Raw genomic sequence first — 57,370 nt, forward strand, 5'->3', positions numbered from 1 at the left:
CAAAGACTGATAAAATTGCAAGAGTCAATAAGACACGTGAGCGCGATTTGAAGTCTTTGAAATATCTACGAGTGCTTAGGCAAAGCGTTAATCACTACAAATTTTTAAAATATTTCGATCTGTAAGAATCTGATCAAACCTTCACTAATATGTAGTGAGTAATAATTTGATTAGTAAATTACCGAATTTGTTACGAACAAAACGTTTACCTATATTGCAGTCTTTTAAAGGGTAATATTTCGATTCTTTACACGTATATCAACACTTACAGAGACAACAATAATAAAGTAGTATTATTATCGTCATCATCATCATTATCATTATCATTATCATTCTTACTGTTATTATTATTGTTGTTGTTGTTGTTATTATTATTATTATTATTATTATTATTACGATAAGACTGAGAAAATGACTCCATTGTGATGAGCTGGGAGCAGGCACATTTATCATTTATTTCTAATTTGCACTGCAGTGCAAATTAATACAGGCGTGTTCGTAATTTCAGTTTTCATTCATATAGCAAATGAGAAATCGTCAGAAATGTAGCAATTTAACGATTTCTCGCGATGTGACTGAATAAGGTCAGCCCGCCCTACACGTACGCTCTTCTTCTATGGTATCGTGTTAACTTGCGAGTGTCTGCATGGGAACAATGTTTAATCATCAGCAAAAATCTGTTTTTTAATAATTTCGTATTGTTTCTGCTTATTTGGCAAATTTGCAGAAGTTCTTGAAAGAAAAGTCTTTGTACGTCCTTGCATACGGTGGGAAAAACTGTCCTGCTCTAACAAAGTCCCAAAATCAATGTACGTTAACAGGAAAGGCATTGAGGTCGGGCAACTTTTCTCTCTGGAGACGGCATTATTCACGAAAAGGAATTTATAATGCCAAAAACCGTATCAGATTGTAGAAAGTGGAAAATATGAAGCATTTTTTGTCTCCAACGGTTTTAATTTGGCCAAAAATTAAATGTGTCGCCCGTGTCCGGCAACTCGCTCGTCAGTCGTCACTCGTCACTCGTCACTTGAAACAGGAACATTTCAAGACTCAGCCTCCAGGTCATTCAACAGTCTGCCAGATAACATCAAGCTTGAGTCTAATACTAAAACATCTGCGAGGAAAGGTTATAAGTTTTTGAAAACTAAGGCCGAATGTAGATTAGATTGTTTTGAATTTACATAATTAATTAATTTTTTACATATTTGTGTTTTCCACATGGTTTTTTACTTGTAAATTATACTGATATATCTATATGTATTATTAATTTTTACTTAGCATATGATGAATGTAGAACTCACTCACTCACTCATCCTCTTCGCTCCTTCGTCAGTGGAGCATAAGGCCACGCAACAACAAGTACCATCCATCACGGTCTTGAGCTTCCAGCTCAACCGCATTCCATCTTATCCATCCCAGATCTTTCCGTTCGGCTTCAATGGTTCTCCTCCAAGTGATCTTTGGTCTGCCGGGCCTTCTCTTGCCTTCAGGGTTCCAGGTGAGCTCAACTCTGCAGTTGTTATCCTTCTCTCTCCTCAAAACGTGACCGATCCATCTCCATCGTCTGACCTTCAAAGTTTCTGAGATGGGACCCTCTCTAGCTCTTTCATAGAGTTCACGGTTGGAGATGGTGTACGGCCAAAATATGCCAAGGATTCTTCTTAGGCATTTTCGATGGAAGACACCCAGGCGCTCCATGTCAGTTTACCCTCCACATCTCAGCCCCATACAGGGGCATAGAGATCACGCAGCTCTTGAAGATTCTCAGCTTGGTGTGCTTGCTGTATGTCTTAAACCTCCGGACAGGATTTAGAGTGGCATATGCTCTTCTTGCGATTGACAGCCTGCGCGAGATGTCTTCATGTGACCCGCCGGCTCCATGGACTGTGGCACCTAGGTAGATGAAGGAGTTGACGTCTTCAACTTCTAAGCCATCAATGGCAATCCTGTGGGTGACCTTGGCGTTTGTTCGTAGCACTTTTGTCTTTGTGGTGTTGATACAGAGTCCGGTATACCTTGAGACCTGATGGAGGCGGCTGAACTTCTCTTGAAGATCTTCGTGCCGGCTGGAGAGCAGGGCTATGTCACCTGCATAATCTAGGTCCTCTAGGACCGTGGTGAACTTCCACCTCAGGCCTCTCCTTGCATTGGTGGTGTTCCTCATTACCCAGTCAATAGTGATGTTGAAGAGAAACCTGACATAACATAGCTCTGCTTGACTCCTGTCTCTACAGGAAACTAATCTGATGTTCGTCCGTTTTCAACAACGCAACAGGTGCTTCCATCATAAAGCTCTTGTATGATGTCGACGAAGTTGTCAGGAATTCCATAATGCCTGAGAATGTTCCAGAACTTTCCTCCTCTCACACTATCAAAGCCCTTCTTGAAATCGATGAAAGCAATGTACAAGGGTGTTTGCCATTCAGCACTCTGTTCTAAGATATTCCTGAGGATGAAAATCTGTTCAGTTGTCCCTCTTCCTCTTCGGTAGGCAGCCTATCCTTGCCGTAATTTCTTCTCAACTCCATCCTGCATCCTCATCAGGAGCATTCTGCGGAAGACTTGTTATGGTACTGAAAGTAAGGATATCCTTCGGTAGTTGTCACTTCTTATTCACTTCTCTGAAACCTACCCACCTTACCTCGCTGAGTCCGAGAATGCTCAGCTTGTACCTTCTCATTTCTTTCATGAATGATGCTGTCTTTCCGATGGTATACATTGTTCTGACGTTCCAGCATCCTATGTTTAAGTGGTCTTTGGGTGTAAGGAGGGATCTTTTACGCGGCCTTGTCGTGCTCCTGGCTTCCTTACGGCTTTCACCTGGAGCATTCATTGTTGCTTCAACCCAGTGGAGGAAACTCTCATCAGGGATGTCGCAGTTCGTACTAGTCCGATCCCGGATAGCATTTGTTTCTGAAGTGGTGTCTGTAGCAAGTTCGTTTTTTATGGGAGAGGGTTGCTGGTCCTCTACCCAACCTGATTTTACAAATCAGGAGACTGCCGGACTGCTTTTGTCAGGACTCTCACTCAAGACCTCTCTGACATGGTTGAATTTACCAGGGGTATGCACCCCAGTCAGTACAGCCCTTGAGATCATCGAGCCGCACAAGCCTCTACACCACGACAATGTAGAATGTAGAACTAATCTGTAAAAAAGCCATCATTAAACCATTATTATCATTATCATTATCATTATCATTATCTTTATCATCATTATCATTATTATTATTATTATTATTATTATTATTATTATTATTATTACTCGTGGAGTATCCGTAGGGAGGAAAATATTTGTGTAACTTTAAACAAAATATGTTATTCCTCATGAAATGAAACCCAGAGTACTTGAGCCAAGTATTAGAAGAGGCCAGAGCAACTTGGGCATTTTCTTATTTTTGTTTGTTGTCGTGAGAAAGACTATTATCGTGTCGTTTCGGCAGGACAGGTCGGTTTTGACTTTCGCTCGCACTGCGGGGGCAGCTACCATATGCAAGGATTTAACGCGTTAAAGTAGCCTATTCCCCTAAAACAGCGCGCGCACTTTCTACTCACCTCTTTTTTCATTCCCAAGTCAGTTCCAAACCTGAGTCAAGCTACACGAAAGTCACTTTAGTACTTTTCTTAATCTTCACAGGCGAACAGCCTTCTATTTGCCTGGAAAAAAAGATCATAAACAGTTCCACAATAACTAGACTGGGAAGCTACCCTAAAGGAAAAGGTAAGATTAGAATATTACATTTCAAATGCTATGTAGCTACGGTGCTGTGCAATGAACATTGGTCAAGAGAATATGAAGGGTAAGAGAGTTAATTACCCTTCTATACTCTAGTCGGATCCAGTCCTGTAGCTGTTTTCGTGGATCTAGAAAATGCGTGTAGAGACACTTTGGCTGATCACGTGCTTGTTTTTGGTCGTCAACCTTTAAAGCTATACTTCTCTCAAAATACATCCCTTCCATAAAAAAAGGCTTAGGAGTGTAAATGCAATCTGCTTTGTTTCCATTTTAGGCTTTCTTACTATTGGAATCTCATCAATTGCTCGTCCTAGTGGAGATAACTACCTTATTAGAACGATCCAAGGCTTGATAAACCAGACGAGTGACGAGGACAGGCGCGAAATCTTCGTAGTGATATTCCTCGCCGACTTTGATGAAGCAGCTAAATCTGCCACTTTGGTGGAGTTGTCGAATCGTTTCAGGAAATACATTAACCGAGGTTTTATTCGTGTAATTTTTGCACCAAATGAGTTTTACCCGTCGCTCTCGAATATGAAAAAGAAATTTCGCGATAATCCGCAGAGGACCTTTTGGCCCTCAAAGCAGAACGTGGACTTTGCGTTTTTAATGTGCTATTGCCACGATCTCTCGCAGTTCTATCTTCATTTAGAAGACGATGTACTTCCAGCGTCAAGCTTTTATCTCAAGCTCCGTGATTTCATCTCATCGGTTAAGACAACTTGGCTCATTCTGAACGCTTCCTTCAAGGGACACGTAGCCAAAATTTATCACGCCAACGACCTGGAGAATCTTGCCACCTATTTTTACCTCATGTACGACGAAATGCCCGTAGATTGGTTGATTACGTTTTGGCGAAAGATTAAACTTGATGGACCTTACCATCCAAATCTCAGTTTTCCTCCAGCTTCCCTGTTTCAACATATTGGAAGTCACTCTTCTTTTGCGGAAAACAAGCGCCGTGATAAAGCGAGGGAAAAATATTTTGACCAGTACGATCTCAAATACAAGGGTTTGAATCCTTTGGCGACCGTCAGCAGCCAAATGACGTCTAGTTATGGACATCCTCAAGATGCTTACAACAGGGGTTATGGCTATTTCAGGACCAAGAAAGTCAAGAAAGATGACTTTATTATTGTCCAGTTTACTCCAGCAGTGTTTATACGTAAAGTGTTCGTTGATACAGGCTCTTATATTGCTCCTGATGATCACCTTCGGTCAGCTGTTTTGCAAGCAAGTTTTAACAATAAAAACGAACTGCAGACAAATGCAAATGGAATTAAAACTTGTACAGTGTTTGAGACAATTGGAAATTTTCAACAAGGGAAAGTAGAAGTCACTTTCAATGAAGGTAAAAACACATCGTGTTTACGGGTGTTGGTGACACAAGACCAGACTAAATGGGTTTTCTTCAGGGAGATTGATGTTTGGCAAGTTTAAACTCAAGTCTTTGTGTTTAGGCCCTAGTTCAGTTTCAAGTTTGCAGGGAGGACTCTTACAGGCAAGAGACTATCTCGTTTTCCTCATTCTTTTGGTCAGTACCGAAATGATCTTTGTGTTGACAGACTCTAACAACAACAACAACCACAACAATAACAATAACAACCACGACAACAATAGAGGTAGTCATAGATATTAACAGGATTGTTTTTAAATTTTTGCGTAGAGGTCAAGATAGAGTTGTAAGAACAGCAATGATTAATTGTTGTGAAAATGGAGGGTTAAGGATGTTAGATCTTGAGACTCTAGTAAAATCTGTCAGGTTGTCGGTTCAAAAGATTGTACGGCTGGAAGTATTACCTCACTCATATGCTTAAACCATTTCAAGGTCTCTTTCTTTTTCAATGTGACTATGATCCTAAGGATTAGAATATATCAAATTAATTCTATGCCGAATTGATTAAGTTCTGGGCTGAGTTTAGAAACGCTGTCTCTGATAAGGACAATAAAAGCTCAATTATGTGTAGTAATAAAAACATAAGGACGGATGGCAAACTTGTTTTTTTATAAAAAAAAATATTTGAAAAAGCATAACGTTAATCAGTCAACTAGGTTTATCAAAGAACAATTTGGATTCATTGGATGTTATTAGACAAGAAACGACCATTAGTTGTAATTTCTTAGAGTGGTCTGGTTTAAGATCGGCAATACCCTAGTTCTTGAGGAAGGATGATGGTGAGAGTAATATAACAAAGTTGGGTTTTTTTTTGTAGCGATGCTTTCTACGACGTAAGTTTGGCCAAAAGCAAACAGTACTATAATTTGTTAATTCAATAAAAAGCTACCTTACCAAACGCTTCAAAAAAGCTGAAGGAAAAATTTAACATCAGCTATGAGCATTTATTCGAGGTATACCTTCTACCAATAAAAGTTTGCATAGAATTAAACGTCTTTAAGAGATTTTCAGTTTAAGGTACTTAACTATATAACTTGTACAAATATTCTTTTGAAAAAAAAGACATTTGTTCTTTCTGTGGATTAAGTAGAGAGGAGATAGACCATATAATAAAATGACGTATTACAAATTTTATATATGTGGAAGTTCATCGACATCTTATCATCGATGTAAAAACCAAGGTTCATAACAACTGGACGATCTCATAACATCAATGTTTCCCACGATAATTGAAGAAATAGTAACTTTACATAGCTGTTGTCGGGTTCCTATGATAAGAAATTCCGTTTTCTCGTCATTGAGAAGGAGTTTGTTGTAGTCCATCCATGAGCGAATGGCCTTAATGCAATTTTGCGCGGCAGTTATAGCACCTTGTTGACTTGACAACTCATCCGGCCTGAAGGAGAGATATAATATTCACACTTTTCATAAGAAATAGAAGTTTAAGCCTTTGACACTTTAATATGTAATTATAGACGCATTAATTTGCAGCCTCTTACATAAACCATGTGACCCAGGTTTTTTCTTTTAAAAGTAGATACAGTGTATCGTGTGTGCGTGTTTTTGTGTAAATATGTGTGTGGTGACCGTAAATTCCTGTATACTTAAATTTTTGTAAATTTACACTAAGCAATGCAGTGTTCCAGATAAGCAAGGGGTCTCAGGTCAAAAACCCGACAAGGTCAGCGACATGACTCGGCAAATTAATAAAAAATTTATGATGATTTGGTGGGAGCATGGGAAATTGACCCGTTGGAATTCCTCATTGGCACCATACCTTGAAAACTTATCTGGAACCCTGCAGTGTATAAATAAAGACAGGAGGGAAAAAAAATCATCATCAAAACTAAATGTCTTTCGATAACAGTAGTTAAACTTGAACTTCGCGAACGACCATGGATGATCCAACACTCCTAATTTGATTATGCAAGTGCTCAGTTGGCGGGTGGTGGTAGATGCGATGCATTTCCTCGACGATCAGCTGTGCAAGCTCATGGTGAGTCAATTACTTTGGGATGTCCTGTTTTGTATGGTAGGCATTGTGCTCTCTGTAGTCTTCCACCAACAACTGAGAATCCATCTTCCATCCTTGGATCAAGAGATTTAATTCTACTCTTCTTGTGGATCTCCTGGCCCATCTCAAGACACAGTATCTCGTCGACGAAAGACTCAACTTGCGCCCTCTTTACCAGATAATTCTGGACAGCTCTCAGTTCGTTCGACGTAAGTGCTCCAAGTAGACATGCTTCGTTCTTAACTCTTGCATTGTTTGCGAATCGCGTCACATAAGCTGTAACTCTTCTTCGTTTGGTCACAGACGAATACTTCTTCCACCCTAACAGCACCTTGTTTTCTGAGATGCACCAGCCCATCTTTCCGTCTTCTTTTCTTTCACGTTATCGTTCTGGCAAGGTGCCTTAATCTTATTTTCTGGCCAGAGCTCTGCTGATTCATACAGAAACTTGGGTCCACTATTGTAACAAAAGCCTGCGCCAAGTTCTGTAGGACTTAGTCCCCGGGTGATGTCATCTTCAGGATAAGCCTCTGTCGGCACATATCTCCAACTCACTGCGCCCGCCCCCAGTGTGGCCTCCAGATTGTCCATGATTGTGTGAATCTCAGATACCCGGTTTCCGAAGAATGCTTTGTAAGTGGAACTTGTCTGGTGGATTCAATGTAGGGCTGTGGTGGAGTCACTCTAAAAGGTTATCTTCCCTATCTTTGTGACCATTTCTTCTACCAGTGTTTCAGTTAATCGCACAGCAACTAGAGTTATCATGAACTCCCGTCCGCAGACAGACTGTGACTTTAAAGGGGCAACACGGCCTTTTCCCGCAATAAAGACTGCACTCTACTGTGTCATCTGTAAACGTTCGTCTTAGGTACGCACACGCGCCATAGGCATCCTGGCTAGCGTAGCAAACTACATGAAGTGCAGTCTCTCGGATAGGTTTCTGCTCTTGACGTAGAGCTCTCGGAGTTCTCACTTCGTCAAGTTTTTCTGCTTCCTTGCGCCATTCACGCCACTCTCGAAGATCAGCTTCTTTCAACTCGTCATCCCATCCATACTTCAAACGATTCAGATTGTGCAGGATGATCTTACTTCTAATTGAGAATGGGAGGAGGCGTTCTCGCGCATCCCAAACAGAGAATGCCTGGCTCAAGATTTTCCTCTTCGTGGTATCTGGATCCCCCTTCAGTCCGGTAAACTGGAGCATATCTTCCTGGGCATCCCAAACGACGCCCAAAGTTCTGTCTGTTGGTAACTTATCTTCACGCGGCTCGAGGAATCGTGGAGATTTATCTTGCTCCGGGATGGTTGTCATGATGTCTGGGTCATTTGTCAGCCATTTGTGTAGGGGGAAACCTCTACGGCGCAGCAACTCTGTTATCTGCTTCCGCATTTCAATAGGTTCCTCGCGAGAATCTGTTGATGGTAGGCCATTATCCATATAAAAGTGCTTGTAGACTGCTTTCACACACAGAGGTACATGTAAATCTTCCCCATTCTCATCAGCATTTCGCCTCATAATGTAGTTCGCTCTGGATGGCGCAGGCACTTCTTCAAACACTGTTCTCTCGAACTGATACACGCTTGGTACTTCTTCTAAATAGCCTTTCCATTAGAATCTCACCGCTGGCTTATCACGATCAGGGAGACGAAGCATATGGTACGTTTCTTTCACATCAGCAGCCATTGCAATTCTTCCTTCGCAAAACCTGAGGAAAACTCCAAAAAGAGAGGACAGAAGATCTGGTCCTGTCTAGATCTTATCGTTGAAACTTTGTCCCATGAATTTTGCCGATACATCGTATACTCTTCTGAGACGATCAGGTTTCTTGGGGTTGATGACAAATCGGTGTGGCAAGTACTAAGTCACGTTACTATCGCACTACACTTCCTCTTCGCTCAGCTTCTTCACGTAACCCTTCTCAATGTCATCGTGGATTGACTTTGCATATCTCTCTCTGATCTCGGGACAGCTCTCAAACGTCTTCTCTAGGGATTGCAGTCTCTTCTTTGCCATTTCGTACTTGTCGGGTGGAGATGGTTCTCTTCTCTCCAAAGTAGACCTGACACACGCGTCTTCACTCGCACTCTTAAAGGTTGTCTTTCTATTAGTGACAATGCTCGCTTGTCCTAAATCGAACGGGTTGGATTTGCAAGCTTCACCACGCCTAAGGTTTCTATCTCCGACTGAGTCATGACCAGCTGCTTCAGCTCCTCATCTTCAACTGAACTTCTTTCATACATTTTGAACCCATTGTATGGCGATGCTACTCTTCGCTCACCGGGTAACCAATTAGTCACCGCCCATCCAAGTAAGGTCTCAACTGCATATTTTACAGTAACTGTCTAATTTCTCGCGCGCTGATTGACTCATTTTTATCATCAATAAGAGTACAGAGGGATAAAATTTTAATTAATCAAGCTTTCAAGTTCAACTTTCAGCTCTCAGACTGTCAGCTGTTTAACCAATAAGATTTCATGGACTTTTTTAAGTAGCCAATCAAAAAAGCGAGAAAAGCTATTGACAATGTTCGCGTCATTTTGAATAAAATTCACTTATCTTTGTTTACGACAAGTTTGCGGCGTCTTTTCCCCTCATTTATTCCCGGTTTTTTACCATTTTAGGGTCTTGTTATTGTAAAAAACAAATTGACGTTAGTTTTTTATCCGTCTGTCCTCTTATTGATGATAAATTGCGCCATAACATTGCCAAAGTTTACTGCGGAACCATTCGCCTGCGGCTCGTGGTTCCACAGCCACTTTGACAATGTTATGACGCAATTTATCATCAATAAGAGGACAGACGCATAAAAAACTGACGTCAATTTGTTAAAGGTACTCTGTCAACTTCCGGTTGACCTGAAAGTTTTGAAATTTGTTTTGGTAGAATCAAGTCAGAGTTGTTAGTTCCAATTATGAGTTGCACTGGACCCATGTCGGTGTCATGTAAGTCCAAGTGCTTCAGGTGTTAATACTCTTGCTTGATTGCCGCCCAGTTCAACTTCTGATTCCTGCCATTCGGGCTAGGAATTGTCTTCACATATCGCAAGGAATACTTGACTTCCTCTTTTCCGACTCGTGCGACATGGCATTTCTTGATGTGCTGGGAAGTAAACACCTTCTGCACATTTACTCCTTGAATTTCGAGATCAACCTCTTTACCTTGAAGCCCAAGTGAGAGCGCTGAGCTTTCATCAATGTGTTGTGTTACAACCTGAGTCACGCAATGCCATCACTAGTTGTTTTCCTGTTTCTCCAAAGACAACTATGGGAAGCATTTCAACCAAAGCACGACGACCAGTCTCACAACCTGTGTACGCTGATTGGCGATACCCCTCGAAAGGCTCCACAGCCTAACGTGGTGACGAGTCTTCGCCTTCCAGGGAGACAGGTAATGGATCTCTCAACTTCTGGCATTCGTTCTAATTCACGTTTCACTTTTGCCCGTTCAATAAATTATAATTCGACTTCATGTAGAAGGGTATGATGACGCATGTCACAGTTCTCAACTTTGCATCCGTTCCTACTACGACATTTACTGAGACGATTTTAGCAGGCAAAAGGAGCCGTTACTTTCAAATGGTTTAAAAAACGTTTGTATGATTTAATTTAGACAAAGCGGACGCGTACCATGAGATCATTTAAAAGTTCCGTTTATATATGTTACTAACTGCACCCACATAAACAAAACAAACTGTAGCACGAAAAGGTAATGTAGGGCGGAAGTATAATGGTTGCATTATATCGCAGTGTTACTAACGACCCTGTATCATTTGACTCTGCTGCCAAACAAGTACGGCTTCTAAATCATAGCTTCAAGGTAGATTTAGTTAAGTTCTATATAAAACCACAAACAAATAACTCTTTAACCTGTTCAGTCCTGCAATCAGGCTGATTCATCTTTATTACGCTTGAGATCAGAGTTTCTCTTCTAGTGCCTTTTTCAAAGGGCCACTGTTTTCGGGTGGGTCGTTACTTTCGGAATTCTTCGGTATCACTCAAACCAATCAAACGTACACAGCCAATCCAATGAACCAATCAAAACTTGAATGAAATACATGTAGCTGTCGTGAAGTGCGGGAAAACGAGTGCGAGCTAGTCACAATTGGTTTTGGCTTTACTTATTACCCGGGCAATGAGGCCTGGGTTTAAATTTCGGCTCTCTTTTTTCAGTCGGGCCTCCGTAAGAAGCCCGAGTCATAAAATGCAAGCCTTTTGGTCGCCAAAAGGGGGGTAGACCATGGAAACTGGGGACGAGAATCGCGAAATTGCTCGCTCATCGTGACAGAATGCGGCGTTTTGCGAAGAAAGGTTTGGTGAGAATCGCGCCTTATACGTTCATCTCGCATACAAAGATGTCGATCGTGTTCGGAAAGGGTTATCTTGCTTGAAAGCCATGCGAATTATATTGCTTGAAAGCCATGCCAGCCAGGTAAGCAAAGGTCAAGCTCAAAAACCTTCTCGTAAGATGACAACCTAGCCGATCGCGGTATGAGTTCAAACTACGAAAACACTGACAAAAAATAGGCAGTCAATGACTGCATGTGGCTACTGTTGTTATTATCTAGAGCATTGCAGTAAAACAAATCATATTGCAATAAAACGAGCTAAATACGAAAACGTTTTTGGACTGGTAGCTCATTAAAAACATGCGAATTGTTTCTTGCGCCGCGCGAAATATGTGCTCTACAAATTTGTAAAGATAAGACTTTCGGTGACTTGAATTAAATATCTTACCTCCAAGTTAGTTGGCTTTCTAGTTGGGCGCAGGAGGAGGCATATTGTGCGGGGAATTGTGCGGGATTTTTGACTAACCACTGTTCTTACCAAGTCCTAAGGAAAATCTGCATTGACGATAGTTTAGCCAAATTTATTTCACCACTAGTTCAAATATATTTAGCAGTCTTAGCAATCGCCAATTCTTTTAGAAAACTGTGTCTGCCTGCTTAAGAAAATCATGTTACGTGACATGAACTAGACGAGTATGAAACCAAATTAAACAGCAAAACAGAATGCCGCATCTCCCCTTATAAATGAGTTCCTTTTTAACAATATTCCTGCCTTGATTCAATAAAAATATGTAGGTTAAATATTTCTTCATAAACTGCGTTAAGGGTCGCAAATGCTCGGAAGTTATCCTCAAAAAACACAACTTGAAAGTTTATACAAATTAAGTGCAATGCAATTTGCGCCTTGTCCTAGGACTGTTGTTTTCGCGAAGGAGTTTATATATTCGCTCTCCAAAGGGGATAATATTCTTTAAAAGGGTTTAAGATCGCAACACGGCAAAAATGTTCAGCTGCACAATTTACTCGGATCGCCACGACCAGTAAACGAACTTCGTACACTTTTCTGCTAGCATGTACAATGTAATCGCCATAAGTTGTAAAAAGACCTGGAAAATTCTTCGCAAACAAGTTCTCCATGAATGCGTAGACAGCTGTGCTTCATTCTTGAACCAAAATGGTTTAAACTCACTTGCGATTGGATTAGGAGGATACTCAAGGAAACAACTTGAATAATTAATATCGAAGTGGAACTCTTGTGCTAAAATATCGTGATTCTTTTGTTTTCGTTGTGTCTGAATACGCGTTTTCGTAAAGTACGATTTGATACTGCGGTGCGAAGCCCGAGTAAACGCTCTTAGAACGCCTAGTTTCATCCGGTTTCACTGCGCAGTCAGCATATATGCGCGCCGGCCATGCGCGCCTGAAATAGTTGCTACCAGAGCTCTTCGTTTCCCGACCGCTGGTCGAGGGGAATGAACATTCTGGGAACGAGATTACGTTCCGTCATTCTCGTCCCCAGAGCTCACGATCCTTCTGGCCTGCGGCAGGGATCGAGAGCTCTGGCTTGTTCCGATTTTCAGTCCGCGATTCGCGGTGAATATTCACCAATGTTCACCTCGCCTTCGGCGAATAATTGTTAAATACAACACTACTGAACTGGCTATTGATCATCACAACACAGTTTGCAGACTGAAAATCATTGGATTATATAAATAGCACATCGAAAGATAATCCTAGTTTCAATGCATAAAAACAAGTTATGCGAAGGTGATGTAAATCCCATTGTTATATACCTAGACTTTCAATGAACAAAACGAGCACTGTGATTGGTTGATTCTTGGTCACGTGCCCCTGATCAAATTCAAATGAATCCCGAACGGGATACAATTGCGCAGTTGTAGCCCGCACGCCGAATACAACAGCACGTGATCTGTGCACTGACTAAATTAAAAATGGCGTGATCTTCAGCACGTGCTCACGTCAACTTGATTGACGGGCCGAACCCGAGAACACTGGCAGTTTTCGGCTTAAACCAACGATGATCGATAATCGAACCCAGTGAGGCTAAAAGAAAACGCTTTTCTAGATTATCAGAGGAAGAACTACAGAATTTAATTGAAGGCAAGGATTCTGAAAATACGAGAAAAGCAACTAAGAACGCTGTTGTTACATTCCTGGCATACTGGAACGAAGTTAAACCAGAAGATGAGCGGGTAAAAAAATACAGAATATCTAGAAAAAATTCCGAAGATGGAACAGAATAAACTACTAGCGAATTTCTGACCGAACGCAAAGAAGCAGAACGGAGACAGCTACAAAAAGTCTGCTTTGATGGGAATACGATTTGGTCTTCAAAGACACTTTCTCTTAAAAAGAGAATTTGACATGATAAGTGATGGCGAATTCTCCAAATCAAATCAAATTTGTGAGGCGGCAATCGTCGAAATGAAGCGGCAAGGATTTGGCAAAGTTGATTACCACAACCCAATATCAAAGGAAGATCTAGAAAAGATCCAGTCCTCCTACAACCCATCTTCTGCAGATCCTAAATCCCTCCAACATGTGGTGTGGTTTAATATCATGTTCCAGCTTATACGCCGCGGCAGAGAAAATATCCGACTCCTCACGAAAGAATCGTTCGCCGAGCAGGCTGACGCAGTTGGGAAAACGTTTGTTTATCAAGTTCTTGATGAACTGGACAAAAACCACAGGACAAACGATCAACCAGATGATTCTCCAGGGGAGGGACGTATATATGAAAGATCTGAGAGTTCCAACTGTCCAGTTAAAACTTTTGAGCTTTATCTATCTGAGCTTAATCCAGCACTATCATGCTTGCGCCAAAGGCCGCGAGCGACGGAAAATTATAGCCGTTCTGATGAAGTCTGGTATTGTAATGTACCCCTCGCGAAAAATACGCTAGGAACTTTCATGAGTTCAATTTCTAAAGAGCTGAAACTTTCACAAAAGTATGCTAGTCATTGTATTAAGGCAACGGCCGTGTTGCTCTTGGATGAGTATAATTTTTAGGCTCGCCACATAATGCGTCTTTCAGGATACAAATCTGAGAGCAGCATTCGCTCTTACTCCAGGCGTCTTTCGGAGGTTAAGCAAAAAGAAATCTCACATGCTTTCAGTAGTGTCTGTTCCGTTGAAAATCTTGAGTCAAATAGCACCGCAATTGTGGCGATGCAAACAAGTGAAAATTCTCTTGGCAGAAACACAGAGCCAAACTCCCCTGACACTATGCAGAATTTCGCATCTCATAGCCAGGAGATTGTAAACTTTGACGCAGGAGCATTTTCTGGAGCAAACGTTACCATTAATTTTTACAATTCCAAATGATTTTGTATTCTAAGGAAAACGACCGATTTTTTAAGTTTACAAGACATGTTTCGACAGAACTTCTGTCATCTTCAGTTGAATGATTACAAAGCAAGTTGAATAATAAGTAGACAAAAATGCTAATTAAGACAAATAGTAACAAAAGAACGTGAAAAGGTGTAAATTAAAGGGATAATTTTAGATTTACATGGTGTAATTGCTGATTGAGGCAAGGTAGTTCTTTTTGAATATGGATAGCCTCCTTTATCTTGAGTTGAAAGCTGGTAGTGGCGTGATCTAAAATATGAAAGCAGTCTATTGAACACAATGAGCGACAACGTTCAGAATTCTGAAGATGTTTGAAAATGTGAGAGGCCCATGTTTTACTTTACTCACATTTTCAAACATCTTCAGAATTCTGAACGTTGTCGCTCATTGTGTTCAATAGACTGCTTTCATATTTTAGATCACGCCACTACCAGCTTTCAACTCAAGATAAAGGAGGCTATCCATATTCAAAAAGAACTACCTTGCCTCAATCAGCAATTACACCATGTAAATCTAAAATTATCCTTTTAATTTACACCTTTTCACGTTCTTTTGTTACTATTTGTCTTAATTAGCATTTTTGTCTACTTATTATTCAACTTGCTTTGTAATCATTCAACTGAAGATGACAGAAGTTCTGTCGAAACATGTCTTGTAAACTTAAAAAATCGGTCGTTTTCCTTTAAATCTTTACGTGTCTGCTGTTATCTAGACGATTTTGTATTCGTTTTTGAGGTTATGAAAGCATATTTTACTTTTTCATGTACTTCGAAACATTTGTAATTAATTCATTCAGTAGGATTGACGGTTGTGATTAAAGAAGTTGTGCCGTCTTTGTTTGTTTGTTTTTGCTATATGATTGTTTAAGGGAAAGTCTAAATATGTAACAAAGCACTTAATGTATGGTCCCTCGGGAAACTAGTTAGTTTTGTTTTCCCTCGAGTCCTGAAGAAATTTGACCACGTGACAAATGAGAATATCATCAGTGCAACCGTCATCAAGGGATTAATTTTGAGAAAGTTTGACAAGCTATTGTGAACATTTAAAAAAGGTTACATGCGTTTTTCTGGTCCAGCCTCGCTTTCATGCTAGGTCCCGTAACCACCTCATAATTAGCAGCTGTCACTAAATGATCAAATTGCGTATTTCTGCCCATTTTGGGTAAGTTTGACAAGCTTTTGCAAACATTAAATATAGTAATGTGTAATATTCTATTCCAGCCTCGTTTTCGTGCGAGAAAATCACGTGACCACTTCATAATCAGCAGTTATTACTAAATAATCAACTTAGATAGTTCTGGCAATTGGCTAACTATTGATTTTGGAACATCTCAGAGTGTCAATAAGATAAGACTGGAGAAGAAAAGCAGTGATGCGGGTTACGTTTTAACCTATACAGTCAAATACAGGAACGATGGAGGAGAATCATGGACAGATTATAACAACAGCCAGGTAATGGATTTAGTATTTGTTCGGTAACATAAGCTTCTTTTGACGTTCAATGTTGCATTACGATGTCATAACTGAGGAGATTCTGCTTGGCTGAATATATTTTTGAACGCTATTTATTTGTTCCACAAATAAATCATTGGTTTAATTACGGTGACCCTCAGCACAAAATCAGACAACAATGAATCCTAAAAATCAAATTAATTTACAATATAAGATTTCGCTTTGATGGACCACGCGATGTTTTTGAAGTTGACAAGGGTGCAGCCGTAGCATACGGGCGCAAATTTTTTGAGTTCTCTTTCGACCTAACATGGAAAAAATTTGCGTAATAACGGCAAACATAAGATAAGGTATCCAATTCTTAGTCAAGCTCGTGATTTTTTGTTTTTACTTTGTAATTTGAACTGTTACCGACCGATCATAGCTCGTTCATTTTCGTAAACACTTCGTAACAGCGAACAAAATTTCATAGGTTTATGTATTCATTTTAACAGGTGCTTGACGGGCAAAATCTTGCAGTGGTCAACATTTCTTCGGTGAGGTTCATTCGATTTTATCCCAAAACCTGGCACAACGAGATCTGTATGCGTGTTCAAGTCTACAAGGAAGTCGGCAGTGTTCTAACAGGTACGTTCCGTTTTTTAGGTTGTACACGTCTACATTAGGGGGGTGGAGGTCCTGCAAAGGGATATACCCATCACTACAAAACTAAAGGGGAAAAAAGGTTTTCTTTAAGGGTCAAATTATGAAGACTTTCATTTCCATTCCATGGCTACCTATGTTCCAAACAGGAGAAGCGTCCTCATTTCAATTTGCATCACCTGAGGCTAATGCATTGTTTCGTGATAAATTTGTGGCGGTAACCAAATCACCCCGGCACAGGTTTGAATCATGTAAATGCCTTTGCCCTCAGGCACTTTTTCAGTGGCTTTATCAACAAGTCTGTATTTCTTTAGACCTTGGAATCGACAATTCCTCAGTTATTCCAAATAGCAGCTTCACGGCGTCGTCTTGGAAATGTATGAGCACTCCTTCCTTAGCGTACCTCAAAGCAAATCGAAAATGCTATGCAGCTTGGTGTGGAACGGGGGCGTCCACCTGGCTTCAAATTGATATGAAGAAACACAAACTGCTGACACGTATCTTGACTAGAGGGCCAGCTCAAGGTAATCCGGTCACTTCCTTTTACTTGGCATATAGCTTCGATGGAACAACGTGGCAAGACTACGCCCCAGGGGGAGAGAGACAGGTAAGCTTCCTTTGTATTTCCTTTGCTTATAATTATTTACCTTCTCATTTGCTGCCTTACGATCGAGAACGCACCCACGCCGAACTATTGTAAACGTAACCAGTGGCGAATATAGAGGGGGGGGGGGGAGAGCCCCCCTTATTTTGTGTAAAAAAAAAAAAGATCGCAGAAGGAAGAAAAGACAAATAAATCGCCCCCACTCTCCCTCCACGCCTCCCCCCTCCCCTTAGCTCAAGGTCTGGATCCGCCACTGGTAACCGCAAGCTATTCAGAATAACGCAATGTCGACTCTCGAAGGGAAAGAAAAAAAAAATAGAGCAGGAAAATGCAATAATCCAGATGAAACAATGAGACTCATGAGGGGAGAAAACTCTCAGAAGAAGCTGCTTTATCAGTCAGCAACCATCCCCTTGTACTACATGTACTCATACGCCTTAAATTTTGCAAAAGTTTTGTAGGAACCACAAAATTGTTTGATAGATGATAAAGATGTGGCTGCCATATCGGTAGGAAAATTTTATGTCCGCAACATGTAATTTTATCATGTGCAAAAAAATTCAGTAATAGTATGGGCGCTTCCCATTCGACCAACAATTCCGCAGGTTTGCATTTCCGGAAAATGTCACGGGCGAATGAAACAGCACTTACGACAACTTCGCGAGCTATACCGAAATTTCCGAAAATTTATTACAGCGCGGGAATTAACTTTCCATTTGATTTTCATACCGGAAAGTCCAAATTTTCGGTTGAATGGTTCCCATTTCGGAAATTTTGACAATTTCAGATTGTTTGGAATTGCCAAGGAGCTTTCTAAACAAGCCATTTGCCACTCTTTCGAAAGTCCCGGAATTTTTGGTTGAATGGAAAGCGAACATATTGAGTGTTTCCTATTTCATTCATTGCAGAAACTGTGCGGAGACTGGACCAATCAACAATGGACAAAACATGCCTTCCTCCCACCTCTGGAAACTCGGTTTCTTCGAATTTTACCACATGATTGTGTCTCCCCTTGTTGTATGAACGTGAGACTCTACAATCTTAGAGGAGGTAGGTCAGAAAGTTATTACATTGCTGCGCTGTTTCCGAGTCGACAAAGTGTTTGATGAATTTATGACAACTTTTTCATATCCTTTTGACCGGTTTTAAATTGCAAAAATACATTCCTTAATTGTTACATTTTCGATAAGCTTCTAGGGAACTAGTGAAAAAACTAACAAGAAAACCAGCTTCTAAAATTTCGCACTAATGCGTCACACCATAAATGATCAAGCAGGTTCGAAACGATTTCCTACGGTTCACATTACCTGTGAAATGATTAAAGATTCAAATACTTTGGCTCTAATTTTGTGTGCAAGTTATTGATATTTCTGTTAACTTTTATAGAAGATGTTTTGTTAGGCCTTTTGTTTCAAGGTAGCCTGCGAACGCAGACGTATTTCCGGCTGTCACTTGGTTCCGCCGAAAAATAACGTCTGCGAACCCGAGCCAGAAAACGATTTCTGTGACGTAGGAATTCTAAGCCAATCACAGTTTAGCTCAAATAACCCCAGTACTACCGCGCGAGGTGTTCGCTGTGAGGAGCACTCGAGTTTCATTCTATCATGGAATCTGATTGGCCAAGGAGGAACAAAAGTCATTACGTGACAGAAATCGTTTCCTGGCTCGGGTTCGCAGACGTTATTTTCGGCGGAACCAAGTGACAGCCGGAAATACGTCTGCGTTCGCAGGCTAAATCAAGGTTGTTTAGGTCAGCTTTTTGACCTTTTTTGTTGCCCTGGCAATTAAAGGCTTCTATGAAAAAATACTTTTAAGGTCATTTTTTCTCAAATACTCTACAAAACCTATTTGGTTAATAACCATTTTCTTTTTCATTTTTAAAGCTTACAATATTAGTAATAAAGAAGAAAGCCCTCAGAATTGATTTTAAAATGTGAAATGCGTTTATACGTTGTCCCAACCCTTCCTCCGACATGAACTTACACTCTAAAGTTTTCATAAAACCTTCTTTCTTTTGAGGGCAAACCGACTACATAATAGCATCAGGCGGTGAGCAATCAAACAGTGAGGGCTTTGCCATGGATCACACGTATAACATCCCACAGAACACATCTTCATATCACCTAACATTTGCAACAGAATCAAGGCGTTGGTCCATGCTACTTCCTGCTGTTCCTCTTCGTTGGTTGCACGTGACCATCACGTGGAGCACGATCTGGGGACTAAAGTATTACGAGGATGGGAGACTCGTCAAAGAGGAAGTGAACTTTAAGCTGGCCGGAACTAGTCATACGTTTGATAAAATAACGATTGGCAGACCTCCTTCTATCGATTCCGTAGATTACGCTCCACCCACTTTTCAAATGTCCGACCTCGTGTTTTGGTATGCCTTTTTGTCAGAAGCAAATGTGATGGAAGGGTTCAGCCTATCAGGTACTGAAATATGGCTTACAATAAACAGTGAGTTTTGTTTCCCAATGATCCCCAAACAAAACTCGCTGTTTCCCGTGGGACCAGTCATTTATTTTGTTGCTATACTTCCAACTCAAAACTAGAACAAACTGCGAAAAACTTTTGTCCTTGACGTCGGCTGGCACAACAAATTTGCCGTGGTTTCAAGATGCACGACCTGATCAGGTATGAGTCGAAAGTTCAAGTTGTTGATTCCCTAGGGATTGTGTGAGTTTTAACCCATGACATGTGACACGTTCTCCTCCAATCGGAAAACGTATTTGAGTCGGGAGGTATAACAACGAGTTTTTAATTCTGCTGAGAAATTTAAATGATTTTATTTCTGCTGGTATCATCTCGATCTATATACAACAAATTTTTGTTAATATAATTTATATTACAGCGCTTTTCAGTAACACGCGAATTCTGAAGTTCAAAACCTAACTAACGACTGCGTTTTCGTTGGCGTCTCGACAGCATTCAATGAACAAACAAAAACAAAAACAAACAAAATGAATCGAGACCCGCTAATAATACGTCCAATACCACACCACAAAATACAGAATGAGTAAAAATGGATACAAGTTTTATTTTGGAATCTGACTTCTTTTGTTTTGCTTTCAGTTGTCAAATATTTCCTCGGCAATAACCGCTTTACTATTAAACATCCGCTTTTATTTGTAGCTTCATTTATTTGCCTGGTGACTGAGCAAAACAGAGTCAAAGCAAAACTTGTATCCTGTCTATATGTTGCGGACATTTTTGTTTCGAACACTGTTTTCAAACAATTTGGTTACAAAAAGATCAAAAATATGAGTTTCGTTCTGATTTTCTTAGTTTCATATCAGTATCCATGATGACCATTCAAATTTCAGGTTATGCGAATTTTTCCCATTGTAGACGCAAACAGAATCTGGTCATATGACCAGTCTATGATGGATTTTGCTTGGCAGTCAAAGACACACTGCGCTAATACTAATGACACAGGACCTTGTTCTGGAGGTAACTCAAATGAAATGATTAGAATGTCGATTCTCATTACGCTCTGCCATATATTTCTTTTACTGATGGTTTTGAGTTTCTGGTGTTAGACCATTTATTTTTTTCGATTGCCGGGGTGATACTGAAATTTATTTTGGGTTTGCTATTTTAACATCCACTTAACAGGAAATTATAAGAAAAGTTAAAGGTCAGTGAATATCACTTTAGCCGACGTTTCGATCGAACGTTCGGCCTGTCTAGGGCAAATTAGTGGAGTCTGAGTTACAGGGTGGGTATTTTAGTGTGTTTGGTATAGGTGTTGTGATAAATGCATTGAGACGGTAGCTAAGTAGAAATTCCTTGAAATACTTATAATAACATAATCCACCGGATACGTAAACGAGCACCTACTAAAGTACGGCTATCTCGGTACAAAACATACCACAGCTGTGACTAAAGTTTAACAAAATGTGTAGTCTCTCAGTAGCTCTCCGTGGCTCTCCGTAGTAATGGGTTCGAATCGTGACACTATAAACACTACTCTTTCCGAAATAATTTTCAGAGACGGAGAGATTTATGTACATCGAATCCTCATTCCCACGCGTGAAAGGCGACAAGGCTCGTCTCGAAAGTCGTCTAACAGTTACCACTAGAAACTGCCTCACATTCTGGTACCACATGCATGGAGAAACTACAGGAAGGCTTAATGTGTATTTACGTAGTCATAGCAACGATGCAGAAACACTCATCTGGAGACTCGCTGGTTCCCATGGCAACGTCTGGAAGAAAGGAGAGATACCTATAAGGGAAATATATGCGTATCAGGTAAAATATATAGTATGTTGCGTGTTTAAAGTGCCACTATGATGAAATTCTCGATATCCATTTCTTTACATTTTCGTACACATTAGGTCTTTCCTAGATATCTTGCCAAATTTCAATTTTCTACGAACATTAAAACTCGTGGTTTTTGGACCTTAATTTCCGAGAATTTACGGCCGCCATTAATTTTCCTTGTTCCAAGTCTTGGTTGAGAATTTGAGAAAATGACGTCATTTTCTCAAAAATACCGCACGGGTTGAAATTATGATAACAATTAATGTAAAAAATTGCACGAATATATGAGCCAAAGCTTTTGTTATTCTTTATGCGAATTGCTGTGCTAATTGTTATTATAATTTCAACCCGTGTGGTATTTTTGAGAAAATGACGTCATTTTCTCAAATTCTCAACCAAGACTTGGAACAAGGAAAATTAATGGCGGCCGTAAATTCTCGGAAATAAAGGTCCAAACGACATGAGTTCTAATGTTCGTAATAGATTGAAATTTGGCAAAAAATCTAGGAAAGACCTATTGTGTGCGAAAATGTAAAAAAATAGTAATGGAGAATTTGATCTTAGTGGCACTTTAAGGTTTCAATGTATTAGTTCGGCGTTTTTTAATATCTTAGATGGTTTGATATATGGTACGTCTTCGTTTCGTCCAAGCAAACCTCAGGGCAGTGCCAAACATGGCTACTCTGTCAAAAAAGTTCAGAATCTCGTACAAAATGACGGATTGTATTGGTTCTGCCCAAGTTAAAACGAGGTTCATTTTACATTATCCGTTATATTTTTGATATTTAGGTTATAATTGAAGGAGTGGTTGGTGGTTACCATGGAGACATTGCAATCAGGGATGTTGTTCTAGACGTGAATGATAGTTGCTCCTTTACGCCAGAGAAGGCTCTAGTTCTTCCAGCTGGTACGTGTTTGTAATTTTGATTTGTTTCGGCTCAGCTCGCCGAAAATGAATTTTGACTTATTTGAACTGAGATTACTCAGTAGAGTACCTGCATGCCATAGGGTTCCAGAAAAAAGGCTGTTTCCGTGGGTTTAATGGCTCGGGAGGAAGGTTGTAATTATTGGAAGACATTTTGTGTTTAAAAAGTGCATAATCGCGATAGTGCTAGTATTTATATGGCCATGCAAATAAAACATTTCGTTGTTATTGAACTGATTCATGGCGTGAGAGAATGATACACCGTTTAAAACCAATTTTCCATTTGCTGTTAGACTCCAACAGACACAGCTACTTTCAACGCAGCTAGCACGCGGACTTTCAAAAGATTTCCAGTTTTGTAATTGAAACATATACAACAGATGTCTTTGTTTAAAGCAATGTTTACGTTTGTGTTTGTATTTAATTCAAGCTTCAGGATGTCGAGATTCTCTCGGAATGGCCAGCGGTGCAATCCCAGACGAACGAATTAGTGTCTCTTCACAAGTGGATAACAAACATGCGGCCAGTCTGGGAAGACTACACCTTGTACGAAGTGGAAGCAAGAGAGGAAGTTGGGCAGCTGGGACAAACGATGCCAATCAATGGCTGCAGGTTGATTTAGGCAGTATATACACCAGAGTAACGGGCGTAGCCACCCAAGGAAGGAATGATTACCCACAGAGGGTAACTAGATACAAGCTGCAGTATGGTAATGATGGAACAAGCTTTCAATACTACAGGCAGAGAGGACAACATAGAGATAAGGTAGAATGGCTTTAAGCTGACTAGCAACAGTTACCAGCAATTAACCGCCCGCCCGATATCAACAGTGTCGTGTACTTTAACGGATCAATACAAGCCATTACAAGCCATCGGCGAGCTTGTGACTTCTTCAAATCATTATGTTAACATTCAATTACCAAAATTTATTATATCTTGCTTTGTTCTACTTTCAAATCAAACCAATGTAAAAAATTGAGATGGCTCCGAACCCGCTGAATTTTAACATACTTATATCACAATTCGATGATAAAAATTAAATTGTAAGCCTCATGTTGAAATCGTTGGGCTGTCACGTTTGATCGTGTATGTAGTCGCCATTTTCGATTATTTTGTGTACTGCCCATAGCTATCTCTCCTCTCACCAGATTTCTGTCGTCAAATAGTCCAACAACAACAACAACAACAACATTTATTTACACCAAAAAAGGAAAGAAGAATACAATAATTTGAAGCTTATAAGATGGTTATCTTTTAGCTGTCTATAGCAACTATAAGGCTAAGAAAAATTAGATATAAGGCTAGAAAGGCTCTTAAAAGAGTCAAATATTCTCTGGTAATCTAAACATTTCGCGCTTAGTCCTTCTTTTGTAGGTGGAATGATTGAACCACGCCATACAAAAAACTGTACGCGTACGCACGCACGGAAAGCGCGCGCATGAAGTACAAAGTAAACAAATAGGTAAACCATTGTTTTAGCGCGCGTGTGTGTAATACGTGCTAGAGCCACAGCCACAAGAAGTTAATGTTGAGTCCGTTCGGTCGAAGCGTGCCCAGCTTGAAGATTAATTTCATTTCATGCTGCTTGCGGCTGATGTTACTGCCAGAGCACTGTTTCAAGCCACAGACCATGATGTCATCCAGAGAGTGGGGGCTGGAGTTGAAATGTTCAGCTACGGGAAACCTACGCGATCGGTTTCGATTTCGAGTTTCTTTTAAAAAAAAATTAGGCAGCTATCTTTAGGATACAATTAATGAAAGTTAAGGTCATGTGTGTTACAAATGTGTCCAAGATGGTGACTACACGATCGGCGGTGATGTAAGGAGTTGACAGGATAGCTTAAATTTAGTTTGTAAAATGATGTAGATTTTAATTGGTTTGTGACAACAAACTTTGATCACACACTTGGTTTTGTTGCGCATATAGTAGTGTTTAAAGTTTAGTTTTTTCCCTTTGTGAAAATAACCTCATTTAAATCATGCATCAAGCCAAGCCCGCATCGCTAACATTATGAGTTAACTTCATAGTCGCTTCAACATCAAGAGACAGGCCGTAAGAAACAATCATTCTTTAAAGTGATTCCTTAGTATTGCATTGCGCATCTCTACTGCGCAGGATTTTCGCGTCATTAGCGCGCGCACATGAGCGCGTGCGCGTACAAAACGTAAGAGATTTCCCTCAAACTAAGCTCGATAGCGAAATAAATGCTCCTTTTCTCTTAAACGAGCACGGTGACCCCCACTTTTTATTTCATAACTTCAATGAAAACAATATCCTCAATAACTGAGAAAAAAAATTAGCAGAAATCTATGGCTACTTTTTTGGCAAATGAAATAAATACTACCGGAGGGAGACATAATGGGCCCAACAGCGCATGTCCAAATTATGTTTCCTTTAAAGGATAAAAAAATGCAGGGTATTTGAAGACAATTTTTCTGGGACGTAGATGAATAGCGTGAATAGATCATCAAAGAAAGTCAAACACTTTGTGATATAACACGCTACGTTGAAAAATAATCGAGCTTATTTGCTGCGCACGGAGATTACCAAAAGTCGCCTAAATAACCGTATTTGTCAGCATTGTAGCTTGACAACAAGTACGGTGACCCCCCCCCCCCCCTTTTTACTACGTTTTTAATATCTCCTTGTCCTGCAACAACAGCATACCAAGTTTCATCGGAAATCTATGGTGGGCTCTTTTACTAGGGAATCACCTTAAGTTTAATTGAGAGTGTCAACCACAACCGTTGCAGGATACAAACCGGTTTTGAAACCGGTGCTTAATACTAAAGATACTGTAAATTATTGCAGATCAGCTCTCAGCTGACTTACACAAAAGCTTTTCTCTTCCCAAAAAAAGTATCCTTCTCTATTTAGGCTGGGTGAAGTTATTCTATGTACAAGACGTGTCCCACCTTACTCCAGTCTCATTTAGTATTTTGATATTATTGAGGTTTAAATGTGGTGAATTGGTAATAACTATTTCAACTTACTCTTATAGGAGTTTACTGGAAACAAAGACCAGAATACTGTGGTGTCACACGTCCTAGGTCCACCAATCATAACACGTTACGTCCGTTTCCGACCAGTAGCATGGCATGGTTGGATTTCAATGAGAGTAGAGCTCTATGGCTGTCAAGGTACTACAAGAAGTTTCATTTCGACGATTTTCACTTTTAGCGGTGGAATTACCTCACAGTGAATGGGAAAATATACACATGAAATGTTAAATATTTCTTTAACAATTTTTTTTAAAACTGAAAATTGTAGTAAATTTAAATCAAAACCAACTGCGAACATGGTGTTTCTGTAGGAAATAAAATACAGTCAGACTACTTTTAAGCGACCACCTATTAAGTGGCCACTTAATAGCTGGTTTTCACATGACGTCACTGAAATTCGAACTAGAAAACTATTGATCTTCCTGAGATTTTACTTAAATGATGTATAAGAGCAGCTGAAAACTAATATTCATACAAATTTTCGTTCCGAATGGGTTCTTGGTTTTGCGATACACAACGCTTGAATTTCTAAGCTTTTACGTGACGCGGCATTTACATGACGGCCTAGAGAGCTGTCATTATAGTTAAAAAAGTGACTTATTTCGGGAAACTTGGCTATTTGAACAGTTCATGTCTTAGAAAAAGTATTATTGTAATGTTTTAGAGTTCCTCGAGGGATAAATTCACGCTTTTGTTGCAAAACTCAGTGACAGATGCTTCTGTTGGTTTCCGGCCGACATGTTGGTGCCCATACGGATGGGCACCAGCATGGCGTCTCCATACAAATCTCTATAAATTTGAGTAAAAAATTTCTCCGCATATCTCGCATAAGAAAAATTGCTGTGACCAGAATTTTGGCGAGAGTCTTTGTATACCTACCTTCTTTCATTTCCCAGATTCTGAACTTTATCTATTGACCGGTTTTGATTTTTATTTTGATCTATTTGAATTGCGTGACACTGAAAACCAGCAATACTTGGGGCAAATTTACAGAACATTGATCGGAACTGAATTTGCCGTTCATTTTAAAACGACAGGAACAACTGTGGATCAACTAGATATGTGGAGCGCAAGATCGTTTTTATTCAGCATTGTCAACCCTGCTGGCATCGGACCTGTTAAACTTAATATAAAAAGGTGAATGAAACACAGGTATCAAAACTGTGTTCAGCCACCTTAACGCGATTCTATGTTCACTAAGCAATTGACCCGATCTAAAAACTATTCAAAGTACACGAACCCCTGTTAAGCAACCACCTCCCATTCCGCTCATAAGTGTTCGACTGTATTATATTAAGTTCTGCAAAACACTTCCTATGAAATTAAATGTAGCGAGGAAATGACTTCTTTCATTACAAACAAATATGTCTCTTGGGCATTGTAATGAAAGGTGGCAAACAAACGAGATTTTAACTTTGATAACAATACTAAGATTAATACACGTGATGATGATGATAATGATGATAATGATAATTTGCAGTGGCATTTCCACGAAGTGGCTCTTCGTCCACTGTTTCTAGATCGAATTGGAATTTAGAAGTGTTGAAAACTGTTCAGTCTAAACAGTTTTTTCAAAAGCCCGTACCAAAATCCGTTTCAATCTTTTTCAATTTTTGTCCATTCGTACCTTGTTTTGTATTTGCTGTGTTATTGAAATGTTCCCTCACTGTTTTGAGTGGTTATTTTTATATTTCACTGCAATTGGTGGCCATTCAGTCATATGTCTAAATTAAATTTGGCCAAAATCCGTGACAAAGTTCCGTCAAGTATAGGTAAATTATGTTTTATATAAAACCACTTTCTGTAATGCACTGTTTGTAATCTATTATGCACCGTAACTTGTCTTTGCAATAAAGATAATAACTTTTTTTCGAAGGAATTGCTAGGAAGGTATATGTCTTTATGTTGTCATATGTTTGTGTTATTTCTCTGCCATGTTTAGAATGTCAAGAAGCTCTTGGCATGCAGAGCAGTGTTATCTCAGACGGGCAAATCAGTGCGTCTTCAGAATGGGACGCCCATCATGCCGCCATACAGGGAAGACTGAACTTTAAAAAAACCGGAATTAAAAGCGGAGCTTGGTCATCTCGAACAGTCGATGCTAAACAATGGCTCCAGGTTGATCTTGGTAGTTACTACACCAGAGTATCACGTGTAGCAACGCAAGGAAGGAATTCACACCACCAGTGGGTAACTGAGTACCAACTGCAGTATGGCAACAATGGAGTAAATTTCCAGTACTACAGGGAACGAAGACAAACCGTAAACAAGGTAAAAAAAATGAATCCGTAGTAAGGTTTATAACAATCAGTTTTGAAGTTTAAAATTCGCTGTGGGAGACGCGGTTGTCTAGATGGTTAGACCGATGGACTTTTAGTATTAGGGGTTTGGGCTCAAGCCCTGAAGGACGTTTTTCTGTTGTGTTCTACGGCAAGATACTTCGTTCTCACAGTGCCTCTCAAGCCAAGAGCCAAATGTTTGTAAGGGAAAGGGGTTAGCTTGTCGATAGACTAACATTCCATCAAGGTCAAGCTACAGAACTTTTTTGCGCGGCAGCACCGAACGTTCATCTTTCGAGACCCATAGGGCTGAAATTAAGCTGAGTTCGCAAATTAAACGCTACCTAACATTCGAACCATTCATGCCGTTTTATTATTGAGCGGTTTAAACTGACTTGCTCACATTTTTACCAAGGTGTAGATACCTTTCATTTAGTTGATAAATCCCGAGCAAATGCGGCTTTATTTGGAATAAGAATTTTGTAGTTTCATTGCGGGGCTTTTAATTATTAGCTGTGGAACTGGGGAAAATCACAAGTTTTAAATTGTTAAGCATTTTTTCTTTTTAAATTTTGCTGTCAAATATTGATCTCCTGGCTGTTCTTAATAATTAAGTATGGAAAATGTTAAGTAAATTTTGAAAGCTAATTGTATGTTATTTCCCGGCTGAGAGGTCCGTATAGTGAACCATTATATGACCGAGGCCAAAATATGCTTCCCGGGGCCGCAGGCCGAGGACAGCATTTTCAAGTCCGAGGTCACAGTTATTCACTATACGGACTGCCTCTAAGCCGGTAGATAACGTATTTATTTATTTATCTATCTATTTATTTATTCCTCTATCCGTCAAATAATAAAAACTCAAGGGCAAAAACTTACGAAAGCGTTACCGTTGAATTGCAGGATTCGGTACCGTGCCCTCTTAGGAAAATATAAATACATTTATTACAAGAAAAGCATCATATCCCTAACAACTTGTCATCTTACTCATTAAGGACTTTGCTGGAAACGAAGACCAAGACAACGTTGTTTATCACGATCTAAACCCACCAATCACCGCAAGGTATATTCGTTTCAGACCGATAGCTTGGTATAAACACATATCTATGAGGGTGGAACTGTACGGATGTCAAGGTAATCTCTAATACCGGTTGCTTGGGGACCGTTGAGGTTGCATCGTATTTTTATCTAGCTGGTGCCAATTTTTGAGTATAAACTTAAGAAACCAATTTTGTGGAAATCCTGCTTTTATTACTTGCACAAAAATACCATATTCTAGTTCAATGGAGCATATAAATTTGGATAGTCTATTTTATATAGCCTATATTTAGCAAGTGCGCAGGTGCAAATGCCACCAATCAATATAATTCAGAGTTCCATAAGGCCGTGATGAAAGGAGGTTCGTAATTTGAGACAAATGATGCCGACCAAGGAAAGTCTTTTCGCTGTAGACAGAGTGAAGAAGCACACTAATTATTGTCAGTTCCAATGTCCAAAAAGGGTAAAGACTTTTTGTTCTGTTACTAGTCCTTTTTTCATAACTGTAGTCATTATTACTCATTGCGTTCGACTATTCAGATAAGATCTTGGTTTAAGAATGTAAAATATATGAGAGTGAAAAATTCAAATTTAGCCCACGTTTAAAAAGACGATGACGTGACTTTCAATCAAAATATGCTTGTTAAATAATCTGGGCCTTGTTTCCTGAAAATTGACACCGTGATATGTAATCAATGTTGAATTTGTATCAATTCCACAAAAGCTTTAGAATGTCAAGACGCTTTCGGCATGGAAAGTGGTGTAATCACCGATGGACAGATCAGCGCCTCTTCAGAACACAGTGCTTTTCTGGCTGCTATTCGAGGTAGACTGAACGTTGAACATTCTTCAGGTAAAGGAGGAAGTTGGTCTGCTAGAGACTTAGATCAGAATCAATGGCTCCAGATCGACATTGGTAGTCAGTACACTAAAGTGACACGTGTAGCCACACAAGGAAGGAGTGACCACGCGCAGTGGGTGACCAAATACATGCTACAGTTCAGTAACGGTGGAGGGGATTTTAATGACTACAAGCAGCAATATCATACGACATATAAGGTAAATGCACCTAATCCATCAAAACGATGGTCAATTTGAAGTTGTTTTTTCTGAGAACTTTATCAGTTTTAAAGACAGCCGATGAAAAGTATCCACTGGGGAAATTTCTTCTCGATCTCCAGTTAAACACAGAGAAATATTATCATTACTTTCTTTTGGCGAGTCCCTAGGGCTCAACAAAACACTCGTCAAAATATTGAGGGAATTAAACCTCCATTTCTTTGTCTTTTTACTTTGACAACAATCATAGATGTCTTCGAGATTACAAAAAGAGAACCCCTACAGGCGAAAGTTTAATCCCTGTTATGAAAATTCTACCGGATAACTAAGAAAAGAAGGACAGAGGAGAAGTTTGACACTCATTGCTAGCCGCTATGAAATATTTGTTCTTTATACCCTGATCAGTGAGAGTTTTCCATGAGAAAGATACCTTGGCGAAAATCATGGCGATTTCGTAAACAACATTACTGTAAAAAGTCCTCAATAACAGTGATAATTATGGAATGGTCAACATAAGATTTAAGGGCCCAAAATAATTGGAACTCAATTGGTGAAAATTTGAAAACCTTCCCTATTTCAAATTTCAAGGAATCAGTAAAAAGCGATCTTGTCAAAGATTATTAGTTACTTGTGTTCTGATTAGCAGTTGTGTTGTTTTCCAATTCACCTGTAAATTAGTCTTTTGTTAATTTCTGTCAACTTTCCAAGTCTTTCTTTTATAGTTTAATATATAGCTGTTATTAGTTGCCGTAGCTATTGTGTTTTCTTCTTGTATTAATGTTTTGTATTCATATATAAATTTAACTATCTTAGACGTCCTTCATAGTATAGAAATAGCGTTTTTCCTCTTCTTTGTTTCTTCTTATGTGTGCATTCATAGGCGTACGGGCGTCTTCGGACTTGGGGGCGCGGTGACCTTATTGCTCGAAAAAAATTACACGATGCCCGAAAGAATGTGTTGTACAAGCGCACTCAAATTGCAGTAAAAACAAAAACGTTCACAATTCTCACGTCAAATGAAACTATTATCATTCTAAAATTACCGTGGAGACCCGATTTTTCGAACCTCCAAGGGAAACGAAAATTGGTTCGAAAAATCGGATAGTGCGAGAACTCGGGGGTAAAATTACAGTATTCGACTGAGGAGAGGGAAACGACTTTTGTTTCGAGTTATCGGAAAGTTCGAAAAACTGAGGGTTTGAGAAATCGGGATTCCACTGTAGGTATTTTGAAACCTCGGATACTCTATGACCTCGATCGACAGCCTAGTAAAATCAGAAACTTATAAAAGAAACGGTAAATTCTTCCTCGTACGAGAAGTTCAAGAAAATTTAAATCGGCTATTTGTGGAGCCATTCAAAACGGCTCTTTTCAGAGCAATCACAAAAACAAAAGTCTCAAGCTCTTAGTTTGCTTTGATTCTGTCATTGTTTTGTTGATGGACTAAAATCCATCTTGTGGATTTCCACGATACACATTTAAACGATATATGGCTTTTTCAAAACAGATTTCCTGCTTCATTAGATCATTTGACCTTGACTCCGTTTTGACAAGGCAAACGTCAGAGAAAATAGCCTGCAAACCTGGCTTTGACTACCTTTTAGAATGTTTTTTTCCCAAGTTCTTTTGCCTAAATCATCAGCGTTTTGCCCGAAAAATTTCAAAAATTTTTGTAACTGGGGGGGCTGCAGCCCCCCCCCCTCCCCCGCACCCCGGCCCGTACGCCTGTGTGTGCATTTGTGCTTCAGTTTTCTTGCTGACCTGTATCTTATTTCTATTTAATGCTGATGTTAACTGGCTGCCTGGCTCCACTAACCCCTATGGTTATTCTAGGCAGCTAGTACTCTAATTTTTACTTTTAATATTTTCATTGTTGTATTTTTTTTATTTTGAGCAAGAGTGATTGCAAATAAAGATTGATTGATTAATTGATGCTGATGCTGAATAACCTTGTCTCCAACGTAATGATGATCTAAAGCAGTAACTTAAAGTTTGAAATAGTCGTAAACATTTTTCACATTACTCATTTAGGAATTTGCCGGAAACACAGACCAGGACACTGTTGTGTCACATGATCTAAACCCACCAATCATAGCACGTTACGTCCGTTTTCGACCAATAGTATGGCATGGCTACATATCTATGAGGGCGGAGCTATACGGATGTCAAGGTACTTAACAAGGTCTACTCTACTAGACCATCAATCTAGAGGTTTTTTTCTGGAATTTTACAGCAAACCATAATGCAACAAAAATGGAACGTAGACAGGCATTATACCGTGAAGCACGCGAACATACAATAACGACAATCGAAACGTGAAAAGATAGAGTTCGGGGCAGCTGGTATGATTCCATAACTTACGGTCATCATCTTTCTCTTCTCTCCTCATGGAGAATGGGGCCATCAATCAGCCTCCTCCAAACAACACGGTCTTTTGCCGCCACCGCTGCCTCCCTCCATGTCTTGAATTCGAGATGTTTTCTCTCCTTGTTGACCGTTCTTCGTCACGTATAACTTACGGTAGAGACCAGAAATGGAAGCAACCATGGTGCAAACCACGGCTTGGCTCGGTCCGCTCAATAATCTATGTATCCTTATTTCTATTTGGTGCAGAACTTCTGGTGCAAAACGCTGCTCTCGAATAATAACAATAACTCAATAGAACTTCATCGTCCATATTTCAAAGTTTTTGATACGCCATACTTCTTCCTTATTCTAGTAAGACACCCTATAGTTATTCCAGAGTGTGTTATTAATTCCATAGATACCGTGTGCGAACTGCCATGCTTGCCGGGACAATATTGTGATGAGGTCACGGGACAGTGCGTTTGCGACTCAAGCCTTCGAGACGAGGAATGGTGCTGGAAGAGACAAAGTAATTAGTTTCAACTTCATATGAATAGGATTCACTAAACAAAACTAATAAAGAAATATCGTTTGACTGTTGTAACTCATATATAAGGGTTGTTTCAACAATTGAATTCAAAGTCTGGCTTTTACAACTTTAAGTTCTCACATTACAACCTCCCACCTTTCCCATGTTCAAGACTTCGTATAATGTACTGTATCAACTTAGTTTAGCATCATTGTATTTCAGGATATGTGCCTTTATCAATAGACAAGCTTCAAGAATCAGCTGCTTTTTATTGGACGATGGATGACGAAAAAACGATCAACAACATGGTAGGTTCTGACTTTGGTGTTGCACCGAGTGATATCAACACAGTGAAAGGAATAAGAGGCAAGGCTATGAACGTCGAACACGGTGTCAGTGGGAAGTTTACTCTAACCGAAGGACTTAATCCCAGTGAGTGCCTCTTCAACACATCTCAATGCAATGAAGGATTCACATTAATGTTATGGATGTGGTACAAGCACAAAAACGCTGGACAAGTCTTTCTTGCTACAAGCGAAGATAACTTCAGAGGCCATAGAATGTATCAGATCAACAGTGATACACCACAAGTAGCTTATCAAATTACAAGCTCCCACAAAAAGTGTCTCGTTGAGTTCTCGACTCCAAAAGAAGTATGGACGCATTACGCAATAACGTACAGATCTCTTGACAGTCTGGATAACATAAACGTGTTTGTGAATGGAGAGGAAGTTAAAAACTTTGTTTCTAAAGGTTGTAGTGATGGAAGTTTCCCTTTCAACGATGGCGCTCAACTCTCTGTCGGGGAATCCGATGTCGAACTTCCTGAAGCTGCATTTGACGAGGTGATCATTTGGTACAGGAACCTAGCTAGTGATGAGATTTCTGCGGCTTATAGTTATTATAAAGGTAACAGGTCAAATATAGTTACGTTGACTTTAGTTAAATATAGTCAAATATAGTTACGTTGACCATTATTTAATTTCCATAATTACTGGCAACTTGTAAAAAAGTAAAGCCTTTTTAGCCCAACTGACTAATGGTTCTCCGGTTTTCGTAGCATAAAATGGTTTTGAATGACTTAAATAATATATCAAACACGACAGAACGTGATTGAACACATTTCCAAACACCGGAGAGTTGAAAATACGACGCGTAGCGGGAGTATTTTTGACGAACTTCGAGGTGTTTGGAATTGTGGTCAGACACTGTCTTGAGTGTTTGATTTATCTTTTCAATCGAAACCAAAACCAAGGAGAAAATGTAGAAATAAAATCGTAAAAATCTATGCTAATTAAGATATCCAGACACCGTCACGGCCATGATTTCCCTTGTTTAAACTTGATCAATTATTAATGAGTTTGAGAATCAGTAATGAACAACAGATAAGAAAGTATGCAAGAACAATTAAAAAAAGAAAGACTGCATTATATCAAGAAAGTTTGAAGTTCACTTTACTTGAGCTGCCCATGAAAACTAGTGGGATTTTCTATGGAGTAAATGTCTAGTCACGGTCTGTCTCTGTTTTATTGTATTCCCAAGGTAAAAAAAACAACAAGTATAATCCAGGAAAGATTAGATGGAAGTTAAAACTCTGATATACTAGAACTTTGTTCGAAACTAACTTCATTTTTAATCGTTCTCTTTTAACATCTTTTTCCAGGAAGTCCCGACCTACAACTGCATGTAAATTTAAATTTTACAGGCACCACGTGGGATGAAAGACTATTGGATCAAGAAACAGACGCGTTTAAGGATAGGAGTCAACAATTAACAAATCACGTAAGGAAAAGAGAACTAAAGAAAACATAGATATATCAATCCGTGCATGCTCTGCGGACCTATATAGTCCAGGATTCTTACAATTACTGCTTACTCTCTCACATGTACGCCCGCCAGGTCTAACTGAATGGCAGCGATCCTTTTGGGCGTAATTATGTGGTGTGTCTGTTTTTAAAGTGGCTTCGCTCGATTTGTATGTAATATATCAAACACGAGAGACAATGTTTCATCGGGATACCAAACACCGAGAAGAGACTTGACGCGCAGCGGAGTATTTTTTAACGAAATTCGAGGTGTTCGGATAACCGATGAAACACTGTCTCGAGTGTTTGACATATCTTCTCAATCAAAACAAAAACTAAGGAGTAAACGAAGAAGTAAAATCGTCAAAATCTATGCTAATTAAGACCGGGTATCCAAACCTCCTTCACGATTTCATGATTTTCTTTGTTTTACTTGATGAATTATTAATGAGTTTGAGAAGTTCAATTCGTTCCTACTTGCAGCAGTTCTGTCCCTTGCCCACCTCAGAACCCGTACATAGCCCGATATGATAGATGAAAAATAATTTCCGGGCTTCCTACCGCCCTTCTAATCAAATCGCACCACCGCTGAACTGGTAAAATAGAAATAATCAGTAAATAGCAGCTTGGACATAACTTGCACACACCAATTGGGCACACAACAAACTTGATACTGAGCCATAGGTTTTTCTGTTCGCGCATTTTCAATCCTTTTCCATCCTCGCAAATGTTAGTCACCCTCACATCTTAATAAGTTCTATCATTTTTCAACAACTGTTTCTTCAAAAACAGACCATTATTGTTCGGGTTCCTGTGATCTTGGTAAGATTCTGAGCTTCTCGAAATCATCTTAAACACTCAATCATGATAATCCTTGTTTGGGAAAATTAAATGAAAATCATGTTAAGTAATACTTACAGCTTTTTCTTGAGAGCATCGTCTCTCTTTTCTTTCCATGCAGGTTCAATCATTGTATCATAATACGGCTGGCGATGTTGATGTTACAATTGAAAAGTACTCGTAAGTCATATCTTTCGTTGTGTATCAAACACAACGGAATTTCTTCCTATCCTACTGACATACATCCCGAAGATATATCAAACATTCGAAACAGTGTCTTACCACATTTCTAAACGCCTCAAATGAGGACAAAAAATACTGTCGCGCGAGTCGTTTTTTTTTCTCGGTGTTGTGAAACACTATCTCTCGTGCTTGATACAGTTCTTAAAACACGTCTCTGTGGTATTAACTAAATGTTGATTTGCTAGTTAACCTAGTGGGTTAGTATAGACTTCATGTTTGCTAACAAAAAGTATCTCCGGTTTGTCTCTTCAGGGACGCATCAGGCGCGGTGGGATGCGAGTTTACAGCAAAATTTACGGAAACCGGGTACAGCGCAGTTGAACCTGTCATACACTGGCTCACAGAAAGCACATACAAGATAAACAGCCTTGAGGCGAACGACAGTAAGATTACATACCATTTATTCCCTTTTTCAATTGCTAGTGCTAATCGTAGAAGGAAAGATAACATTTCGGATCACACATAAATTGCTATTCCTAAGACTGCATAGGGATCAATTTTTTAAACAGGCCTATTGTATTTTCTTATTATTATATCATGAAGGAAAATTATTAAGCCAAGATATCTTGTGGAGAGTACAATTTTTATGTTAATTGATGAGAACTGTGTTGATCTTTTCTTTTTGTTCGTTTTTGCTGGTTTTCTTGTTGAAGGGGGAACGCGAAACACTGCTGGATACCTAGGAAGAGAATTAAATCATGACCCTTACCTCAGTCATAATTTTTTTCTGGCTAGATACTGCTTTTAGAGATGGTGGATTCCTTCATTTAAGAACTAGATCTCTTAGCACTAATTGCGTGCCTATGTCCTTTCCTTTCTCAGTATTCATAACAGCTGTCAGCCTTCAAGCTCAGAATGCCCCAAAACAAACGTCCATCGAGTTGTCCATCACTTGGAACGGACCAACTGAACTGTTGCATGGAATATTTCAAGGTTACGAGATATTTTATCGCGACACTAATTCGGGTAAAGAATTTAATGTAACCCTGAGGACGAGTGATACGTTTTACGAGATATCTGACCTGCAGCATTACACGAAGTACATGATCACAGCCAAGAGCTTCACTTTGGAAGGTGAAGGAAGAATGAGCGAGCCCATTTATGTGTGGACAGCACCAACAGGTAATTTCAGTCGTAACTCACCACCACTGCCATTCCGCCATTACTGGGAAAGCATAGTGCGTTCATACCAATATTAATACTTGGTTTTGTTCCAAAAGCTCTGTGCTCTTTCAACCGATTGTTGTCATTGTAGATTTATCGTCATTTGCAAGTCTTAGGTTGGTTCCAGGGTACATTTCCCTTTCACGGCCGTGAACCTGGCTGTGTGGCGATGATGCCTCTGTTTTCCATTTTTGTAAACAGGAAAGTGTCAGTGTTAAATGGAGGATTTACTGGCCCAACACACAGCCGTCCTTACCCTGTGAGCTGGCTCCCCGCGAAGAGCCTGTTCGCTGGGTTAGCCCTCTTCTTTCTCCGGTCTTAGGACCGGCAAGGGTGTTCCACAGGAATGACCCGGAGTCAATTAACTACGCCTATCACCCTAGTTTAATTTGTTTCCAATCAAATGTAGTTTACTTCAGCAGGATTTTCAAACGGATCTTTGTCTTTCATCTTTGTGGCAAAAAAAAAAAAGAAATCGCCATTGAGATATTTCTTCTTTTCGACCTGTAGCGCTTTTCGTAGAGGAAAGGCCAGCCTCGTTCCCAGGGTCTCTCTTCTTCCCTCCCCAAAAGCAGATCTGGTGAACAAGTACGTCAATAAGTGGTCAGCACATGTTCAAATAACGGGCCAATGGATAAAGAGTTCAAGGGTTTAGCAACCTTTCTTTGTTACCTAGCTCTTTTCACTTCCTTGTCTTTGTTTTACTAAGTTGCCTTTACTTGTTGCTTTCAAAGCACCAACACACCCTCCCACTAACATCACTGCATTCAACAAGAGCTCCACCAGCCTTCTCGTTACGTGGGTACCAATTCCTACCAAGCAGGGGATTGGAGAGGTAATGGGATATACCGTCATCTTTTTTGCTGTCAAAGACGGAAACAGAACTGCACAAAATGTCAGCGTGGAGTCTGGAAACCTTAACGAGACGAATCTTGACAATCTCCAGAAGTTCACAAACTACAGCATTCGAGTCCTGGGTTTTACAGAGAAGGACAAATTAGGTCCACTGAGCGATCCAATCTACGCCATGACAGACCAAGATGGTAAAAGCAAATAACGTTTTAAGACAATAAACATTTTATGTAATTGAACGAGCGTGAGGTCCGTCCTGGGGAAATATTGGTCGAGTGTTAAAATTTATGGATCGAGAACAGTGTTCCCCAATATGGACTGGATAAGCCAGTTCAAAAGAAGTCTATATTATAATGGCTCTTTTAAGATTCTGCTGATAAATTTAATGCATCCTGCCAGCCGCTCTCGGCAAACGCATGGGCAAAAATTTAACATCTGTTTTTACTTTTTTCCCGCCAAACACGAAAAAGGAAAAAAATATGTTACTATTAGAATAACAAACTGCTTCCTTCTTTGCAATGCTTAGAAAGAAAAAAAAAAAAAACAATTCGCCGAAATTAATTCGTGAGCGGTGCGTCTTAGTAGTCCATGCTAGAAAATTCGCACCACTAAGGATTCAGAGTTCTCCATGTCATTGTGGACAAGTATACCTTACGGTTAACACGTGTTATTCACTACTGATATTTGGTGTTAACATTGAACTTTTTGTATACCAAGTTTGCAGCTTGAACACACAGCAGATAAACACCATGTCGGTGTACAACAGAGGTACACCAACATGGTGGCTCCATACTGGGCTCTGTAAATTTGTGCAAAATATTTCGACGAATATCTGAAGTTTGGGAAAACGCACAGACCTAAAACTTAGAAAAGTGTCTTCTTTTTCATCTCCTATAATATGAAAATTTCTTGACTTTATCCACTGAATGGTTTTTGAATTTTTTTGTTTATTGCGTGACAGTGCAAACAAAGAATTGGCAGAATTCTGATTCTTCCAAAAAATTTGGCGTCGTAAAATACTCTTTTACGCCATCATTCTACGTTTGATGTTAATAAATTAGTCCAATAGACTATTTTACAGTTGTTCGCTTAGTGACCTGGCCTTTGAGTGGCAGTGAGGCTGGAGGCGACCTTGTTTTGATACAGACCTCACTGCTTTTGTTGTGTAAATCAAGTTCTAATGCTAACTACTTTGCATTTAAATGAGAAAAGCAGAGAGGTTTGTATCAAAACAAGGTCACCTCCAGCCTCGCTTACATTCGTAGGGCAGGTCACTGAGGACACCACTGTAAAAAGGCCTATTACCAATGTTAATAAACACGTTACATTTATTTTGCTAGTTCCGAGTCTTGCTCCATCAAATGTAACCGCGTGGGCCTTGAACTCCAGCAGCATTTTCGTCAGTTGGGGTCCAATCCCAAGTGAAGGTAGAAATGGTATCATTATTGGCTACGGTTTGTTCTACACAAAACACGACGCCTCAGGACCAGATTGGAAACAAAAATACTGTAACAACACGTACGGGTGTGCAATAACAAATCTTGATATGTACACCTGCTATGGCATCACAGTCACGGGTTTAACAGATAAAGGATTTGGAGTACCTGCACTTGTGGACGCTGTTACCGAAAAGGGTGGTAAGTTTTCTTAATTAAATTCAATGTGTAATTTCTCCATGCAGTCTTGATACATTGTCAGATTAATAACCTAATTAGAATAAACAAGCTTCAAATGGCGTTCCGGTTTAAAAGGGTTCTGGACTGCCAGTCCGCCACCTTAGAAATGAGAGGAAATCTGGAGCAATCTCATTGCAGTCGCTTGTCAGACCGTTACTGAGAACAATATGGCGTCTTTTTTTACAATATGGCATCTTATCTTTTGTTACTGATATAACGTGCGCCATTTTTTTCTTAGAACGTTATGTCAAAAATTAACAAATTTTATGTTATCCGTATTTTATCAATGGTACATACATCTTTTGGTTTGATGAAATTTTGAAGCGTGTCTAGTTTACAGGAAGCTTGACTCTGCAAAATGCCGCACATGCAAAAGTACAAATCCGCTTTTTTTGCTCGATGGTGAGGCACGTGGGTCTTAAGGCCTTACGACAGATGAAGATGTGGAATGTGGGAACTGCCATCCCCGTCTAGCGTTTAAATCTAACATTGATAGAAATATAAGGTAGCAAGTAAATAATTGATATTTTAAGTATTTAAATGAAAAGGTTTTTAACTGCAAGTTAGGAATTGTCTCTAGACCTTGCAGTTTATATCCTGTTTTTAGAATATAATAGCAAATCTTTTCAAAGTCAGATGCATTAAGTTTGGACCAAACCTCATGTAGCGACGACTCCTCTCCGCTACGGAATACTTCTGAGCCTCCCAATTGTTAGTCGGTAATCTCGCGACTTGTGACTTGTGATTTGTCCAGTTTCAGACCAGCCACCAGCAAACCTTACAGCTCACAGCACAAGTTCTACAAGTATTGAGATCACATGGGATCTAATTCCTCCACATGAGAAGTATATAGCTACAAGGGCGTATCACGTGACCATGGTACGAGCAGACCATTTCAGTGACACGGAACAGCTTAATGCCATATTAGGCGCTTGTGTAAACGCTACTAATATGACACTGCACCGAACGAACCTGTGCAAATACACGGCGTACAGGATCACAGTAGCAGGTATCACTGATAGAGGAATTGGGAAAGCTAGCGACGAGATCACTGTTTTGACTGACGAGGATGGTAAGTCTACCACGACAAAGTGTGTTATTGGCCATAACATAAAAACACAAGTCACCCTTTATACTAAAAAGGTAAAGTATGCATACGAGCCAAGTGGCCCATCAGGCCAGAGCTTATCCCGGTTTCTGTAGCAAGAAGCGACTAGGAGTATTTCTACTCCCCCCTGGATGGGATACTAGTCCATCGCAGGGCTACCCCCAGCATTAAATTCGCTGGTACCCATTTATACACCTGGGTGGAGAGAGCTGTGAGAGTAAAGTGTTTTGCCCAAGAACATAACACAATGTCCCCGGCCAAGGCTCGAACGCAGACCGCTCGCTCCGGAGTCTAGGGCACTAACCGTGAGGCCACCACGCCTAGCCTTCCACATACCTTTAATTCATGTGTTCTGACATTATACATAACGTGTAAGAGCCTGCTTCCTATCACTATTTAATTAACTACTATTTCATGGCATCAACAAAACTAACTCTCCTTTTTGGTTTTAGTTCCTGAAGGAAGCCCGCAAAATATTACTCCAGCGGCTGCGTCGGCGACAAGTCTGACGTTTTCGTGGAAACCGCTGACCAAAGACTTCGCAAACGGACTTATTTTGGGATACCACATTATATTGCTCGACAAACTAAGGAATGAGACTCGGATTATAACTGTGCAGTCTTTAGACCAGGCAAACATTGAAAACCTCTTCCCCTACACTGAATATGAAGCGCGTATTGTGCCATTCAACAGTAAAGGCCAAGGTAACGCCAGTGACGTCATGCTGGGCAGAACCCAGGAGGCTGGTAAGTATAGGGGCTATGTCATCTAATTTCATGATGAATTAAAGGTGGTCCACAGATCACCCAACAATAATGATCAGAACTCAAAAACTGACAGATATATCAAACACGAAAGAACGTGCTTGACCACATTCCCAACCACCGAGAAGAGAGTTGAAAATACGACGCGTAGGGGAGTATTTTTGACGAACTTCGAGGTGTTTGAAAATGAGGTCAAACTCTGTCTTCTCATTCCAAACTAAAACTAAGAAGAAAGTCGAGAAATAGACCCTTTTCATAAATGGCTGCCAATTTAAAATTCTTTTGTATACATTTAAATTAGCCTCACTAAACTCGTTTGGGAGTAAAAATTCTTTTGAATTATCAACTCAAAAACGAGGTTAGTCAGGCTAATTTTAATACTTACAAAAGAATTTATAATTGGCAGCCATTTATGAAAAGGGTCTATGAAATCGTAAAAAAGCTATGTTAATAAAGATCAGATATCTAAACAACGCCACAGTCCTGATTTCCTTTGTTTAAACTTGATGAATTATTAATAAGTTTGAGGCGTCCATGGTTAGTTTTCCAAAATCGAATAAGACTTTTTTGCTCTATAACAAGAAGTCAAATAGAAATAAAAGCTACCTCTTTATATCGTAAAATTCTTGAAGTCTAATAACTTAAGAAAGGAGCTGTTATAAATTGCATGTTTGGACAAAAATGTCTCCTGAACAGTCACGTGTTTCAGCATTGATTACAGAATAGGGAGTGAGTACGCGATTGTAGGCCTTCTTTTGCAATGAATGGAACTTTTTTTTCGTCCAGTTATTCCCAATTGGATGAAAATTCTCGACACGTTTTGCAAAGCCCAACTCGCACTCAGTCCCATCTTTCTTTCTCTTTCTTTCTTTTTCAGCTCCAAGTCGCCCACCCTCAAATTTCACAGGCCAAGCTCCAAGTTCAACAAAACTGACATTGGAATGGAAACCAGTCGACGAGCTGCACATAAATGGCGTACTACGCGCTTACGTCATTGTCTACTTCATCACGCATTCGTCACATATCACGCGTCACAACATCACGATACCTGTAACGACTGCTCGAAAACGGCGTGCTATAACCGATCCTTCTTCACCGAGTTACGAGTTGAGAGGATTAAGAAAGTACACCACTTACACTGTTCAGGTGATGGCTTACACTGTTGACTATGGAGTGCCAAGCCTTGAAATCAACATCACCACAGCACAAGATGGTAATCTCTTAAACAAATACTAGTACTCGTCCTTATTAGCTTTTGTTTTCGTTGCATCATGATTTCAACACCATTTCCCCCAGGATGTCTAGGGTATAAATCAAGGATTCTGGTCTCGCTTAGGGTGTTCATGACGAAACGACACTATTTTTTAGCTGCCAAAGTATCTTTTAGGGTGCACTCAAAGAAGTCCTTTTTAGGTTTGATTTCCGCCGCTTTTTCAAATCCGGTCTACTAGCCCAGGCTCCTGTCCTGAGCACCAGCCGGTGATCAAGCCTATTCGGTTTTAAGTGGTATCTTTTAGGGGTCAAATAGCTCGAGCCACACCCAGTTTGGTCTGCGTTGAGGGTTAAATCCAAATTTTCCGACTAGCATCCCTCACCTATTCAGGTGGGAGTCCCCCCGGACCTTTTCATGTCAAGTTAAGCCACGTCTCTCTAATTTATCGTCTCTCAGCATAATGATCAACAGTCCGTCTATCTATTTATTTATTTTTTCATTTTAAATATGACTTGCTAGAATTTTATTGCAATGACATTCAGTCTTTACCCATTTTACGTCTGAGCTCTTCCGCAAGTCACCTTTACTATCTTTATCCTATAGCATTTCATTTTTTTTTCAGTTCCAAGCCGCTCGCCAATAAATGTGACCGCGTTCAATACCAGCTCCACAAGTATCAATGTCACGTGGGAGCCCGTACCTGATGATCACGCGAACGGCATTGTTTTGGGATATCGCTTATTCTACAAACAGGCTGATAAAGCAATTAACGACTTCAGTAATCTTACAGTGAATTCAAGTATCTTTGATATAGAAATAAATGGCTTGAAATTCTACACAAAGTACGAGTTATGGCTCTTGGCATTTACAATGGTTGGAGACGGAAATATTTCCGAGCCTGTTTACTGCATGACAGATGAGGACGGTAAATTGCTTTTACATTAAGTACATAATGTAGAGATGTTCAGGAACACACTTGCAAACATGTCTCGTCCCCTGGCTCCGTTACATTTAACGGTGACAGGGAGCGCAGTGCTTCATGGTTAGGTGGGGGAACGTGGAAAGGCCCATAATTCCTCGCGCACCACACGAGGCAGCCCTCGAACAGCTCCTGAAATCAGATGCACCCAGATGTGGTCGACGTAATCGTTTTTTTATATATTCCCTCTGGTGAACATATTGCTCAACGATAGTAAACGGCTCCAAATTTGTATAATCAGAACGAAAACAATAGATGCATGGAGAAATTAAGTGTCATATTCAAACCCCGACCTATCTCTTCATATTTGGTCGTAAGTCTTGTTACCTTACGTATGATCCAGACAACAAACATTTAAACGTCTCACAGTGGTCATAAACTGCTTGAATTACGTAATGACTCACTTCCCCACCACCTCACATACACAAACCTAACTATTATCCTGCCCATATATTCATGATTCCTTCAATACATAAATTATTTCATACGTAGCCGTTGACAAGGAGGTTACCTAGTCGGTTTTTAAGGTGCGTCTTCAACTAAGCGAAAGCATTACAACTTCACGACACTTTAAGTGTGTATTTTTTCCGTACTACAGTTGACGTTTTTGTGTCATGAACTGACTTAGTTCAACGTCTATTTTCTAACAGTTCCGGAAGGTGCTCCTGTCAACCTTTTATCACTTCCTGCCAACGAAACAGCTTTAACAGTTACTTGGCTTCCGGTCATCGAAGAGGACAGAAATGGCATTATCTGGGGTTACCGCGTCGCTCTTAGCAACAGCACGGGCGAATTTATGAGAAATATCAGCGTCCTTGGCTCTGAGATTGTGACTATTTTTGGATTAGAAGTCTGGACAAATTATACCATGCAAGTTTCCGCGTTCACTGTGAAAGGAAATGGACCTTGGAGTCCAATTGTGCGGGGAATAACTGACGAGGAAGGTAAATGTTAACAACAAACAAAAATGATATTTTTCGGCGACGTGAAACAAAACCCAGAAATTCGTCTGTGTTCTCAGGCTATGACAAGGCAGGCTATAACTCCAAGCAGCTAGCTGCCAAAACAGTTCCCTGTTCTTTTAAATTAGTACATTTGTCCTTTATTTTACTTTATTTGCTTTTTTTTGCACACTTTCTTTTCGCATATATTTTCATTTACCATGAGAGGGGTTGCCCTAACATCTACCGCTTATCATGCTCTTTCAGCTCCACCAGTTGCCCCAACAAACATCACCGCGTTCAACACAAGGTCAACGAGTCTTCATGTCACCTGGCAGCCAATCAGCACACAGGGCTTGAGAGCTATTTTCAGGGCTTACCGCGTGTATTATATTGAACAGGAAACCTACTTCACTCGCTCGCTCAAGAATGTAACAGTGGACTCCACCACATTGGAAGTCGAGTTAGTTGATCTGTACAAGTTCACCAATTACACTGTGTATGTCGTGGCAAGAACAAACAAGGATGGAGTGAGCAGCGAAAAAGTGAACGTTTTCACAGATGAAGACAGTAAGTATACGATATTCTAAACTCAGCGAAAATGTCAATCAGATATAAGATTTTCAAAGCATTGAGTCAAAAATAATTATGATTATGTATTGTTCAGTAGATAGCTTTCGAGCAAAGTTCCTGTTTCTTTGTTTTTGTTGTTGTTGTTCTAAGTAATATTCAATGGACTAGTCGCAGATCGAATTTTCTTGTCTCTAAAGAACCTGACCAAGCGCCAGCTGACTTGGAGGTCTGGACACCACATTCAACAGGCCTAGATGTAAGCTGGAATGAGGTACCAAATGGTTACAAAAATGGAGTCATTAGAGGGTACAAAGTTCAATACACAGAAATGACGGACAACGGGTCAATCGAGATCGAGGACCTAGAGCCATGGAAACGATCATTGAGTATCACTGGACTAAAGAAATTTACCCTGTATAATATCACTGTTTTGGCGTACACGAGCAAAGGTGATGGAGTGTCATGTACCGAAGTCATCATGACAGATCAAGATGGTATGTTTGATAAGAAATTAAGGTCTAGGTACCCTATGAAGCATTTCGCGCGTTGTCTTCTTTAGTGTGTTTGGTTGATAGTTGATCGCGTTGCTCGAGAAGTAAAATCGTTACCTACTGCTGCGACATTCTAGACATTACTAACCAGAGCACGGCAATCTGTTTCTCTCTTTTTTGTAGAAACGAAAGTCTTAAACAGTACACTTTATGTATAATATCAAACACGAGAGACCTTGTTTTACCACATTTTCAAACACCTAGGAGAGAGTTGAAAATACGACGTGATGGGGATTTTTTTTGACACAATTCAAGGTGTTTGGAAATTTGATAAACCGCGTTCTCTCGTGTTTGATATATCTTTTCGATCGAAACTAAAACTAAGAAGAATGCTGAGAAATAAAATCTTAAAAATATATTCTGGTTTAGACCAGTTATCCAAACACCGTCACGGTTATGATATCCCTAGTATAAACTTGATGAATTATTAACGAGTTCTGGAACAACAATTTTTTTGGCTTTTCTGTTCTTCATAGTTCCTGACACTCCACCACTTGATATAAAAGCTGAAAACATTTGGACAACACACAGTATTCCACTGACGTGGACACACATTCCTCCCTATTTACTGAACGGAATACTCACCGGCTACAGGATAACATATCAAGCTATAGAGATAGGGGAATGCCCTCATGAAGAAACCCCCAGGGAAGTGATCCTACCGCCAGAAAATACGTCTACCGTTCTACGAGGTCTAGAAAGCTTTGCTGTGTATCGTATCGAGGTGACAGGACTTACAATTATAGGCGATGGTCCTAGTAAAGTAATTTTTGCAGGTAATCAAAGGTAAAATATTATGATGAAATGCAATTCTGAGAAGATAGGAATTAGTCCAATACATGTACTTCATAAATCAAGTGAGAGGTCCGTATAAACGAATATCGGCCCGTCTTGACAAGCCTGGTTATAAATGCGAAATTTATAACACGACTGAAAATGCGTCGGAAAGAAATGTCACTATAACGGGTTCAAAAGACACCACGAGCCTTAAGCGCACGAGTTTGATTGAGAGCTGACTTATTTCTGAAGTTTTCAAAGAAAGAAAAGGAAAAAAAAATGAAAAAAAGAGACAAAAGTACAACCTCAGTCTACGTTAATTATTTTAGAAACGTTATTCAGAAAACTGTAAGAAATCTTACAAGAGGTCACGCGAGATCATTCGGGACCCTGCCCGGTCCGATACTTACCAATCTGATTGATTGGTTTTATTTCTTGCCTCTCTGAACTTCCTTGTCTTGTAATAAAATGCAATAACACCTCATAGTTTTTGATGATCACATCTTAGAACAAGAAAGCTCGACTCGATACTTATAAGTATCGACCGTTATCCTTTTCTTGGAGTAGATTAAACGGAACAATTTCTCCACAAATAGACAAGCGTGGTTTTGACATGCAGAATAACTTTTGTCGCTCCCTCTTGTCAGAAACGTGCCGATGTGTGAAGCGTTTAACAACAAACTGGATGTTACTCGATCCTTACGTCACCAAGGATAACTCAACAAAGCATGGACTCGGCGGTCTAATGACGCCCTTTGTAAGCGACATGGCCGTGACATGTTGTCAGTCCTGCAGAACACACGGCAAGTCATATGTCGACTTTGATTTTAACGGTAAAGGTGAACCCTCCGGTCAGCCAACAGAAAATGCACATCGTCTGAACATAAACCACGATACAGACTTGAGCTTTCCCGTGTACGGGTACAAGTTACAAGACAAATTCAGACATGAGTTTGGATACACGGGCATGATCGAGTCCCCAGGAACTGCGTACATTATAAACACGAAATTTGGTAAAGAGCTTCCCACATCGCTGCTGGATTCAATTTTGGCGTGCTGGCCATTGGCATTAATGAGTATCTTGCTGGCCTACATATCAGGATTTACTATATGGGCTGTGGTACGTCATACATTGAGTTCTGCGACTTATTTAAGTAGCTCTTTACGGGGTTTATGTAAAGCTGTATTGACCTGAGTTCTTATTCATCCATTTAATGCATGCGCAGTAGACGTACTTTTTCAAGACGTAGACGCTGTTAATGTGTTTGCAATTGCATTTAGTTAGCCAATATTTGCACGTAAAATTTTCTGAAGCAAACCAAATGTTAGCTTGTTAGAATGCTCTGTTGTTATTTCCTTCTCATACCTAAAGCGATTTCCAATCCATTTCCTTAGTGTTTTTCTTTGCTCTTGTGTTTTTTTAGACTAGTTCTCACGTACTGCCATGCCCCACCTTTGCTCTTTTAACTTATGGGAGCGATGGATAACGAACGACGAGGCGGAAACCTCGTTTCGAAACTACGAAACAGAGGCGGGGGAGGGAGGGAAGAACTAAAAGATATGGGAAACGGACTGCATTGTGTTCGGTCGTTCGTTTTTTTGCACTCGTCTGGCTGTTTATTTCTCTGCCGTTCATTCAGGTTTTATTGTTTGTGTAGGGGAAATCTGTCTCATATTTAAATTCCTCTTAAAGTTTCGAAATGTGTCAAAACATAGCGATGGCCGAAGTTCCTTTGCTTCTTTGATATTAAAATATCAAAACAGACGTCCCCACAGCGTTGGAGGTTTTCCTTTGTTAAAACGAAACGAAACATAAACGAATCCACCACAAAACATCCACGCATCGCGAGAGTAACATGTCCACAACTAACTTAAGAGGGATTACCTTGGGTATAAGGCCCATATGAGGGATTCACTCTCTTACCTTGATCTCCTCTACTAGAAGTGAAACTGGAGACCGAGGTCTGACCCAAAAGGTTAAGATCTCCCAATGGACTACCAGATTTTTCATTCGTGAAGTAGTAATGAGAAAATGTTCTTTATCTTCTGAACATTCTAGGATCAAGTCCAAAATTCTGAACACTTCCCTCGATCATTCTTTCCCGGAATGTGGGAAGGATTCTGGTGGGCCTTTGTTTCCATGACAACAGTCGGGTAAGTACGATAATAAAGGGTTAGTGATGTAGAAATATTTTAGTCCTTACAAGGTCCAGACAAAAAAGATTCCATCGAAAATGACTTATATCCTCTCTCATTGCATACCAGAACAGTTAAAAATATATAATATTAAGTTCAAGAGGTTAAGTACCTAAGATTAAGAACCACCCTCTAATTTCTGTCCTCACAATTTTAAAAGAAATATCCAGAAATAGAAACATCGCCACATTAATTGAAACAAACGTGAAACTACTTTCCAACTTCTTCGTGTAGATATACTGTTGACGGGAGATGCAGCCGCTAGTAAGGGGTTCCGTTGCTGCTTTCCAGCTGTACCACATCAGAAGCAGTGCATGTATATTAGAGAAAAAAAAAAAGCACTAGAAGTGAAGAGGAAGTGATGTAGTTCTCTGCTTTGTAGGTATGGTGATCGCACGCCGTTTTCAAACCCAGCCAGGTTAATAGCTGTATTGTGGACACTGGCCGGTGTTATCATCATTGGTATATTGGTTGGTGTCATCGCTGTGTCGCTTACGAGTGTGTCAGTTGGTGTGGATTACAAACTTTACGGAGCAAAGGTTCGTTGACGCTCTTCGAAGTCTAAAAAGTTCTAAACTTGATCAGAACGGCATTTATTATATGGATAGCTCCGTGAGCGGGCAAGCTAAACCGAATCCTGCACCGTGATTGGTTACCCGAGCGGGCAAGATGGTGCTGTCTTGCCTGTTAGGGATTACCCGCAGTGTCCCGGAAGAAAATAGTGTTCTTTTTTCATACAATGAATCCTCTATTGACCAAGCTTGTTCTGTCAAGATGGCTGGATGTTAGCCTCGTTCTTTCTCTTGCATAAACACGCAAAAAAAGAACTTGGCCAATATCCAGCCATCTTGAACTCACGCTTGGCCAAAAACCCTTATATCATGCTGAAAATTTGGCAGGCTGACCAGTTTGATTCACCGCGGCATTGCCCAGGCATGCGAAGCTGAGCTTACCAATCCGTGCAACCCAGCTGTTCACCTTATTCTTAGTATGTGCTTCATGTATTTGTATTGTGAAGCTTCCAGCTTCTTTGCTTCTGCAAGTTTCCAGGCCTCAAAGCCATAATTTGATCTTATAAAAGTTTTGAGCAACTGAACTTTCGTTTTCATGTCAATCTCACTGATGTGCAAATTCTTCGCATCCTGTAGAAAGACTGTTTGGCTTTACTTTAATCTCTGCTGTATGTCCTTGGCCACTCCGCCTTCTTCGTCCAACAATACGCCTAGGTACACAAACTCTTCCACCTCACCAGAGCTAGTACATGCCCTTGTAGAGGGATGCATTAACACAGTTTGACTCGTATAAGGATATCGGCCTACTTTGCCAAAGCCTTCCTTGCCAGCGTTCCTGAGCTTTTCCCCTCTCAGAGTCCTCTCTCAGAGTCTTCTCTTGGAAGCGGTGGCGGATCTAGAGGTGGGGCCAGGAGGGCCCGCTGCCCCCTTATTTTGGGTTAAAATAATCACAGAAGGAAGAAAAGCCGGCAGGGCAAGCACCCCCCCTTGACTGGACATCCCCCTGACTCTAGATCCACTGAAGTGTACCTGCTAGGGTTAGAGCTAAGACGTTTAGTAGTGTTTGGGGATTTATGAGAAGGTAAACTTTTCATTTCAACTCAAGCTAAACAGTTTTCAGAACAGGATGATTTAATAAAAGCACATTTTACGGAGAATGTTGTTTATTTCAGGTTGCAGCCATCTTTGGTTCCGCACAATATAACATGGGCGTGAGAAAGAACGCTAAGTTTCACAAAGGTACTTGATTTTACACTTAACCCCAATAGAAAGAAAGATTAAGGAAACGTAAATGCTGTGAGATCAATCAGTTCGATTGCATGGGAGAAAAAGGAAAACTGGACTGACCGGTTCGTGTCGCTGGATAATCAGCAATGTGCTCGTTTATCAGACTGCTTACGTTGATTGACATGTAATAAGACGGAAGGATTCAATACAAGACATGTACGATTTATTTGGTGTTTGGTCCAATGAAAATCATTACCTTATAATTTATTGTAGCCTCAGAGTTTACGCGGTTAACTTGACGAATAACGTAACTCTAGGGTGTAACGTGCGTTACGTGGTACGAGACTGTGAAACATGAATGACGAGTTTACTGTCGAATGTTTACTGGTGGCCTTGACAGTCGGTCAAGCTGGCTGTAAAATCAAGAATTCGCTGCTAAAACTGAAAATTCGAAATTCCTTACATTTGGGCAGGAGAGACCCTTTGGTGGATTATTTACAAAAATCACAATAAAAGTTTCCGGAAGGGTTTTCGTTTTTCAGGAATCTAGCCAAACGTGAAAATGCCGTGCTCGCGATAAAGCCGCCATTGTACTCTGTCGAAAATTGAACCAATTTTTAGCAACGGCTGTTCTTGATTTTTACAGCTAGCGGCTCTTAAGAACTGCTATTGTAGTTTTACTGAAACAGCTTATGTTTTCTCGGATTTCACGGTGTTACTTTTCAGACCAGATACATCGCAGTTTCGAAGAAATATACGAGGTAATTTCATCAAATCAAGTTGGTGGAGTTCTCGTCGACGCCTACATGGTGGGAAGCAAAAAACATCTCTTCGAAAAACCATTCCTTCGAATATACAGAATTTATGATTACTACGCAGTTTATGGAGTGGTAACCGGTGGGGACTCGAGAAAACTTGGCAAATGTTTCCACAACTACATACAAAAAAATATAGCCAGCATTTACGAACATGTAGCAGACAATGTCAAAGCAATACAGGTAAATTATCTTCCTTGATTTTCCTTTAAAGTACGTTGCAAAGCAGTCTCAAACTTCATTCATCTATGAGTAAGTTTACGAAAATTCGTTAGGAATGTCATTAATGAGTGATTAAGGAGTTTAGTTCCAGGCCTTGCGCCAATTTGTTTCGTGCGCGTGGCACCTCCTCGTGCCAGCTCGCTTTCAGGTTCTTCGAGTAAATTCTGGTAAATGGAAGAATATAATTCAAATTCGGGGTTTTACGCGCCATTTTCACAAGTAAGGGCTACTTAATGGTTTTCCTTACGGAAAAATAGAACAACTATTGGTTGATCTACGAAGAGCGAAAAATAGGAATTTATGCACTTAACACATCGGGCATAAATGAAATAACAAACGCTGTGCGCAAAAGTTATCTGTTGAAGCGTACAGGAAAACACATGATCTCTTGGTAGATGCTCTCCCTCTCTTATAATGCCTCCAAACTGACTACAGGATTACTTCGCTCCACATAAGGTGCCATATACAGGGGACCATATAGTGCGCTTTTTGGCGGTCCTTTTTAATGGCTACACGCATGCGCGCACACATTTTACCTTGCTTCCAGATACGCGCACTGCAAATTTCTTTTCTCCATTGCAGGAGTCCCCTGAACCGTTAGAGGTGGAACGTTCCACTGGTTTGTTTGACAGCGAGAGCGAGCTATTCAGAAATAACCTGATGATATTAACTGTACTGCTGTGTTGCGCTTTCCTGGGCGGTATTCTGTGGGAAGTAATGCATCGCTTGCGACACAAAATGAAAATACAACCTCAAGGTATGTCAATTATGTTAATTAGTCAAAAATTGTATAATTCAACTTTTTATTATGCAGTGTAGCAATAAACTTGTTCCTTTCAAATGCACACAATTTATCATGTCGCTGAATGTGCTTCATGAATTTGACCATGGAAAATAAACATGTGTTAAAATAGGCCAGAACTGCGCAACCAGAAACATGAAAGCTTTGTTAAGCACTCTCCTCCCAATTAGCGCCCCTCTCAAATTAGCCCCGTATAGAACTTCAGTTGCTAAGTAAGGTCCCTATCTCTATGAACTTCAAAGGCCACTATTCCCAAGATACTAACCAAGAGATTAGAAGCAAGAGTAGAAATCACCATCACCTCATTTCTGTGATAAGCTCTCCCTTCTCTATTTATCTGCCCCCAACTCCCCGCTTTAAGGGTCTTGCAATAGTTCACCCTCCTCTGGTTGAGCCCCCCCCCCTCCCCCCCGGGTGACTCCAGGGTGACTTCAAGGCGCAACTGAACTTGGCGACCATACAAACGTGCTTCATTTCTCAAGTCTGGAAAAGGAAGAGGTTCTAGTCAATTCATGAATACCCTAACATCTGTGATCTCCTTGCATTTCAGATAACAAACCTACAACTCTGCCGTCTTTTGAGATGAGAAAAATGCTACAAGACTATAAAACTCAAACGTACAACTTGATCATGGAACTGAAAGAAAAGCACCGAATTGAAAGAAAATCTGTTTTAAGAACAATGAATAACAGTCGCAAGTTTCTCTATGAACAACGAGACATAGTGTCGGGGAATTCACAAAGGACAAGCCACGAAGAGGAAGATTTAACACATGGGCTAGTCGTGCTGCCCACTTCGAGAAAAGCTATGATCTTGACTGAGAACCAACAAGAGAGGCCTAATTACAACCTAGTGAGAGTTTCCTTTCATATTCCTGACGAAACAAGTAAGGAGGAAACCAAATTTTAGGCAACAGAGACGTTGAAACATCTGTTGGATTCAGCATATTCAGTCAAGATATAATTTCAGCTTCACTACGCAACAGACAGAACACAATTATGAGCCATTAGGAACATTTTGCATGTTTCTGGCGAGCACCAAAGTACAGGAAATAAGGAATCTATTATATAATAGCCATGTAAAGCAAAACACTATCTTCTAAATTCCTCCAATAATCACCATAACAGTGTAATTAAGCTAAATAAATAACGAGAGCCGCGGGCAACCACTAACAAGACATTGTGGTTAGAGGGGGCCAGAAAAAACCTGCCAGGAAAAGACCCTGTAAGGAAAAAAATGACAGGAAATCTGGGCAGGAACCAGGCCCAAGCTCTTGCAGTCCATCCTACAGGGCGAAACACATTCAGAAAGACACAAATCAGAATGATAGGCCTAGAATGATTGCCTAGGAGCAATCCCAAGCTTAAATAATCACACGACATTACCCATGATACAACTGCACTAACGGACCCAGGCCCACGGATTGTTGCTCCCGTGTCGCAGAAGTATTTAATTTCAGGCTACTTCGTAGCGACTCAAAAATTGCATTTCTTCTGGTGTCGACTAAACTACTAAGCAGGAGCCGGGAACGAGATCAGATGAACATGCTAGCGATGACATATTTCATTGCAGGAATTACCAACAACAAGAAACAATCACATGTATAGCATTCTACACATGTGAAAAATATAATCACCGCCCGGAGCAAAATCACTTAGCCAATCAGAGCAAAGCACTCAAATGGCTTCCGAGAAGCGTGATCTTGAAATCAGCGCCCGCTTGAAGTTTGTGTTTCGAATCTTCCCGGTTTAGTTCAGTTCACTTTCGGAAAACCAGCAGCGAAATATTTCCAACACCTTGACCACTTAAGTTTCAGCCAACAATCGCGTCAGCAAGTCTTATCTCTGTTTCAAGGAGCGAACAATCAAGGAGGAAAATTCAACATTTTTAACATGGAAAATATTTCAATATAATTTCCAAGTTGTAGTGGTGGAACGATTTCACTCAATCATTCCCTCACTTCCGGTTAGACGTTTGAAACCCGGGGGGGGGGGGGGGGAGGAACTCCCATATGAGAAGGTCAGGGATGCTCGTCGGGAAATTTGAATTTAACTCCTAAAAAAGACTAATATGGGAGTTGCTCAAGCTTCATTAGACCCTAAAAGATACCACTTAAAACGGAATAGGCTCGATTACTAGCCACTGTTCAAGAAAGGATCGCGCGCGCACCTGTAGACCCGACTCGCGTACTCGAGAGATCAGCGGAAATCAAGCCTAAAAACAGAAATTAGATGAGCGCGTTTCTTTTATAATTATTTCTTCGAGTGCATCCTAAAGGATACTTTGACAGCTAAGAATGGCGATGTTCGCACTTTCGCACGAACGTTTTTGTAAATAGAATAAGGATTATTATATAAATAGTTCATTTCCCGAAGGAAAACCAAAACTACAAAAAAAAAAAGTAATAGACTCACACCAATTAACTTTGAACAACCCCATCACAAAAGGATCTCAGAATGACGTCAAAATCAAACAAGTTTTGGGTAATCCACGCTTTCAAGATTGATAATGTAGCATATATTGCCAACAGTTTTGTTTGGATATGCTGGTGAATTAATAATCCGTTACCAATTTCTAATTAATTAGCAGAAAACTTAACAGCTGCCGCCCTGTTTCCCAGTTCACTGTTTTAAAAATGGCTTTCAGATCAAACAATCACAAAATACATCCAAATGTAGCACCACTGAACTGGCTATTAATCATCACAACACAGCTTGCAGACTGAAAATCATTGAATTATATAAATAGCACATCGAAAGATAATCCTAGCTTTAATGCATAAAAACAAGTTATGACAAGGTCATGTAAATCCCATTGTTATATAGCTGGGGTTCGTTGGCGTTTTTCCCGCTACAGCGCGCCCATTCATTGCAAAATGCACTATAAACTCCCTAAGGATCGAAAGAACAACATGACCTTTCCACTCGCACGTGATCAGATCTTGCTTCTTGAAACGCGTGGCAAATTTCTGAGGCAGCCGGCGTAAAGCAAACGATTGCTTCGCAGTTTCTTTTTTTTTCTTTCTTTTTTTCTTTACTTTTGAGTTGGGAGGTATAACAAAACACTTAAAGGAGGTCTTATACTCTCAGATATAAATTTTTCTCAAAAAAAACCATTTTTTCGGAACATGAAGATTCAACATCCCTGTCCATTTGAAAATCTTATATTGAAACGATTTTCCTCTAATTACTTCTTGATTTACGTTTGAATAAAGAAATCTGCACACTGGTAACTATATTTCAACATAGCAACATCCATAGCAACCATTGTTTACAGTCTAAAAGTACTCACAAAATGGAATCAATTCAGTACATTTTAATGATACTTCACAGAAACGCTTTAAAGTGTACTTATGAGAATTTTGCAGCATTTTCCTGAACATTGTTTCCTCTATCATCTTGTACGTTCCTTATACTTGGTTAACATTTCTATGACAGGTGTTTATCCGGGTATTCAATGGAACATTTATCTAAAAGCTTTCGATATACCCCCTCCCCTTGCCTCTAACCCCTCCCCCCGTTCACAGGGCTAATTTGGGCTCTCGGAGACAAAAGCCTCATTTCTTAAAATGACAAAATAGACGTATCGCCAATTTCTCGCACACAATATCTCCACTGGGTTTTAACCGAATGTTGTCAAATTTTCAACATTGGTAAAGGACACAATTATCTAGGTCTTAAATCTCCAAAATTTGCAATTTATGAAATTTCTTTCCCTGTTATTTAGTTAATATAGTTAATATTAATTAATATTAGTATACTTTTTCAAAATTTCACGAGAAAAACCCCCTCAAAACACTGTTTTCAGAGGTTTGTCTCCTGGAAAACTTGCTTATGGACAGGATGAACTTAATTCCATGCTTCTCCAACTATTCATTATTACGTTATCGCGTTTATAATGAACACCACTCTTTACCACTTAGAAGCTAGTTATTCATTAACTATCGTGGCATGTGAAAAGGAGTCCTTTAAAAAAAGTCCTTTAATTTAACGTGGTACCAAAACTGTTCCACAGAGTTTTTTTTGCAAAAAAAAAAAATTAAGGTATAAGACCCCCTTAATGACCGGCCGCCGCAAGAAACAGTTCGCCGAGGGGGAACATTGAGGGTCTCGGGGAAACAAAACTCACTGTTACCCATGGGGCCATTCATTAAGTGCTTATTATAAAACCTCTAAGTGAATTACCTTTTTAAGCAAGTTAGTTGCATGGTTAAGCGAGAGACTATTATCTAAGGCCCCGACCACATGTATCCGGATAATTTTGAATCCTCAACTTCTTCTTTCCGGATTCAAAAATATCCCCGTCCACACGTAGCGTATTCAAATCGAATTCGCTTGTCCACACGCATTCGGTCGTATCCGGATTCACTCTAGAGAAACTAGGCCTACATACTGTGCCGCCATATTGGTTTATTGTTCGGTAAGAGACTGGACACGATTTTACTACGTCATCGGATTCGAAAATATCCGGATTCACCGTCCACACGTTATCGGATTCGTTGCGGATTTATTTTTTTCCACTCTGGAGAGCGGATTAAAAAATTTCCGGATTCGCAGCCTAATTCGCCGTATGCGTGTGGACGGAAGCCGTATCCGGAAAGAAAAAGTTGCAGATTCAAAAATATTCGGATAGCTGTGGACAAGGCCCAAGAGAACACACACCACAATGGGCCTCTTCCAATGATAATCGTTTTCAATCTAATTTTAGTGCGTGGTGAAACTGCGAGGTTATTTCAGGAAAGATATGTGATTGCTCAATTTAAATGGCGTCGTAACATTAAAGGTTTGGTTTTAATATTGTAATATTCTGCCCTGGGTATTGATATTCATGACATGTAGATAAGGTGTGGCGAATCGCTCTGGCCTGGGACAAGCCCAAACCAGGTTCAGAAGATCTCCGAGTAGGTGGCCCAGGCTTCAAACCCGGCTTCCTCGCAGGGAGGGCGGGTGGGGTGCCAACTGTTCGCTGCCACGGACTAGAGTAGAGTGCACAACGGGGAGTAATTGTTTCCGTTTTATATTAATATTTTCATATCATTAATTCACCCCTAGGGCATTTTTTACCGATTCAAATTGACTTTGAATAGGTAATCGAATATGCAAAATACGTGCGCCTGGATTTTCTGAACGCAATTCGTAAGGAAAGAGGAAGAAAATTCGAACTG

General features: G+C 40.1%; 2 protein-coding genes and 1 pseudogene across 2 annotated transcripts; 2 read left to right on the top strand and 1 right to left on the bottom strand.

The window, feature by feature from the left end:
• Window positions 1-2,870: 2,870 nt before the first annotated feature.
• Window positions 2,871-5,516, top strand: LOC149113446 (alpha-1,6-mannosyl-glycoprotein 4-beta-N-acetylglucosaminyltransferase-like). Its single transcript, XM_089288472.1, has 3 exons — window positions 2,871-3,135; window positions 3,635-3,718; window positions 4,008-5,516. Exons 1-3 carry the CDS (start codon window positions 2,871-2,873, stop codon window positions 5,171-5,173), a joined length of 1,515 nt encoding a protein of 504 aa, XP_089144598.1. The 3' UTR covers window positions 5,174-5,516.
• Window positions 5,517-10,108: 4,592 nt separating this feature from the next.
• On the bottom strand, window positions 10,109-10,686 carry LOC149113447 (uncharacterized; annotated as a pseudogene).
• A 3,128-nt stretch (window positions 10,687-13,814) lies between these two features.
• On the top strand, window positions 13,815-53,587 carry LOC149113448 (uncharacterized). Its single transcript, XM_089288473.1, has 39 exons — window positions 13,815-14,178; window positions 14,485-14,708; window positions 16,136-16,252; window positions 16,747-16,879; window positions 17,044-17,501; window positions 18,407-18,548; window positions 19,518-19,931; window positions 20,850-20,951; window positions 21,493-21,755; window positions 22,557-22,674; window positions 23,123-23,457; window positions 25,695-25,833; window positions 27,638-27,966; window positions 28,970-29,108; window positions 29,743-30,071; window positions 32,103-32,241; window positions 32,836-32,946; window positions 33,169-33,855; window positions 34,610-34,728; window positions 35,713-35,771; window positions 36,087-36,217; window positions 36,657-36,956; window positions 37,733-38,041; window positions 39,191-39,487; window positions 40,281-40,598; window positions 41,087-41,380; window positions 42,276-42,611; window positions 43,234-43,536; window positions 44,241-44,534; window positions 44,799-45,101; window positions 45,302-45,598; window positions 46,132-46,431; window positions 47,080-47,552; window positions 48,492-48,586; window positions 49,011-49,167; window positions 50,313-50,379; window positions 51,094-51,365; window positions 51,987-52,161; window positions 52,757-53,587. The coding sequence occupies exons 1-39, from the start codon at window positions 13,815-13,817 to the stop codon at window positions 53,113-53,115; spliced, it is 9,801 nt and encodes a 3,266-aa protein (XP_089144599.1). The 3' UTR covers window positions 53,116-53,587.
• The last annotated feature ends 3,783 nt before the right edge of the window (window positions 53,588-57,370 follow it).

Source organism: Orbicella faveolata, unplaced genomic scaffold, assembly GCF_042242905.1.
Source record: "Orbicella faveolata isolate gen_17 unplaced genomic scaffold, um_ofav_v1 contig_15, whole genome shotgun sequence".
Taxonomy (NCBI): domain Eukaryota; kingdom Metazoa; phylum Cnidaria; class Anthozoa; order Scleractinia; family Merulinidae; genus Orbicella; species Orbicella faveolata.

Bases quoted from the DNA above. Each gene is read 5' to 3' on its own strand.
- LOC149113446 (XM_089288472.1), top strand. From the start codon at position 2,871: ATGTCGCAGTTCGTACTAGTCCGATCCCGGATAGCATTTGTTTCTGAA. The intron at 3,136-3,634 runs GTAGAACTAATC...TAATCTTCACAG, and splicing joins ACACCACGACAATGTAGAAT to GCGAACAGCCTTCTATTTGC. The intron at 3,719-4,007 runs GTAAGATTAGAA...TTTCCATTTTAG, and splicing joins AAGCTACCCTAAAGGAAAAG to GCTTTCTTACTATTGGAATC.
- LOC149113448 (XM_089288473.1), top strand. From the start codon at position 13,815: ATGATAAGTGATGGCGAATTCTCCAAATCAAATCAAATTTGTGAGGCG. The intron at 16,880-17,043 runs GTACGTTCCGTT...TGTTCCAAACAG, and splicing joins AGTCGGCAGTGTTCTAACAG to GAGAAGCGTCCTCATTTCAA. The intron at 47,553-48,491 runs GTACGTCATACA...TGAACATTCTAG, and splicing joins GATTTACTATATGGGCTGTG to GATCAAGTCCAAAATTCTGA.